The sequence below is a fragment of the Perognathus longimembris genome, chromosome 20 (genome assembly GCF_023159225.1).
Source record: "Perognathus longimembris pacificus isolate PPM17 chromosome 20, ASM2315922v1, whole genome shotgun sequence".
In the NCBI taxonomy this organism is placed as follows: Eukaryota; Metazoa; Chordata; class Mammalia; order Rodentia; family Heteromyidae; genus Perognathus; species Perognathus longimembris.
This window is the reverse complement of record NC_063180.1, coordinates 13413956-13484525: the sequence shown is the minus strand read 5'-3', so window position 1 is coordinate 13484525 and position 70570 is coordinate 13413956. Positions and strand designations below refer to the sequence as shown.

The following is a 70570-nucleotide window of genomic DNA, read 5'->3' as shown; positions in this document are numbered from 1 at the left end:
TCAAACTGCAATTCTCAGGTCTCAGTCTCCTGAGTAGGATTACAGATGTGAGCCACAGATGCCCGGCCTCAGCAGTTTTTGAGACAGGGTCTTACCATGTAGCTCAAGCTGACCTTAATCTCACAGTCTTGTCTTTAAGTGCTGGGATGACAGTATTGTGCTACCATACACAGCTCACAAAGTATTACAGAATCTCAGAATTGTAGTGTCTATCTACATGAAGAGAGGCAAAGCAGTGATTTTTAGTATTCTGGGGAAAGGTCCAAGTATGGCTGAAAGGCATGGCTCAGCCCTATCAGGAGTGTCTAAGGACAGAGCTCTGTCCATCATTTCTGCTGAGTGCTGGGAGGGAGAGAGAAAGCAGTATGTTGCCTGTATCAGTGATTGTTGGGCTTTAGTTATATGTAACTCCTTTTTAAAAAGAGAGAACATTAAACAATTATTTTAAAGGTGATGTACAGAGGGGTTATAGTTACATAAGTCAGGTAAAGAGTACATTTCTTTTTGGACAGTGTCACCCCTTCCCTCTCTCTTCCAGTCCCCCCCCCCCAAGTTGTAGATTTCATTTTCCACACAGTGTCTAGTGTGTACCACTGCTCCATGTGTTCACCCAGTTGCTTTTTTTTTGTTACCATCCTGGTGGTTGGAGTCACAGCATGGTAAGTACTACTCCTCAGCTGTGTCCAGCCCTGCATATTTTGTTTTCATTGCAGCTGTAACTCATTCAGGTTGTTATGTTGCTAACGAGAAGAATTTCACATATAAGCCTCCCCCCAAGTTAGTTTTAAAGCCTGGTGCCGGCGGCTCATGTCTATGAATCTACGCAGGAGGCTGAGATCTGAGGATTGTAGTACAAAGCCAGCCCAAGCACACAAATCTGAGACACTTACCTCCAATGAAGTAGCAAGTCCTAGTACTTGTGTGTGCACACATGCATGCGCGCACACAGACACAGGCAAAGACTGAAGCTTCAACGATTGGCATGTATCTGTCTGGAAATTAGTCTCCTAAGTAACCTAACTTTTTTGGTGGGACTTGAATTAAGAGCCTGGGCACACTGTCCCTGAGCTTTTGTGAACAAGACTAGTGCTCTACCACTTGAGCCCCAGCTCCACTTTGGACTTTTTTTTAATGCTCAATTGGATATAAGTCTCTGAGTTTCCTACTGAGGCTGGCTTCAGATTGTGATCCTCAGATCTTAGCCTCCTGAATGGATGGGATTACTGGAGTAATGACTGGTGTGAGCCACCAGTGCTCAGCCTCCAGCTTCCTTTTATCTAATAACTACACTATACTACATCAGGAAAACTTCCTGCCCCTGTCCACTTTTGGATGAAAGGGAAAGATTTCCAATAGCATTTCCTGTGATTGTATTACAGCATCCCTGCCAGGAGAACATGGGTGGCTTTGTTTTTTGTAAATGTTATAATCTACCAACTTCAAGTGCCTATACATTATATATATATATATATATATATATATATTTTTTTTTTTTTTTTTTTTTTTGGCCAGTCCTGGGCCTTGGACTCAGGGCCTGAGCACCACCCCTGGCTTCTTCCCGCTCAAGGCTAGCACTCTGCCACCTGAGCCACAGCGCCCCTTCTGGCCGTTTTCCATATATGTGGCGCTGGGGGATGGAACCGATAGCTTCATGTGTAGGAGGAGGCAAGTACTCTTGCCACTAGGCCGTATTCCCAGCACATTTTATATATTGTATATATATTCACACGCACAAACTCACACTTCTGACTTGGGGTGGACGTCAGGGAGTGGGAGGACGGCAGAGGCAGCAGCATAGGGCAGAGATACACAGAAGCTCAGATTTCTATATCTAGGTTTTTGTTTTTCAGTTGTGGAGCTTGAGCTCAGAGCCTAAGTAGTGTCCCTTAACTTTTTCTCTGAAGGCTGATGTTCTGTCTCTTGAGCCACACATACACTTCTAACATTAGTGGTTAACTGGAGATAGAGGTCTCATGGATTTTCTTGCCAAGCCTGGCTTCAAACTGGGATCCTCAGATCTCAGCCTCCCAAGTAGCTAGGATGACAGGCGTGAGCCATCAGTGCCCAGCTCAGTGCTATACCTTGATCACCCACTAGATGGCAGAAGAACAGCACGCCTGTCTTGGTCCCTGACTGCTCCCGCCCCTTGTCTCTGGGTGATCTTTTTTCCTCCAAGGCCTGTCAAGACTCTGGTTTCCCTGACACTTTAAAGAATCACCAACTTGTGAGTGGAAGCTGTGGACACCCAGGAGCTGACTCATTTCTCTATAAACAATGTAACTGGATTTCAATCAACACCTCCACAGCAGGCAGGTATGAAGCCAAGTGGCTTAAATAAGATAGAGGTTAAAAGGAGAGAAAAATTAGGACACTCCAGGGAAGAGACTCGATTGCAGATGACATTCAGACATGGATGGCCTGTCACCCAGGTGGAAGGGAGGAGGAGGGGAAGCCATTCCAGACAGGACTTGTGTGTGGATTGGAATCTATGACAGGACAGGGCTACTTTGAGGAAAGCTGTGAATTGATTTGAATGGTCTGTCTTAAAAAAAAAAATATTGCACCAGTACTGGGGCTTGAACCCTGGGCCTGAACACTATTCCTTAACTTTTTTACTCAAGGGTGGTGTTTTACCACTTAAGCCACATAGCCACTTTTCCTCTTTTTTTACTGGTTGTAGGGCTTGAATTCTGGGCCTGGGCTCTGTCCCTGAGCTCTTCAGCTCAGCGCTAGCACTCTACTACTTGAGCCATAGCACCACTTCCGGTTTTCTGGTGGTTAATTGGAGAGAAGAGTCTCACGGACTTTCTTGCCTGGGCTGGCTTTGAACTGCAGTCCTCAGATCTCAGCCTCCTGAGTAGCTAGGATTGCAAGCATGAGCCTGGCTTTTTTTTTCCTGGTTAATTGGAGATAAAGAGTCTCACTGACCTTTCTGCCTGGGCTGGTTTTGAACTGTGCTCCTCAAATCTAAACCTCCTGAGTAGCTAGGATGACAGGTGAGAGCTATTGGTGCCCACCTGTCTTTTCTCTTGCTTTATTTTTAGAGGTACTCTTTTTCTCCTTTTCCCAAGGAAATCATTTTCTCTGCCAGTGACCTTGTTATTAACACTGAAGGAGGCATTCATTTCCAAAGAGTAAATAATGCAGTGTTGAACACTGATGTGTGGCCACGAGCTCATGAATTTCACCTGATAAGTGTCCTTTTGTGTTCAGGCAGAGAAGCAGACAAAAGGGAGCTGATATTCCTTAATGAAATTGGTAGTGAGGAAGCTTTATTTAGTTCCAGTCCTGGGGCTTGAACTCAGGACTTGAGGAGTGCCCTTGAGCTTTTTTTTTTTTTTTTTTTTTTTTTGCCAGTCCTGGGCCTTGGACTCAGGGCCTGAGCACTGTCCCTGGCTTCTTCCCGCTCAAGGCTAGCACTCTGCCACTTGAGCCACAGCGCCGCTTCTGGCCGTTTTCTGTATATGTGGTGCTGGGGAATCGAACCTAGGGCCTCGTGTATCCGAGGCAGGCACTCTTGCCACTAGGCTATATCCCCAGCCCCCCTTGAGCTTTTTTTGCTTAAGGCTGGCTTACCCCTTGAGCCACAGCTCCACTTCCAGGTTTTTGGTGGTTCATCAGAGATGAGAGACTTGTAGACTTGCATGCCTGGACTTACTTGGAACCGTGCCTCTGGTCTCAGCATCCCAAGTAGCTGGCATTACAGGTGTGAGCTTCCAGTGTCCAGCTGTTTAGTTTGAGTGATGTCTATGTTGTAACATTTATTGGTGTCACCTGGGTTGGGATACCAGATTGCAACCTAATTTTCATATCATGAGAAATAAGCTAAGGGGGGTGAGGGGTAGACAGAGGAGTGACGGATGGGATCCTGGGGTGTGCACATGGGGGCACCGGACAGGAGTGCAGGAGTGACGCTATGGCCCAGACCAGGCTCAGGTAGAAAAGATGGCTCCTCATGGACGTAAGCCCAGTGGCACCAACGAATGCTGGTTACACGCGTGTGCGTGCACACACACACAGGCACACACATCTGGAATTAGATTTCCATTAGCTGCCTACAATCCCCAAGAGGTCTACTTATCTTGGCTGGATTTAATTGGCTGGGTTTAATTTAATCCCTCTCATGGGGGTTTCAACACACTGTCCCACAGGGATCTCAGCTAGTGGGACTAAGGGTGGGACTGCTTCCCCCACCCCTGCCCTCTGACAGGCTCTGGGTTCCGGTGCCAGAAGCTCGCTTCCACCCTGGAACCCCCGTCCTTGACCACTGAGCATCAATTTCCCATTGTGCTTGCACAGTGGATCTGCTGGTAGTGCCGAGTCTCAGGACTGACCCAGACCGAGCCCTCCAGGAGGCCACACAGTGGAAACTGAAGTATGCTCTGGTGTCTGAGGAAGCTTCCTCCTTTTTTTTTTTTTGGTGCGAGTCCTGGGACTTGAACTCAGGGCCTGGGCAATGGACCTGAGTGCTTGTGCTCAAGGCTAGAACTCTATTTGAGCCTCAGTACCACGTCTTATCTGTTTTTTGGTTTTTTTTTTTTTTTGGTAGTTTATTAAATGGAGGTAAGAGTCTCACAGACATTCTAGCTCAGGCTGGTTTTGAACCATGATTCTCAGATCTCACCCCCCCTGAGTAGCTAGTATGTCAGGCATGTGAGCCACTGGTACCCGGCTCCTCCTCCTCCTCCTCCTCTAATTAAGTAATTGATTAGTAGCACTGATCAGAAATAAAACATCCCTTGTTGACTATCTTGGGTGAAATCAATGATACTGTTTGTCAGCACATCAATTCCGGAATCAGGCACAGATTGGAGGGGATGGTGGTGTGTGTTTACACCCTCAGAGGGATCTAGAGATTTGTTCATCCCAACCTAGTTATCAGATTTCCACAGTGGAGAATTGCCCCTGCTAGGACGAATGTAAAGATTATTTCTTTGGTACCATTATTGGAACTTGAACTCAAAGCCTCGTGCTTTTTCTTGGCTTTTTCACTCAAGTGGTAGAGCTCCAGCTTTTGAGCCACACCTCCATTTCTAGCCATTTGGTATTTAATTAGAGATAAAAGGCACAGCCTTTCCTGCTCACACTGGCTTCAAACCATGATCCTCAGATCTTAGCCTCCTGAGTAGCTAGGATGAGAGGCACGAGTCACTATTGTCATCATGTCTTAATGCCATTGCTTTTGTATGTCCCGGCCTTCATCTTTTCCCTCTTGTTTTGCTGTATGTTAATTATACAAAAGGGTTCCATGGTGCTATTTTAATGCATGCATGCAATGTAGAAATATGAACAATTTCTAATGGATTTCATTGTTCTATTTTCACATGCATGTACTTGAAGGTTATTCAGCCCTCTTTTCACCTTCTTCCTCCCATTGCCTATTCCCTCCACCAAATGGTCCCTTCCCACACTGTGTGTGCGTGTGGATGCTTGCATGCACACACCTATACTGAGGTTTGAACTCAGAGCCTGGGAGCTGTCCCTTTTTCATTCACACCTGGTGCTCTACCACTTGAGCCACACCTCTGGTTAACAGGATGTAAGAGTCTTAGCCTTTCCTGCTTGGGCTGGCTTGGAACCACCATGATCCTCAGATCTCAGCCTCTCGAGTAGCTGGGTTTACAGGTGTAAGCCCTCAGCCCCTGCTTCTCCCCATGTTTTGATACCATGTTATTTTGTTTCTCAGGTCTAGGTTATGCGTTTTCTTTGTCTCTCATAAAATGGACCCGAGCAACTTTCACCTTCGTGAGAAGTTCACCTTCTTGTAGGCTGGCTGCGTTCACTGGTGCTCCCTGGATTGGGAAGGCCCCTAGACTTGTGTGTATAAGACTGGGTGCTCTGGGGAGCTCTGCTGGGAAGTGGAGTACCTGTGGGATGTGGTACCTTGTGGGAGGTCTTTAGGTCATTGGGGGTGTGGCCTTGAAGGGGACTGAAGCCTTGTGCCCTTTCTTGACTGTTTTCACTGCTTTGTGGGTCATGAAATGAACACTTTGCTCTGTCATGGCCATCATCCAGTTCTTCTGTGGGAAGCTCAAAGAAAGGCATTCAGTCAGTCACAGCATGCAGACTCCAGGGGCAGAGCCAAGTTAGTGATCACTGGGCATCGGTGGCTCATGCCTGGCATACTAGCTACTCATGAGGCTGAAATCTGAGGATTGTGGATCGTGGTTCAAAGTCAGCTCAGTCAGAAAAGGCTGTGAGACACTTTTTTTTTCTTTTCTTTTTGGTTGTGGGGCTTAAACTCAGGGCCTGAGCACTGTCCCTGAGCTTTTTTGCTAGCACTAGACTAACGCTCTACCACTCTGAGCCACAGAGCCACTTCCGGTTTTCTGGTGGTTCATTGGAGATGGTCTCTTGGATTTTCCTGTTTGGGCTGGATTTGAACCGCGATCCTCAGTTCTCAGCCTCTTTCGTAGCTAGGATGACGGGTGAGTCATTGGTACCGGGCTGGTCCTCCTCCTCTGGGAGTAGCCAGCAATATTGCAAGGCAGGGATGGTGTGGGACTATTTTGGACTAGCTATTAAGGACTCTTCTGGTAACAGAGGGACATGGAGGTCGGTTCCTGTACGGCTTCTCCTCTGAGTGAGCGGTCCATCCCTGTGGGAGTTAGTTTTGGCATTTCAGCTCAGGGCTTGGTGGGATTGGTGTGGCATCCTGATCCTGATCGGGGTGGGGTCCTGAGTCTGCCATGGAACTGCCGCTAGTTCCAGCCATAACTACAAAGATACTCCTCTTTCCAAGGTCCTGACAGGATGGGGGGTCCAGCAGTGGTCACATGACTTTCAGCCAAGCAAGGTGCTCACGCCTGCAATCCCACCTCCTCAGGAGGCTGAGATTTGAGGCTCATGATTCAAAGCTAGCCCAGACAGGAAAGCCCATGAGACTTAGGTCCAGTAAACCACCAAAATAGCAAGTAGTGGAGTTTTGGCTCAAGTGGTACCCTTAAACAAAGAAGCTCAGGCCAGCTCAGGCCAGCACTCAGTCCCTGAGTTCAAGTTCCAGGAATGGCACCAAGCAAAACACTGGGCACTTCCTTGGTCCTTCATTACAGCTATGGTTCATGTCTCTTTAAAAAAAAAAAAAAAAAGCTTTTGCTTTGCTGACCTAGATTGTTTCCAGCCAAAGCAAAGATGCATTTTCTCCCAGAGCTCAAGGCAGCCAGCCCCCAAATGAAGTTTATTTAATAAAAGAATTAGTTCCAGTTGAATTCTTGAAATGGAGTGATGAGTTCATTGGAAGCAAAATGGATGGTTCAGTAAGCCTGAAGGTCGAGGGAAAGCTCCTGAAAACGATTTTCTAAACACACACGAGGCACCCTCTAGAAAAAAAAAAAAGTTGTATTTTCATGCATTGTCATTTTCATTCTCTCTCCCTCTCTCTCTCTATGGTCTGAGATGGGGTCTTGAACTCAGTACATGATGCTTTTGTTCATTGGCTGGTGCTCTCCCACCCGAGCCAGGCTCACGGACTTTCCTGCCAGGGCTGGCTTTGCACTGTGATCCTCAGGTTTCAGCCTTCTGAGAAGCTGGGGTGGTGGGCATGAGCCATATGGTGACATGACACACGTATCTGGGCATGAGCAAGGCTGCTGCTTGCTTCTGACTTCCAGCCAATTGTTGTATCAGAAGTGAAGTCCCTCCCTCCCCTTTAGGCCTCCCCAGGCCTCCCGCTTCCAAATCACACACTTTATTGCTCTATAGTGAAGCAATAATACAATTAGAAGTAATCCGCCCCGACAATGCTCAGTGGGGCCTGTGCTTGAAAATGCTTTATTTAAACATTGAGCTCAGTGCAGGCTAGAATAAACACCCATATTTCTAATTTTTTTTAAATGTCGGAAGAAATTACCTTCAAATGGTTGTGGCTATGTGGTTGTCATGTTTACCAGCCTTGCAGTTTTCTTTTTTTTTTTGCCAGTCGTGGGCCTTGGACTCAGGGCCTGAGCACTGTCCCTGGCTTCTTTTTGCTCAAAGCTAGCACCCTGCCACTTGAGCCACAGTGCCACTTCTGGCCGTTTTCTGTATATGTGGTGCTGGGGAATCAAACCCAGGGCCTCATGTATACGAGGCAAGCACTCTTGCCACTAGGCCATATCCCTAGCCCGCCTTGCAGTTTTCTGCTGGAGCTACATCCAGAATTTTCTCCCTTGCAGCAACATCTCATTTCTTCCAGGAAGTTTGGCTGGGAAGCAGCAAGTGTGGGAGAGGGTCTGAATGGGGAACGTGTCCCCATCCTTATTTTCCCTCCCTAACATTTTGCCATGCCTTTCCCGAGGACCAGCAGGCTACAGTGCCTCGTTTATTTATTTGTGCCGGTACTGGGGCTTGAACCCAAGGCTTCGTGCTCTAGCATGGCATTTTTGCAGAAGGCTGGTGCTTTACCACTTGAGCCACACCTCCACCTCTGGCTTTTTGCTGGTTTATTGGAGGTAAGAGCTTCATAGAACTTTCTACCTGAGCTGGCTTTGAACTTCAATCCTGATAGCTCATCTTCATGAGTACCTAGGATTACAGGAGTAAGCCCTCTGTTCCTGATTTGGATCTTTCAAAAGAAACAATTGAAAAAAAAAGTAACTTGGAATAGTCAATATTTCTTTTCTCCGGTGGCTTTAGAGATCATGTTATTTATAAAATGCTTTGATATTCTTGGGGAGAATAGTATCAAAGATAGCAAGTATCATTCTTCCAGCAGGCATTTGTAACTTTTTTTTTTGCTAGTCCTGGGGCTTGGACTCAGGGCCTGGGCACTGTCCCTGAGCTTCTTGTGCTCAAGGTAGCACTCTACCACTTGAGTCACAGTGCCACTTCTGGCTTTTTCTGCATATGTGGTACTGAGGAATCAAACCCAGGGCTTCGTGCATGCTAGGCAAGCACTCTACCACTAGGCCACATTCCCAGCCCAACATTTGTAACTTTTAAGTCCCATAAAATGCCTGTGCTTGCCACAAACCTCTGCTAGCTCTCTTCTTGTGTAGGGGGAAGTACTGTGGAGACACTGTGTCCAGGGTGGACGGAAGACTCTCAGCACTCCTGTGATGTCAGGCCCTCACCACACTGGGGTCCAGGGTGGATGGGGAACTCGTGCACTCCAGTGACGTCAGGCCTTCACCACCCTGGAGTCTAGTGACATCAGGCCTCCACCACACTGGGGTCCAGTGACGTCAGGCCTCCACCACACTGGGGTCCAGTAACGTCAGGCTTCCACCACACTGGGATGCAGGGTGGACTGAGGACTTGCAGCACCCATGTCAAGGGTCTGGTGCAGAAAGGTTTCAGAGACTGGGTGTGTGAGAAACACTCACCCCTCCAAGCTTCAAGAATGAACTCAGATGAGACATGTGCCAGAATTGAGGGTTTTAGAAAAGTCCTGGAAGACTATGTGTCTGGTGGGCAGGAACACCCCAAGGTCTGTAACAAAATGCATTCCCTAGAGCACAGGTCCCTCCCTGTGGCCTTCATTGGTTGAGTCCTGTGGGGAGTGCCATCTTCCCAAAGATCACCTAAGCTACTTTTCTTTCTTTTCCCTCCCTCCTTCCCTCCCTCCTTCCCTCCCTCCACCTCCCTCCTTTCCCCTTTTGGTGCCAGTCCTGGGGCTTGAACTCAGGGCCTGGGCACTGTCCCTGAGCTTCATTTGCTAGAGAGTAATTAGTGTTCTAAAACTTTAGTCACAGCTCCATATCCAGCTTTTCTTGGTTTATTGGGGATAAGAGTCTCATGAACTTTCCTGCCCAGGCTGGCTTTGAATCGTGATCCTCAGATCTCAGGCTCTGGAGTAGTTGGATGATAGGCATGGCTACCTGCGCCTCCTGGCCTCAGAAGCAGGGCTTCTGTCCTAAGTTTCAGTTACGACATAAGGCTTGGGCAAGGATGAAGTTTTCTGGAAGCCAGGGCCCAGGATGAATGGCTGGGGCTATTCTGGGAACTGGGCAAGGTGGACAGAAAAACTAGCTCCACTTAGACATGAGCAGTTAAGTGACAGAGCCCAAAGTGCAATGTCAAGATGTAGAATTTCTGGTTTTAATTGAACAGTGATATCTCCATGACAGTCCCTGGCAGGTGCTGGGGTGAGACTCAGGGCTGGAATCTGATTTGATCATTAAGTGGTGAAAGTAATTACTCGGCTGAGAGCTTGGTGGCAGAGTTTGTCGGCAGTGGTAAGCGTCTTGTGTAAAATAGTTCCATCAAAACCACATTGACAATTCCTCACCATAGTCCAGCCGGAAAGAAGGCTTGTTAATCTTGGCTGTGAAGCAAATATGATTTTCTTACTGGGTGGGGGGGGGGTGGCATGATAACCTAGCAAATCTGAAGAGGAATGAGGAAGTCTGATTCTGTCATCCCTTGCTACTCAGCATGATTCTGCACAGCTACATCGTCATCAGTTGAGGGCTGGTTACAGATGGGGTCTCCCAGGCCTAAGCCCAAACCCACTGAAGCAAGACTTGCAAGGTAGTAAGATCCTTCCTTGGTGTGTGCCTGCAGAGATGCACTTTTGTGATGACACTAGGGTAGTATCTTCTAAGTCACAGTAACACTGTCCCCTCACCAACAGCAGGGGAGGGGCTGGCCACCATATTGGATCATCACTTCCCACGGTGGGCACCTGGCAGAAGCGGAGGCAATCAGAGCTCTTCCCTGGGAATTTGGATTAGGAGAGAGAAAAAGAGAGGGACAGAATCTATACAGGAGAAAGAAGGAAAAAGGAAGATGTGTGGGAGAAAAAGAAAGAAAGACACAGGAGAGAGAGACAAGGAAATCCCATACCCTTTCTGTAAGCAGCTAGATTATTATTATTTTTTGTTCAGCTCAAGAGGGGTTGGAGTGAAAATGTGCTGGGTGTGAGCGTTGCGTGTGTGTGTGTGTGAGTGAGTACTGAGGCTTGACCTCGGGGCCTGAGCACTGTCCCTTACCTATTTCAATAAAGGCTAGCCCTCTATCACTTGAGCCATGGCTCCACTTCAAGCTTTTTGGTGATTAATTGGAGCTAAGAGTCAAGAGTTACTTACTTTCTTGCCTGGGAGGAAAGACAGGGGCACATCAGATGATACAGCCTTTCCTAATTTCTTTCTTCCTTTGGCCAGTGTTCTAGAAGCTTCTACTTCAGTGAGGCTGAACTCCGGGAGGGCTGAAGGAATGCCATCTATGGCACAAATGTCTGTGCTACAGTCATACCCTGCCTCAGGTCATGTCTGTCCCTTGAGGGCTCAAGCAGACAACACTACCAGGCAGTAGAAACATCAAGAAAAGATAACAGGTGAAATATTCTCTGGAAGATCATGTGGAAATGATCATGAGATAAAAATTCAGGCTTTGAACCACAATCCTCTAGATCTCAGTCTCTTAAGGAGCTAGGATTACAAGTGTGAGTTGCCAGTGCTCGACTTTCTCCATGTTGTTGAGTGGATTAGTAAAACATACCCTAGGTGATCTTTGGGGATGGTGGGGTATGGGAGGAGATCATTTCCCCAGATGTGCCTCCAGTGTCACCATCTGAGAGATCTGGGTGCCTCCACGATTCAGCCTCCCCTCCCCCAGCAAGAGCTGGGGGATGGACTGAAGGCTGTAAGTAAAAGGCTGTAGAGTAAGTATTCTGGAAAAGAAAGACAAGCTGGGCACTGGTGGCTCACGCCTGTCATCCTGGCTACTCAGGAGGTTGAGATCTGAGGTGCAAGGTTCAAAGCCATTCTGGGCAGCAAAGTCCACAAGACTCTTATCTCCAATTAACTACCAGAAAACCAGAAATGGAGCTGTTGCTCAAGGTGGTAGAGTGTTAGAGCCTCAAGCAAACGAGCTTAGGGACAGCTCCTAAGCTCTGGGTTCAAGCCTCATGACTGACAAAAAACAAAACAAAAAAGGCAGTCAAGGCAGTAAAGTGTGAGACTCTTATCTCCAATGAACCACCAGAAATTCAGAAATGGAAGTGTTGCTCAAATAATAGAGCACCAGTGTGCTCTACTACTAAAAGCTAACGGATAGACCCTGAGTTCAAACCCCAGAAGCTGTGTGCACATGTGCACGTGCACGCACGCGCGTGTGCACACACACAAAGTAATAAATGCTTGTGACAGAAAAGCCAGACTTCAGTCAAGTGTTAAAGTCTCTCCAATTTCACCTGCCTGGAGACAATCATTGTTTAACACCGTGGTCTAGGATTTTCTAAGTGTGCTCATGTGCACGCCTCCGCCTCTCTTTCTGTAGAGTACAGTTAGGATTCAAATCCTGCCGTAACCACATAGCAGAAGTCTGTCATTTAAAACAATTCTGAAAGGAAACTGTCTCAGCGCTGGATACATCCCTGGGGATTCTGCTAGCTCAGGGAAAGTCTAGAAGTGTTTATGATTTGTGGTCAGGATGTGTCTAACACCATGGGAATTTCTACCTGTTTCGGTCCATCCATCCATCCATCCATCCATCCACTAATCACTCACCCATTCATTCATCCATCTACCCATTCATCCACCCAGTAATCTTTGCATCTCTCTCTCCATCTGTCTACCCACTCACTAATTGATCTACTCATTTACCTCCCACCTTTTCATCCATCTACCTATCTATTCATGCACGAATCTATCCATCCATCTGTTCATCCATCCTTCTAGCCACTAACCATTTTAACCCACCCATTTGTCCATCCATGTATTTATTTATATACTCAGTAATCCATCCATCCATCCACTCAACCATCCATCCACTAATCCATCCATTCAGCCTTCTATCCATTTACTAATCCATGCATTACCCACCCATCTATCCACTTATTTATCCATCCACGCACCCATTACTCTGTCCATCCATCTATCCACCATCACCCACCTACTTATCTACTCTACCCAGTCATTTACCCACCACCCACTCATCCATCTATTTATCCATCTATCCATCCAGTAATCTATCCATTCATATATCTACCCACAAACTCATCCATCGATTCACTCATCTATCCATTTACCTATTCATCCATCCACTAATCCATCTGTTCATCTATCCGTCCACAAAACTATCCATTCATCCATCTATACAGCCAGTTGTCCACCCATCCATCCACTAATCCATCTATCCATCTCTTCATCTATCCGTCCACAAATCTATCCATCCATCCATACAGCCAGTTGTCCACCCATCCATCCACCCACTAATCTATCCATTTATTCACTTGTCTGTTCATCTATTCATCCATCCTCCCACCTACCCATCCACCCACTCACTCACCCACCCACCCACCCACCCATTTGTCCATCCATCCATCCATATACCCATCCATGTATCCATCCATCCACTAATCTATCCATCTATTCGCTTGTCTATCCATTTATTCATTCATCCACCCACCCACCCATCCATCCACTCACCCATCCACCCACCCACCCTCCCACCCACTCTCCCATCCATCCATCCATCCATCCATTCACTAATCTATCCATCCATCCACCCATCCATCCATCCATCCATCCATCCATCCATCCATCCATCCAGTGCTTATTAGCCTATATTCTAATTGAGTACCAAGAGAGTGACATAAGGAAACTCCAAGCAGGCTGATTGAGCACTGTCTGCAGGAGGCCTCTCACTCACAGTGCCCCATATTTATGGCTCGCCGCAAGGACTGGATTACACGACAAAAGATTAACATCCCTGCTGCACAAATTAAGAAACGCTCTATTGTTTGCAGCATGGAGCAGACTGGCTGAAGATCAGCGTCTTCTCTCTGAACAACATAATTGAATATCTTTCAGCCTGAACTCCTCGCTGTATTGATTTGAATTCATTATTTGTGCATCTGTAATCTCCTGATTTCTCCAGCCCAGGAGTGTGTCACAAGGCTACGCTAGATGACTGCCTCCTCCCAATTGGTTAGCCCTGGTCTGGGACAGTTCTAAGGACAATAAATCAGTTAACAGGCTCTTTTTCTTCTCTCTCTCTCTCTCTCTCTCTCTCTCTCTCTCTCTCTCTCTGTCTCTCTCTCTCTGTCTCTCTTTTTCACTGGTCCTGGGGCTTAAACTCAGGGCCTGGACACTGTCCCTAAGCTATTTGGCTTAAAGCTAGTGCTCTACCACGTTGAGCCACAGCACCACTTCTGGTTTTCTGGTGGTTTACTGGAGATAAGAGTCTCATGGAATTTCTTACCCAGGCTGGCTTCAAACAGTGATCCACAGATCTCAGCCTCCTGAGTGGCTAGGATTACAAGTGTAAGCCACAAATGTCTGGCTTTGATGGACAATATACCAATTAAATGGCAATTTATTTTTGCTGATGAAAGAGAGCTAGGTCTGGAAAGTTGATGTCCCATTTTATGGAAATTAATGTTCTATAAAGTAATGTTGGGCTTCCTTCCTTAGTCATACCCATTCATTAGGCTCTAGTTTGGAGAAGCTGTGTGTGAGGGCAGGGGGGTGGGAGGGGCTGAAGTTTACTATGCAGGGCAGTTCTGAGATCTGATAAAAGAAGGCAGCTTGAGCAAGCATCACGTGTGTGTATGTGTGTGTGTGTGTGTGCATGTGTGCCCGTGCCTGCACATGCACAATTGAGGCTTGAATTCAAGACTATGTGCTCAGTTGGCTTTTTCATTCAAATAGCATTCTGCCACGTCAGCCACACTTCTACTTCTGACTTTCTGCTGGTTAATTGGAAATAAGCATCTTACAGGCTTGCCTACCGGTGCTAGCTTCAAACCATGGTCCACTGAGTAGTTAGGATTACAGGTGTGAGCCGCCAGTGCCCGGCTGTATTATCTCAGCTTTTGCTGTTTAATGTCAGGCATATGTTTGTCTGCATACGAGATGTGTGCTAGCTTTGCAGATAAGACGATGTTAGCAGATTGTGTTGCAGCCACATTGCAGACTGTCTTCCAAAGTGAAACAAATGTTTGCATAATTTACCCAAAAGTGCATGTGTGTGTGTGTGCGTGCGCGCGCACACACACACACACACACACAAACATTTGTAAAGAAAAACTCCAGCCATCTGCAATCCAATTTAACTTTGTCGCTGTGTTCTTCTCTGAGGTGCGCTCTGATTGGCTGAAGTGCTGATTACAGATGATGACAGCTGGCAGAGGCTACTGAGACAGAAAGGAGGGATGAGACCATGAGACCAGCAGTGCGGTGTGCGTGGAGGGAGGGCTGGGCGCGCAGTGGGGGGTAGAGCTTGTAGGAGATAGTGCTCAGTCTCCAGGGGTGGCTGCTATTGGGGTGCCACCAATTATCAAACAAATGTGGACCATATCATGATTTTTGCTTTTCCAAGAGAAGTCAGACGTTTGGGTCTGTTCATGATTGCGTTTGATATGGCCGGTAACAATAATAAAAAATATTGCTGCCGACCAAACTTACCTGAGTCGGATGTGGTTTGTGAGAATGGTGAGTTTGGTCAATACGTCTTAGGATTGGAGATGGAGTTAAGTGTATATTTTGCCTTGGGGGCTAGAGGTAGATAAAATCACCACTTTGCTTCTGTTTTAATATAAATCCATGGTTTTCTGTCTTTGCTTTGCATTTCACCTACACAGAATTGATTGATCCCTGTGCTGGTTTATGCTGTCCTGTCACCACCATTGTACCCATGGTATTATTAATTTTTTTCTTTCTAGTACCAGGTTTGAACTCAGGGCTTTGCTGGACTTGCTTGCTCAGCTGGTGCTCTACCACTTGAGCCACACATCCAGGACAGCCTTTGCCTGGTTATGTGGGAGATGGAGTCTCACTGACTTTTCTGTCTAGTTAGCTTTTGAACTTCAGTGTTCTGTATGTCAGTCTCCTGAGTAGCTGGGATTATAGGCATGAGCCACTAGTACCTGTCCATTTATTAATGTTTGATAAAGCTCATCAATAACAAATCTGCTTCTCAGTTGTAGAACCAATATCTTCCTTTTTTCTTTTCTATAAATTATTACTTTTTTTTTTTTGCCAGTCCTGGGGCTTGAACTCCGGGCCTGAGCACTGTCCCTGGCTTCTTTTTGCTCAAGGCTAGCACTCTGCCACTTGAGCCACAGTGCCACTTCTGGCCATTTTCTATTTATGTGGTGCTGAGGATGTGAACCCAGGGCTTCATGTATACAAGGCAAGCAGGCAAGCACTCTTGTCACTAGGCCATATTCCCAGCCCCCCTTTTTTCTTTTCTATATTTTTGGTACCAGTCTGGGACTCGAACTTGGTACTTAATGCTTTCACTCAATGGCTGGTGTCCTACTAACTGAGGTATGGCTAAGGCCTGAGAATGAAGATGTTGATAATTATCTTCATTCATCTGTGAGCCTCATCCCTTTCCTTTTTCCTATCAAGGTAACCATCACTCTGCATTGACTTACTATGCCCTTACTTCTTTCCTAGTTGTACTTTACCACTGCTTTTCTTTGCTATTTTGTGCCAGTCTTGGAGTTTAAACTCAGGGCCTAAGTGCTGTCCCTGAGCTTCTTTTCGCTCTACCATTTGAGCCATAGACAGCTCCATTTCTGGCTATTTTTTTTTGTTTGTTTGTTTTTGGCCAGTCCTGGGCCTTGGACTCAGGGCCTGAGCACTGTCCCTGGCTTCTTCCCGCTCAAGGCTAGCACTCGCCTCTTGAGCCACAGCGCCGCTTCTGGCCGTTTTTCTGTATATGTGGTGCTGGGGAATCGAACCTAGGGCCTCGTGTATCCGAGGCAGGCGCTCTTGCCACTAGGCTATATCCCCAGCCCCTCTGGCTATTTTTTTTAAAAAAGCAATTAATTGGAGATAAGAGTCTCATGGACTTTCCTGCCTGGGCTAGATTTGAAACAAGATCTTCAGATCTCAGCATCCTGAGTAGCTGGGATTACAGGTGTGAGCCATTGGCACCTGGCAGTTTTTAAAAGCATGTATGAATATCAACGATCTGCTTACCTACCTATGATCTACTGTCTGTTGATACTAATTCTTTTTGTAAATTTTGTGAATTTTTATTTAACTTCATTGATTTTTTTGTGTTTATGTGGTACCAAGGAATTGAACCCAGGGCTCAGGCATGTTAGGCAAACACTGTACCACTAAACCACACTCATTGCCTGATACTAATTCTTCCTTGTATTTATCTTCCGTTGATTTTGGGCTCAATATCAGCTTTTCTTTTCTTTTCCTTTTTTTCGCATCATTATTGGGCCTTGAACTCAGGGACTGGGTGCCATCCAGCTTTTTGGTGGTTAATTGGAGGTAAGAGCCATGATCCTCAGATCTCAGCCTCTTGAGTAGCTGGGATTATAGGCTTGAGCCACCAACACCTGGCTTTTTGTTAATTTTCTGAGACAGGGGCTGCCTGTGTAGTTCAGGCTAACCTTGAACACACCATGCCCCTGCCTCTGCCTCCTAAGCAGCAGATCTATATGTTCAACTGAGCTGCTGCTGCTGTATCTCCCCCTCCCCCTCCTCCTCCTTTGTGCCAGTCCTGGGGCTTGAACTCAGGGCCTGGACACTGTCCCTGAGCTCTTTTTGCTAAAGGCTACTGCTCTACCACTTGAGCCACAGTGAAATTTCCAGTTTTCTGGTGGTCAGTTGACAGTGAGAGTCTCTCAAACTTTCCTGCCTGAGCTGGCTTTGAACTCTAATTCTCAGATTTCAGCCTCCTGAGTCTCTAGGACTACAGGTGAGCCACCAACACTTATTTCCCTCTTTTAAAATTTCGAGCAAGGAAATAAATCTGAACTTGGCTTTTTTTTCTTTTCTTTGCTTGTTGTTGACCGCTGAGGCTTGGTGTGAAATCATGAATTCTCTGACATGAAATATATGTGTGGCACTCTCCGGGTCTTTGTCATTTTGCAAGGGGTCACCTCAGGGGAAGCTTCCAGACTTTACCTCATGTTCTGTCTGTCCCCATGCTGGGAGAAGCTCTTCCCAGGGCTTCCTCGTGTTTCTGGGGGCTTCCAGAATAGGAGGTATGGGGTTTTGTCCCCGGTTGGTGACCGCAGGGGTTCTGAGGGAGAGCGGTGCATCGTGTGGAGATTGTGGGGGGGGCGTCTGGTTTGGTTTCCATTTCCCCAGGGGCTGCATTGTTCACACTGCTGGGTTACTCACCGAAGATGATGGACAGAAATGTGTGCATGCACACAAGGTCAGTGCAGGCATGTAAGGTCGGCGCATGCATGCAAGGTCATGTGCATGCATGCAAGGTCGTGTACATGCATGTAAGGTCAGTGCATGCATGCAGGGTCAGTGCACCAGTGGCTCCCACACCCCTTCTTCAGGGAAATAAGGGACCAAAGCTTTCAAGATGCTGGCACAGTGGACATCCATCAGGGCCTGATGTGAGGATAGATATGGAATGCGAAGGCCAGGCAGAAGCGGGCTGTGACACTGGAGTCTGGGGTTCCTAGCTACTTTCAGGAGGTGAAGTTCCAGGGGATTGCAGTTCAAGGCTAGCCTGGACAGGAAGAGAGTTTGTGAGACTCCATGTTAGCCAAGGGGCTGGGTTTAGGATAATAATCCCAGCCAGCCAAGGCCCCAGGGCTCACGCCGCGAATCCTAGCTACTCAGAGGCTGAGATCTAAGGACTTCAGTTTGAAGCCCGCCTAGGCAAAGAAGTCTGTGAGACTCTTATCTCCAATTAAGTATCAAAACAACAACAACAACAACAACAACAACATCCCCAGAAGTAGAGCTGCAGCTCAAGTGGTAAAGCACTAACCTTAATCAGTAAAGCTCAGGGCAGCACCTAGGCCCTGAGTTCAGGCCCAGGAGCAGTGTGTGCATGCATGAGCACACATGTGTGTGCACATGTATGTGCATGTGCACACACACACCAGCCATGGGGAAGCCTAACATCCCTAGTGATACTGGGGAACACAAGGAGAATTTCAGTCCAACCTGGCCCAAATATAAAGCGAGATTCTAGCTCAAAGATAAAAGTGCAAGAAGAGAGTGGAGGCGTGGCTCCAGCAGTGGAGGACCTGTTTAGTGAGCTTGAGGCCCTGACTCCAATCTTCCTTATCACCAAAGAACAACAGCAGGGAAAGTAAGCAATCTGTAATCCTGGTGCTCAGGAGGTTGAGGGAGGAGGATCGTGATTTTTTTTTTTTTTTTTTTTTTGGCCAGTCCTGGGCTTGAACTCAGGGCTTGAGCACTGTCCCTGGCTGTTTTTTGCTCAAGGCTAGCACTCTGCCACTTGAGTCACAGCGCCACTTCCTATATATGTGGTGCTGAGGAATCGAACCCAGGGCTTCCTGTATATGAGGCAAGCACTCTTGCCACTAGGCCATATTCCCAGCCCGAGGATCGTGATTTGGAAGCCAGCCTTGGCTATACAAAGATTCTGTGTTAAACACACAGAACAGAAAAAAAGAAAAGGACGTTTGCTCTATCTGCCTGTCAGTGCAGAAGTTCCTTAAGTTGCTCACAAGCGGCTGTGTTCCAACCAAAGGCCATCTTGGACAGATTAGATCACCCTCCTGTTTTTTTTGTTTGTTTTTTTTTGTCTTGTCCTGGGGCTTGAACTTAAGGCCTGGACACTGACCCTTTTCACTCAAGGCTAGTGCTCTACCACTTGAGGCATACCTCCATTTCTAGCGTTCTGTTGCTTCATTGGAGATAAGAGTCTCATGGACTTTTCCTGGGCTGGCTTTGGACCACAATCCTCCAGATCTCAGCCTCCTGAGTTGGTGGGATTACAAGCATGAGTCACCAGCTCACACTTATAATGGCTTAAGTTTCTGTTTCAGAGAAGGTGTCTGGGTCCCTCCCCGCCCCCCACAACTTCTTCCATGGAGTTGCTTGGTCTTCAGAAAGCAGACGCCCGTGAATATCTCATGCTGTGCTCCAAAGTTGTTTCTTCTTGAAGCTAAAGGAGGGCAGCTCAGGAGAGTAATTACTCAGCACATCTGCCTCCCCTTTCCAGGAATATTCTCCCAGAGTCAGTTTTTCTAGCTAGTTGTAGGATTTATTTGTTTTGTTTTTGTTGCCAGTCCTGGGGTGTGGACTGAGCACTGTCCCTGGCTTCTTTTTGCTCAAGGCTAGCACTCTACTTCTTGAGTCACAGCGCCACTTCCGGCTTTTTTCTATATATGTGGTGCTGAGGAACCGAACCCAGGGCTTCATGTATACGAGGTAAACACTTTACCACTAGGCCATATTCCCAGCCCATAGCTGTAGGATTTGAATTCAGGGCCTGGGCACTGTCCCTGAGCTTTTCTGCTCAAGGCTGGTGCTCTATCACTTGAGCCACAGCGCCACTTCTGGTTTTCCTGGTGGGTCATTGGAGATGAGAGTCTCACAGACTTTCTGGCCTGGACTGGCTGTGAATTGCGATCCTCAGATCTCAGCCTCCTGAGAAGTCGGGGTTAGAGGCATGAGCCACCAGCACCTGGCAGAGTGTGGAGGTTTGGTGGGAGGCTGTCTGGCTGTGCTCCTGTGGCGGGATCTGATCATGTGGTAATGGAGGACACTCTGGCTCTCTGTTACACATCTCACCATTCAGCCGGGCAGCCAGGGCCTTTCCTTTTTTCTTTTCAAACACAGACGGCCCATTTGTAACCTGGCATGAACATTCCTCTCCCAGCCCCCTTGGGTACCAGTGACTCACATCTGTAATCTGTAATCTCAGGAAGCTGAGATCTGAGGACCACGGTTTGAAGCCAGCCTGAGCAGGAAAACCTGTGAGACTCTTATCTCCAATTAGCCACAAAAAACCAGAAGTGGAACTGTGGCTCAAGTGGTAGAGCACTAACCTTGAGTGGTAGAAGCTCAGGGACAGTGCCCAGGCCCAGAGTTCAAGCACCATGACCTGCAACAACAACAACAACAACAACACACACACACACACACCAAAAAAACAGATAATTCTTCTGGACAGAATCCACTCTTCTATCCACCAGACAAAATGATTCCATTTGTAGCTATATCAGGATCAATCCACAGATTTGAAACAGGAGAGAAGTTCATGTATCCACTAAAAGAACAGTCTTTTGGTTTTTCTTTCCAGAAATAGCCCAGGTTATTAGCATCACCCTGGAGGCCAGAAGGAGTTGTCTGCCTCTGTGGGGTTGTTCAAATACTTCCAGTCAATTAAACTCTAAAATAGTGAAGATACAGCCAGGCTGGGTTCCAATCTCAAGCAGTCCGGAGTTTACTGCTTTGAAATGGTTCATTCAAGCCAAGTACCAATGGCACAGGGTCAGCCAGGCGCCACCTTTTGTCCTAGCTACTCAAGAGGCTGAGATCTGAGGATTATGGCTTGATGTCAGCCAGGCAGGAAAGTCTGTGCAACTCTTATCTCCAATTGAGAAGCAAAAAGCTGGAAGGGGGAAGTGTGGCTCAAGTGGTAGAGCACCAGTCTTGACTAAAAAAGCTAAGAGTGTGAGGCCCTGTGCTCAAGCCCCAGTGTTGGCATTAAAACCAAACCCAAGGGCCATGACGGAGTCTATTTTAGAGTCTAACTCCATTCTGTGATTAAACGGGAGCCAGATGGTGAAGCCTTAAGCAGGAACCCAGGGACGCTGGCATATCCCATCCTGCGTGTAGATCCTGTCCATCGCCATAAGGGGGCACCCTCGTCCCTTACAGGGATCACTTCCTGTGAACACCCTCGATTCAAAGCTGCCCTCAAGCTGACCTGCCAGCCAATTCCTCCACACAGAGGGCATACAGGATTAAGTTCCAAAGGTCACAGAGAATGTTTTTGTAACATTTAAGGACATTTCAGATGTAAATAGAAGGTTGTAAAATAAATTGTTCTTTTTTCTAACCAAATTTACAAAAATGTGTTTACTTAATACTTTCAACAGTACTAAAATTATATGAATAGCATTCCAGGTACCATTATATTAAAATATCTGTGTATGTGCAAAAAAAGTGTTGACAAATACTAATCTTTAAAGTTTGTGAAATTATTTGATCTGTAATATATGTGCTTGTGAATGCAATGGGATGTGAAATTATAGAGGTATTTTGTTGTTAATAGAAACAAAAGGATAGTTACTTTGCAAAAAAAGATTTGAGTCCAAAGCTGAGTGCTGGTGGCTCATGTCTGTCATCCTAGCTACTCCAGAGACGGAGATCAGAGGCAAAGGTTCAAAGCCATTCCAGCCAGAAAAGTCCGTGAGACTATAATCTCCAATGAATGACCAAAAATCTGGAAGTGGAGGTGTGGCTCAAACAATAGAGCACCAATCTTGTGCATAAAAGCTAAAGGACAGTGCCCAGGGCTTGAGTTCAAGTCCCAGTACCCACACACACAGACACAAAAGTGTAGCTGGTATTCAGACATGAAAGCTACACTGGTGAGTGAAAGTATGGAACCCCAAAGGTTATTTCAAAGTTGTCTTTATTTATTCAACTGTTATCAGCAATATACAATACAATTTATAAACAAGGGTCTGACCTTGTTTTCAATCTTTATTGAAAAATAAATATTATTGACAGTGAATCTTAATTATGATGTCTTTTTTTAATCAAAATGTCTCCAATGAAATAATTTAATAATTAAAAAAAGAAAAGGCCTTTCCCCAAAGAAAACAGTAAATTAAAAAAAAATCCTAAACATAAGAATCTACTAAAAATATTTTATCTGAAAGATGGTGACTCTAACAATTTTATGTATTATCCTAACGTTTACCTGTGCCACAGTTCGTGCAAAAATGAAGATCTGGAGGAAAAGTATAGAAAAGAAAAGAAAATGAAATTGGTTTGGGTACTGGTGGCTCTAGCTACTCTGAATTAATCCTACTGAGGATTGAGGTTCAAAGCCAGCCTGGGTAGGAAAGTCTGTGAAACAGTTCTCTCCAATGAACCAGCAAAGAGCCCGAGTGGAGGTGTGGCTCAAGTGGTAGAGCATTAGCCATGAGTGAAAATAAAAAAGCTAAGGGACAGCACCCAGGCCCTGAGTTCAAGCCCCAGCACTGGCTATTAAAAAAAAAAAACCCACAAATAAATAAGAAAATAAAGAGAAAGAAAAAAGTGCAGTAGAGAAATTATTGAGTTCATGCATCATTGCATGGTCTCATTTCGTCCTATTTGAAAACTAGATTCATTATGGTAGGTATTCAGAAGTGGTGGGATTTTGTTCCCCCTTGAAAAATAAAATAGGATTCCATTTTTTCTGCTTGGATTTCTTCATGCTTCTTTTGGTCCCTCTGTGTCCCCCTGGTCACATGGCTGCTGGGGTGGGGGCACAGGTCACGTGTCTGGGTGCCCAGGCCTTCAGGGTCCCCACAGAAGGCTCAGCAGGGCCAGCAGGGCCAGGGCCAGGCACGGGTCTGCTGTGTGGTGTGGGCCACTGCCTGCAGGGGACAGAAAGCACAGGATTAATTCTGGATTCACCAAAACTTGTCAGGTACCAGCCAACTTCCCAGGCCTCTGGACCTCAGTATACTTGTTATTTACAGTGCATCCTTTTTATTTTCCAGTCCTAGGAATTGAACTCAGGGTCTGGACGCGATCCCTGAGCTGGTTTTTGCCACAGTGCCACTTCCAGTTTCTGGTGGTTAAATGGAGATAAGAGTTTCATGGACTTCATTGCTTGGGCTGGTTTTGAACCTCGATCCTCAGATCTCAGCCTCTTTGATAGCCACTGGAGCCTGGCTGCTGCTGCTTCCGGTTCTTTCTTTTTCTTTTCTTTCTTTTTGTTTTTGTTTTTTTTGGGGGGGTTGGTCTTGAGCCCCTGACCTTCTGTGCTCAAGGTGAGCACTCTACCATGTTGAGCCACAGCACCACTTGTCTTTCTTTCTTTCTTTTTTTTTTTTGCCTAGCAATCAATACTAAGCACCAGCACTTAAGAGACTCAGAGCAGTCTGCAGTGGTAACTCCTCAGAACAACTAAGGAACCATCTTAACAAAATGAATACCACGAGTGGACACAGATTTTGGTGATGGGGGCTGGCACAGAGGGGTTGGAATGGAGGGAGGGAGGGTGAGGAGATAGTCATTCTGTTCAATGTACACTATGTAAAAATGGAGCTATGTAGGTAGGGGATGGAGAGACATGGAGTGAATGATGGAAGGGGTGATATTGACCAAGATGCACAGTGTTTACTTAAAAACAAGTAAATATTAAAAAGAAAAAAATGAAACGAGATCCTTTTTACTTTTTACTTTGAATTTTTTGAGAAAAACATACCTGATGCCTGTCATCCTAGCTGCTCAAGAGGCTGAGATCTGAGGATCATGGTTCGAAGCCAGCCTGAGCAGGAAGTCCATTGGACTCATCTCCAAAAGCTGGAAGTGGTGATGTGGCTCAAGTGATAAAAAAGAGTGAAAAAGCTAAAGGGCAGTGCCCAGGCCCTGAGTTCAAGCCCCAAGACGGACATAAAGAGAGAAGGGGGCGGGGAGGGAAGGAGGAAGACAGAATCAGTCTAGAACCAGGGTACCTTAGCTCTGAGAAAAGGATGGGGCAGGAGCTAATTTGCTGTATGTGCCTCATTCATTCATTCATGTGCTCATTAATTACTTGCCTGTGCTCCTTATTTATTTACTTACAAATTTTCTTAATACTGGTACTGGGGCTTGAACTCAGAGCCTCACACGCTTGCTTGGCCTTTTCACTCCAGGATGGTGCTCTCCCATTTGTCATAGCTCCACTTCTGGCTTTTTGTCAGTTCAGTGGAGATAAGAGTCTTATGGACTTTCCTGCCTGGACTGGCTTTGAACCATGATCCTCCAGATTTCAGCTTCCTGAGTAGCTAGGATTACAGGCATGCATCATTGACACCCAGCTCTATCCCTTTCTTTTCTTTTTTGGGCCAGTCCTGGGGCTTGGACTCAGGGCCTGAGCACTGTCCCTGGCTTCTTTGTGCTCAAGGCTAGCACTCTGCCACTTGAGCCACAGCGCCACTTCTGGCCGTTTTCTGTATATGTGGTGCTGGGGAATTGAACCCAGGGCCTCATGTATACGAGGCAAGCACTCTTGCCACTAGGCCATATCCCCAGCCCCCTTTCTTTTCTTTTTTTGCCAGTCCTGGGGCTTGAACTTAGGGCCTGGGTGCTGCCCCTGAGCTTCATTTGCCCAAGACTAGCACTCTACCACTGGAGTCACAGCGCCACTTTCTGCTTCTTTTTCTGTGTATGTGGTGCTGAGGAATTGAACCCAGAGCTTCATGCATGCTAGGCAAGCACTCTACCGCTAAGCCACATTCCCAGCTTCTGTCCCTTTCTTGAAGTCCTCCATGCCAGGCTAAGTCCAGTCCATGTATCTGGGGGTACAATGCCCCCTCTATATTCCTGGTGCTACTGCAGTTGGTATGTCTGGGGCTGCAAAGCCTGATCTGTGAAGACTGCCTAATATGGAGTTCACACTCATCTCCTTGTCCTGTTTTGGCGAGCCAGCCTTGACAGGGCAAAGTGGGAGGCACTGGGGAGGAGTTCGGAGGTGCATTCTGGGGTTGGGGGTCAGAGCCAATGGTCCCTGCAGCCACATGCTTGGACTCCCCCCCCGGGAGTCCCTCCTGTTGTAGCCTTCTCTATTTTACCTCAGCCCTACCTGGTAATCCTCTCGGATTCTCTTTTTTCTTTTTGTCTGACACTGGGACTAAAACGCAGTACCTGACACTTGCTCATTGGCTGGCGTGCTCTTCTTCCATGTGAACCATTATCCACCTGCTCACCTGGAGGTCTGATTTCTAAAACTGCTTGGGTAAAACAAAAACCCCAGCAATCTTAATTTTTCCACAGTGTGAGGGTGGGCTATGATGAGTTGTTCAGCAGACGGCTGGGGGTGTGTGTGGCATGAAGACAGGCTGGAGACCGAAGGCTGAAACATGCTAGAGATGTCTGCATACTGAGCCTGAAGGATTCATTCATCCACTCATTCACTGATGTTGGATTGATTGACAGGGTGTTGCTGTATAATCCAAGCTGGCCTGCAACTCTCCATTCTTGTGTTTCAGCCTCCCAAACGCTGATATTACAGGTATGCCCCACCATGCCCAGTAAGAAAACTACCTAGCTAGGCGCTGGCAGCTCATACCAGTCAGTCACCCTAGCTACTGAGGCGGCTGAGATCTGAAGGATCATGGTTTGACACCCACCTGGGCAGGAAAGTCTGAAAGACTATTTTCAATTAACTACAAAAAAAATCTGAAAGCAGAGCTATGGCTCAAGTAGTAGTGTGCCAGCCTTGAGCAAAAAAGCAAAATGACAACATCTAGGTCCTGAGTTCAAGCCCTAGTACCAGCACAATAAATCAAACAAATAAAGATCCCTTCCGATCTGACCTGCTGCTCTCAGTAGTCAGCAGGAAGATTGGGCCCAAAGTTAGCAAGACCCTCTCTTAGACTATAATATAAAAAAACCATTTGACTCCTGAAGGAAAAAGGAGAGAAAGAAACTACTCTCTACCACAGGCAATGTTATATTCATGTAAACTTTATTCCATTTAATCCTTAAAACAATTCTACTATTGGCATTATATTGAACCACATGAATGTATTGTTCTACAGGATGCTAAGAATCAAACATTAAATATGGTCCAAAAAATGCTACTATTGTTAAAAGGAGAAATTTAATCCTAAGCAAGATCCTATGTTATGCTGGGCATGGCTGTGTGCGCCTGCAATCCCAGCCATGCACGAAGCACATTGTCATCAGCAACTGTGCTTGGCGAACAAGAAAACAAAAAACAAAAGAACCCTAATATACCAAAGAGCCTTCCTCTGTGCTTCAGTGGCACAAAGGAGACTCAATTGTAATAAAAGTGGCTTTACAGGGATAGACATTTCCTTGGCTTAGCGCAAACCTTCCTCCTGTGGACTACTGACAGGATGGGCCTGGGCTTAGCAGAGGATGGGCTCTCTGTCACTTGAGCAATGCAGTACCAGTTAGCAGATCAACCCTGAAGACTATTTTGTGCTAGTCCTGGGGCTTGAATTCAGAGCCTGGTGCACTGTCCCTTAGCTTTTTCATCCAAGGTGGTACTCTACTACTTGAGTCACAGCTCTACTTCTGGCTTTTTGGCTGGTTAACTGGAGATAAGAGTCTCTTGGATTTATCTACCAGGGCTGGCTTCAAACTACCATTCTATTACATGCAAATGACTATCAGTCTTCCAGGGCAAATCTGGACCCTTGAGCATGGGCAAGAAGATTAACCAGGGCAGGGGTGCTGGGGTAGGGGAGAGAAAGTTCTGAAATATTTAGTGTGGAGTATTATTATTATTATTGTTATATTTGTTGGTTGTGGGTCTTGAACTTAGGACCTGGATGCTGTCCCTGAGCTTTTGTGTTCAAGGCTAGCGCTCTACCACTTTGAGCCACAGCTCCACCTCTGGTTTTCTGGTGGTTCCTTGGAGATAAGAGTCTCACGGACTTTCCTGCCTGGGCTATCTTTGAACCCCGTTCCTTAGATCTCAGCCTTCTGAGTAGTTGAGATTACAGGTGTGAGCCATCAGTGCCTGACTAGAATCTTAATTTTGACTTAGACTCAAAGAAACTCCATGAAGAAACAATATTACAGGAGAGCCAGCATTAGCCAGCCCAAACTAGCTATGACATTCACCCTGCAGGCTGTAATGAAGTAGCAGAGGGATGGCTACTTTGCGTCTTGGCTGGCCACAGGCTGAGCCAGGCCCATCTCCCACGGCAAGTCGCATGGTGTACATGGCCACACTGGCTTCAGCTCCCTGGCCTGTGGTCATGAACCTGCCTCTGCCCCCCTTCACAGCCCAGCTCACAGGAACTATACCTTGACTGGAGGAGACCAACAGAGCACACATCTTTCTGGAATGTTCCAGCCAGAGAGGTGCACTGATTTTTCCTTGAAGCGCCCCTCTCCTAAAAGGGACACACATATGTCATGCTTCATTGCAAATAGGTGGGAGTAAGGAGTTATACAGTTAGGAATAATAGCTTAAACTTTCCTGTGGCCCCAATGAAGACAAAAGCAAAGTAGGCCCTGGTGGCTCACATCTGTCATCCCGGCTACTCAAGAGGCTAAGATCTGAGGATCATGGTTTGGAGCCAGCCTGGGCAGGAAAGTCTGTGAGATGCTTATCTCCAATTAACTACCAAAAATCTCCCACAAGTGGAGCTGTGGCTTAAGTGGTAGAGAGCTAACTTTGAGCACAAAAGCTCAGGGACTGCGCCCACGATGTGCACCCATAAAGCCAGGTTGTCTCTCAGCAGGGGGAGAGGCTAGGTGTGACCTTGGGAGATAAAGTAAGCCAGGCAGAGTTCAGGAGAGCCGAGGAAGAGAGAGGAACATTAACATGCAAGCATTTGAGTGGAAAGAAAATAAGTCAGGCACTGATGGCTCACACCTGTCATCCTAGCTACTCAGGAGGCTGAGATCTGAGGATCGTGGTTCCAAGCCAACCCAGGCAGGAAAGTCCATGATACTCTTTTTTTTTTTTTTTGCCAGTCGTGGGCCTTGAACTCAGGGCCTGAGCAGTGTCCCTGGCTTCTTCCCGCTCAAGGCTAGCACTCTGCCACCTGAGCCACAGTGCCCCTTCTGGCCGTTTTCCATATATGTGGTGCTGGGGAATCGAACCGAGAGCTTCATGTGTAGGAGGCAAGCGCTCTTGCCACTAGGCCATATTCCCAGCCCCCCCCCCCCATGATACTCTTAACCTCTAAAATACCAGCAAAAAGTTAGGAGCTAGAAGTGAAGGTCTGGATCAAGTGGTAGAGTAACAGCCTTGGGTGAAAAAGCTAACAGAGACAGGCCCTGAGTTCAAGCTCTAGTACTGGCACCCAAAACAAAAGCAAAAACATAGAAGCAAGTATTACGATGCATTATAGTTCAAGATCAGTGGTCTGAGCATCTGTTTGGGGGTTTGCGGGTGCTGATAGAAAATGGCTGTCCAGTACAGCCACTGGTCAGGCAATGATGGGCAAAGACAATTCCATTTGGTTATGCAGGGGGAGCTGAGAGACATCCAGAAGCCTTCCCAGTACAGGACCAATGCCCATCATGGAGATCTACCCCCCACCCCCACCCCGGTGTTTCCGAAAGCTTGCAAAGCACACGCCAGCCACAGGAAGCCCGCTCTAGACACTCTGGAGGCACCGCATGCCCCACGCTGCTGCCGCCTCTGAGGCCCCTCTGGCCAGCATGAGGGCTGGATTCCAGGGGGACCCCTTGTAGCTGATCTGATGTCACTGATAATATCGGCTCCCTGTAAACTCTTCAATCTCTTCCTTCTCTAAAGCTACATTCTCTCTTCTCTGGGACAATCTTTTGCCAGATTTCTTTTCTCCCTCCCTCCTTCCCCTTCCTCTCTCTCTCTTTCGGTGTCAGCACTGGGACTTAAGTTCAGGGGCTGGGTGCTGTCCCTTCACTTTTTTTTCCCCCAATGTTGCTTTACCACTTGAGCCACATCCCCACACCAAGCTTTTTGCTGGTTCATTGGAAAGAAGAGTCTCAGGTACTTTCCTGCCCAAGCTGGCTTCAAACCTTGATCCTCCAGATTTTAGTCTCATATGTCGCTAAGATTACAGGCATGAGCCACCAGGTGAGGCCTAACTCTTTTCTCCTTGAAGAGGAGTCTCAGGTCACAACAGAGCTGCAGGAAGAGGGGATTGTTTATTTAAGATGACTTTTTGTGTGTCCCTATCTTTTTTTTTTTTTTTTTTTTGTGCCAGTCCTAGGCTTGAACTTAGGGCCTGGGCACTGTCCCTGAGTGTTTGTGCCCAAGGCTAGTGCTCTGTCCTTGAGCCACAGCTCCACTTCCAGCTCTTTTGGGGCAGCTAACCAGAGATAAGAGTCTCATGGAGTTTCCTACCAGGCTGGCTTCAAACCACGATTTCAGCTAGAATGACAGGTGTGAGCGCCAGGCTATGAGTCCTTTTGATCAGGCCTCTGAATTGACTGCCTATAGTAAGAGGCTCATGCTGTGTCACTGAATTTCCAGGTCCACACTGCCACTGTTCCTGTCAGCTGTCATTCACCTGGGCCATGATTTGAGACACAGTGAGCATCTATCTCCATGTGTCCCATGGTGGGGGGGGAGGGAACCACTGCGGTTACCATGGCAACACTCAAGGATGCTTCCTTTCCTTGTGATGGTGCCCAGCCCATCCGTGGCCTTGACTGTCTTCTCATTATTAATTGAAATATGGAAAGCCAGGAGTCCTCTTTGGGGGCACCAGAGAGCAATGTGCCACAGCCAATCAGCTGCCTGCAAGGGCCAGGGCGTCTCTCCTAGGCCTCCGAGTCCTGAGACTAATTAGATGTTCACACATGGGGATCTGATCCTGAGGTTCACACTGAGGGGACCTTGCACCCCAACACACAAGCCGACCGAACTTCAGACGGCCTTCTTCAGAGCCGTGTTCATCTCCACTGTGGCACTTTCCTGATTAGCAGCATCTGTCTGGAAGCCATTACTCACCATCCCTCCAGTGACCTAATGTGTTTATGACAAAGTGGGGTCACTGTTCAGATTAGTGATGGGCCACTTTTACAGAATGTGGCAAAACCCTGGCAAGTCTCCTGTGCCAGCTCTGGGTGGCCACTGCAGCCCAGGGTTATTTAATTTGTGAGTGCGCCTGGACTGAGGGTGGAGCTCAGATCCTGGGTGCATTGTCCCTTAGCTTTGGTGAGCTCCAGGCTGGTGCTCTACCATGTGAGCCATCCCTCTACTTTCAGCTTTTTACTGGTTAATTTGAGATAAGAGTCTACAGTGGGAGGGGAGAGGGAAATGGTGAGAGGGAGATGGGGGGGGAAATGAGGGAGGAGGTAACAAATTGGATAAGAAATGTACTCATTGTCTTACCTATGAAATTGAAACTCCTCTGTACTTTGACAATAAAGAAATGAAATAAAAAAACGAATCTCACAGACTTTTTTTTCTGGGGTTGGGCAGGGGGTGGGCTGGCTTGGAACTGTGATCCTCGTATTTTAGTCTCCTCAGTAGCTGGGGTGACAGGCGTGAGCCACTGGTGCCTAGCCCATGTGTATTTTTAAACACAAATACCAAAAACATTCTCTGACAAATGAAATGTGAAAGGGATGAGCTTTTGCATATAAATTTTGGGTCCAAATTTTCCTGTCTTTACCCAGTAACTCCTTTAGCAAACTAGAGACCTAACTTCCTTCCAGAAGCAACCGCTTCATGGGGACAATGAGGACCAGTGGTCTGGGGAGAGTCCTGAACCACTAATCTGAAAGATCCAGAGTGTGTCCCATCCTCCATCTCAGTGACGCTGCTCTCTATAGACTACAGGGACTTAATTTTTTTTCTTTCCCTTTTTTTGGTTGTTGGTGGGGCTTGAACTCAGGGCCTGGGGGCTGTCTCTGGGCTCTTCAGCTCTAGGCTAGTGCTCTACCACTTGGCCCACAGTGCCACTTCCGGTTTTCTGGTGGTTAATTGGAGATAAGAGTCTCACGGACTTTCCTGCCCAGGCTGGCTTTGAACCACAATCCTCAGATTTCAGCTTCCTGAGTAGTTGGGATGACAGGAGTGAGCCACTGACGCCTGGTCTAGAGGAGTCTAATTTTTGTTGGATGCCAGGAGAAAGCTCAGGAACCACTCCACCAACTACCCCCAGCTCAGGCTGCTCCAACTCACCTGAACACCCACTCTTGGCTGGGTGGCTGGTGCCAGAGCCCCACCCACAAGGATGGCCTTGGGTCACTGTGCCACCAGCACTGAACTGGTACCCATGAGCACGCACATGTGTGTTATGCACACAGTACTAGGACTTGAACTCAGGGCCTGGGCACTGTCCCTTATCTTTCCCACTCAAAGCTAGTGTTCTGCCACTTGAGCAACAGCTTTGCATCCAGCTTTTTGGTGGCTCATTGGAGATAAGAGCCCCTTCCATCCTCAGATCTCAGCCTCCTGAGTAGCTAGGAGTACAGGCATGAGCCACTGGTGCCTGGCAAGTTCCATATCTTTCTTCTTCTTCTTCTTCTTTTTTTTTTGTCAATCCTGGGGCTTGAACTCAGGGCCTGGGCACTGTCCCTGAGCTTCTTTTGCTCAAGGCTAGCACTGTACCACTTGATCCACAGCACCACTTCTGGCTTTTTCTGTGTATATGGTACTGAGGAATTGAACCCAGGGCTTCATGAATGCTAGGCAAGCACTCTACCACCAAGCCACATTCCCAGCCCCAAGCTCCATATCTTTAAGAATACAGAGCCGCTACCCTGGAAAGGAAATGGCTGAGAATCCAAAGTGTCTTATCAAGTCCCTCTGGGCAGCTCAGTGGTAGGAGACCTCGCTGCCTTGCAGAAATAGGCAAAGTCACTGGCTCTGGCCAGAAGGAGATTTAGGAAGGAGTGAGCTCCTGGCCTTCACTTCACTGCCAGTGTGTGGGCATAGCTAATGTCATCCTCATAAGTCTCTTTCCCATGGCCCTTCTTTAATCAAATGAACAATGACTTCATGCTGTCAGCTCGAATAGGTGTGTGTGTGTGCGTGCACATGTATGTGCCCATGTGTGCAAGTATGTGTGCCTGTGTGTGTGTGTGTGTGTGTGTGTGTGTGTGTGCTGGTACTGGGATTTGAATTCAGGACCTAGACACCAGTCCCTGAGCTTTTTCACTCAAGGCTGGTGCTCTACCACTTGAGCCATAGCTCCACTTTTTGCTGGTTCACTGGATATAGGTAGTCTTACAGACTTTCCTGCCTGGGCTGGCTTCAAATGCTGATGACAGATTTCAGCTCTCCCCCTCCCCCCCCCGCACCCGAGTAGCTGGGATTACATGTGCACATGCACTTGCACCTGCATGGGGCCTCCATTTCCTGCTTTGTCCTTCTATTCAGACTCTGAGGACATCAAGGCAGGTTCTAGCTTGGGATGCATGTTTACTAACTGAGGCCCAAGGCGATAGGGTAGAAATGCCTTCTCACCAACCAGCATGCATTAACCAGACCAGTCACTGTGTAAGTCAATCAACACTGGTGAGGTGGGCAGCCCCTTGTGGAGAGAGGATTCTGGGAAGGAGTTGCTCAGGCAACCAACACCTTTCCCAGAGACCCTGGCATTTATGCTGGGTCACATCCCGGCCTGGTCAGGGGATGAAAGCAGCAGTCTCTCTCTTTTTTTTCTTTTGCCATTCCTAGGGTTTGAACTCAGAGCCTGGGTGCTGTCCCTGAGCTTTTGTTCTTAAGGCTAGTCACTTGAGCCACACTCCACTTCTGGCTTTTTGGTAGTTGATTGGAGGTAAGAGTCTCACAGACTTTCCTTGTGGCTTCAAGCCACAATCCTCAGCCTCTGAGTAGCTAGGATGATAGGTGTCTGGCTTTGGATGTCATATTTTCCACACCTATGTCTGGTTCTTTTTTTTTTTTTTTTAGTGGGTACTGGGATTTGAACTCAGGGCCTTGCATTTGTTGACAGGATCTCTACCACTTGAACCACATCTTCAGCTCTTTTTGCTTTAGGTTATTTTCTAGATCAAGTCTTTCACCTGTGCCCAGGGCTAGCCTCAGACCACCATCCTCTGGATCTTCCCTGCTGAGTAGCTGGGATTACAGGTGGGAGCCACCACATTTGCCCTCTACCTTTGCCATTCTTGCCATCATCAGCTTTTCTCTGACAGATATATTACAGACATGTTTGAGTGACTTTTTTTTTCCAGTTTCCCAAGATGCATCTTTAGGGCCATGCATAAGAAAGGAAGTGATTCAGCAGTGCCAGCCTTCCTCCCAGGAAGCTGGCTGCTTATTTTATTTCTCTCTTCTCTCTTTTGTTATGACACCCCCAGGAGGACTCTGGGGGCCACTTACTGAACTGACTGGAAACCCTGTCAGCCTGGGTCCCTGAATAACTTCATGGACCCCACTTTTCCACTCACTCAGGCAGGATTGGAGGCGAATGAGAAATTTTAAAAAATTGCCATGTGTGGAGTCGTGGTCCTTTGGGTTTTTCATAACAGTTGGTGTGAGCTTAGTTTCTAAGTCCCACGGCCCAGAGAAAGGCCTGAGATTTCTTGCAGGGACTTAAACAAAGACAAGGGTAGCCAACTGTGGTGGTTTGCATCTACAATCCCAGCTACTTAGGGGCTGAGATCTGAGGATCATGGTGCAAAGCCAGCCTGGGCAGAAAGTCCGTGAGACTCTCATCTCCCAATTTACCACCTGAGAACCGGGGGAAATAACACCAAGTCCACCAGATCCAGCCAATAGTGGCTCCTACCACGAGAAACGACTCACAGGGACCAGAGTTCAAAACAGTGTCGGGCCTGTCGGAGCTAGAGGCTGGGAGATGAGAAGACGGTGATGTGAATTCAGGGCCTGGGCTCTGTCCCTTAGCTTCTTTTTTAAAATCTATCATGGCTGGCCCTCTACTACTTGAGTCACAGCTCCATTTCAGGCTTCTTGGTGATTCATTGGAGATCAGAGTCTCATGGACTCTTTTGCCAAGCTAGCTTTGAACCATGATCCTCAATTTTCAGCCTCCTGAGTAGCTGGGATTACAGGCATGAGCCACTGGTGTCCAGGATTAACAATGGGTAGGGTCTCTCCAGGGCTCCATAGGACCTGGAGCAACCATTTATACAAGGCAAATAGTCCCCCAGGACCATTCTGCAAGCAGATGAAGAGGACAGAGCCTACACAACCAGGGAGTCAACATCTTCTAGAACTTTCCATTCAGTGCAGCCAACCAGCTTAGAGACAAACATATGCTCATCTCCTCGTCTTCCACTCATCTGGGGTGCTAGAATTCCACTTAGAGAATGCCCTCTCTTCAGTCTTAGGGCTCAGAAGGGAGCCACAACCCCTCAGCTTCCAACATTCCAAGACCTGTCAAGGAAGCCTCCAGAACCACAACCAAGAACCAAGCTCCAAGGGCAAATGTAAGGACTGCTAAGAGAAGGCTTAGGCACAACAGCTGGAAAGCCGGACTCCAGCCATCTCCAACACCCCAGGGCACCAATCCACACTGCACAACGAGACTGCCAGACCGGATCTCCTCCCCACCAACATCCTGCCCCTGTGCCCATCCATCTCTTACCAGAGCCGTGTCTCTGCCGCCGGAGGACCGCCTGGCCCGGTGATGGAGATGCCGATGAGGACGCAGCTGCGGTGGTGGTGGTGGAGGCGTCTGTGTGTGTGGCGGAGGCCGCGGCCCTGGGCACGCCCGGAGCGGGGGCCGCGGGGCTTCCTGGCGGCAGGCCCTTGTCCTGGCCGTGGCTGGGCTCCACGGCGGTGGGTCCCGCGATGCCCGCGTGGCCGGCGTGTGCGGCGCTGGGCGGCCCGTGGCGGCGGGGCCCGCTGCTCTGGATGTGGGACACGGCCTCGGCCGCCTGCATGTGGGGCGGCACGAAGCGGGACAGCACTCGCAGCAGCGCCCGGGCCTGGTGCTCGCGCGTGTCCGCGTCGCTGTAGTCCGACACGCGACACTCGTACACACCCTCGTCCTGCGGGCGCACCGCCGATAGGCGCAGCCGGTGCGAGATGTCATTGCCCTGGACTCGAACCGTCTGCAAGAGAGAGGGGGTGGTGTCTGGCCCGCCAGCCCCCGCAGCCCCTTTGCCCGCGAGCCCCACGCTGGCCTCGGCTTCTCCTCATGGCAATCCACAACCAGGCCCCTGGGCTCCTTAAAAAACGGAGCGCCGGTGGCTCAGGAGTCTGAGATCTGAGGATCCCGGTTCAAAGCCAGCCCGGGCAGGAAAAAGAGCTGTGACTCAAGAGGTAGAGAGCACCAGCCTTGAGCAAAAAAGCTCAGGGACAATGCCCAGGTCCTGAGTTCAAGTCACAGGACCAGCTCACATACACACACATGTGTGCACACACACACTAGTTGTACAAAGGAGTTACCATTCAACTCATCAGTTTATGAGCACAATGCTTGTTGATCAGTGTCACCCCTCCCATCATCTGCCCCTCCTCCCCAGCGCTCCCCAGTGCTCCCCGTTTCAGAGGGTATCAGCTCTGCTTCTTGTCTCTCCACAGTGCCACCCACCCCTCCTCTAATCTCGATGCACCTTCATGGAAGCTCCATCTGGCCTTCCTGACCCTGAAAGACATGCCCTCCCCCACTTTTTTTTTTTTTTTTTTTTGCTGGTTCCAGGGCTTGAACTCGGGCCTGGGCACTGCCCTCAAGCTTCTTTTGTTCAAGGCTAATGCTTTACCACTTGAGTCACAGTGCCACTTCTGGCTTTTTTGGGTAGTGAATTGGAGATAAGCGTTTTATGATCTTTCATGCCTGGGCTGGCTTCAAGCCATGCTCCTCAGATATCAGTCTCCTGAGTAGGTAGGATGACAGGCCAGAGCCATAGGCATCTGCTTTACAGGGCTCTTTATCTAGAATTCCAGAGATGAGGGGAGGGAGAGGGAAAACTGATTTTCACAGCCATATCTGCCCTCCCAGCTCTCTCCTTCAAGGAGAAAGGAAGCCAGCTGTACCCCTTTTCTGCTAATCTTACCTTCTGTTTCAGAACCCCAACACCAAGGCCTCTCCTCCTGACTCTTGGTAAGCCCTTCAGAAGGACCCCCTTTGGTGGCCCTCAGCAACCCCCCACCCCCAGCCTTGTGGGTCACACTGAGGCCCCCCCCCCATTAAAAGGCCTGCTATTTCTGATCAGCTACTTTTTTTTCTTTCCATTTGGGAAAGCTTGACAACTTCTCCCCCATTTTTCTTTTCTTTTCTTTTTTTTGCCAGTCCTGGGCCTGGGACTCAGGGCCTGAGCACTGTCCCTGGCTTCTTTTTGCTCAAGGCTAGCACTCTGCCACTTGAGTCACAACGCCACTTCTGGCCATTTTCTGTATATGTGGTGCTGGGGAATCGAACCCAGGGCTTCAAGTATACGAGGCAAGTGCTCTTGCCACTAGGCCATTTCCCCAGCCCTTTTCTTTTCTTTTTTTGCCAGTACTGGGGCTTGAACTTAGAGCCTGGGCACTGTCCCTGAGAATTTGTATTAAAGGCTAGCACTCTACCACTTGAGCCACAGCACCACTTATAGCTTTTTCTGTGATTCATTGGATACAAGAGTCTTATGGACTTTCCTGCCCAGGCTGGCTTTGAACTATGATCCTCAGATCTCAGCTTCCTTGAGTAGCTGGGATGACAGGCATGAGCCATTGACAGTGCCTGGGTTTCTCCCAGTTTTCGGGGAGCCCTTCTACGCTAGTTCGATGCCACTGGGGCACAAGTTCCCCTGTGTGAGTCCACTACATACAGGGTGTTAGTGCCTGAGCAAAGGGAGAGAGGAAGTGCTCGGAAGTGGGGTGTGTGTGCTGAGCCAGGCAGATGCAGCAAGGAAGTTGGAATCTGTCGATGGAGGAGGGTGGGAGTGCCAAGGCCAAGGCTAAGGACAGGGCCAGCCAAGCCCGTGCTCTGGTGCTGAGCACTGCTTGCTTGCCTTTTTTAAACAGGTGAGCACCGAGCTGATGGCGGGGGGGGGGGGGGGGGCTGGGATGGGGGTGGGGATGGCTCTGAGATCTTGCGACTCTGCATTACTAGACCGAATGTATTTGGTGACAGATGGTGCCCAGCTGAGGTCAGGCGACTGGGGATGCCCAGGCGGAGGGCACCGGAGCTGCCTGAGCTGCTACTGGGCAGCAGAGGCTTTTCCTAAAAGAGAAAGGAAACTGCGGGGAGCCACCGAGCCGGGAGGGGTCTCCCGCGGCCCGCGCTCCGCTCCACACTTACACTGATTTTAGTTGCATCCTTATTTGTTACCTGAAATGCAGAGAGAGAGAGAGAGAGAGAGAGAGAGAGAGAGAGAGAGAGAGAATATGAATTAGACTTGTGGCATTGAGGCAGAGGGGACTCAGCCTCTCTTGGCTTGTTGACAGCGCTGGGATCCAAAAATGCCTTGGGGTGTGGCGGGTGTGTGTGTGTGAAGGGCACAGAAACATCAGGATTCCCAGTGATCTACCCAGAAAACACAGCAGGTGTTTAGCCAAGGAGTGGCTAGCCCTCGCTTATGGACAACTGAAGACTGGATAGAGAAGGAAAGCCCCACCACCTCCTCCTTCCCAGTACTTTGGAATTGCCAAAAACCTAAATGGGGAATTTGGCCTCTAGAAACACAGACTAGGAGCAGAGTTTGGGTAGGACTCTGAGATCAACATAGGGGTGTGTGCATGAGGAGTGTTAGGAGTCAGACTAGCAGCCTGAGGGGGGATGGGGGTGACCTCTGTCCTCCAGGACCAGCTGAATTCCGCCACCCTCCCCACAGTGTGGTTTTGTACGGGTGCTTAGAGCACACACCAGAAGAGCTTAACTGGGCTGGCTGTGGCTCTGGGGGAGGGGTGGGGTGGGGTGGGGGTGGAGAACTGAAGTGACTGAGGGTAGGAAGGGCTTGGTGGGACCACCTGCAGCTAGCAAGCAAGCAAGAAGCAAGAGGAGGAAAATCATTTTTTTTTTTTTCTGGTGCCCGTCCTGGGGCTTGAACTCAGGCTGTCCCTGAGTTTTAGTGCTCAAGGCTCCACTTCTGGCTTTTGGTGGTTCATTTGGTGGTAAGACTCTCACAGCCTTTCCAGCCGGGGCTGGCTTCCAACTGGGATCCTTAGATCTCAGCCCCCCCCAACTCCGCCCCCCAATAGATGGGATGACGGGCCATTGCTGGCGTGTAGCTTTTTTAATGGTAGAAGCTCGGCATGAGTGAATGAGTTACTGGACATTTCGGAAACTGTCTATACACATGGGCGGGATTTGGAGGTAATACTCGCTGATTTTTAGGGTTCCCTGGGAGGGAATAGGGTCGGTGAGGGATGGGCTGCAGGGCAGGGCGATACCCTGAGTCTCTGAGCTGCGCCCCCTCCTGCCCCCGCCCAGCCCGGGCTCTGACGAAGCTCGGTGGCCCGGGGCCGGGTTACCTTGCTTCGGGTGCCCGGTGCGCTCAGGGCCAGCTCGTGCAGCAGCTCCCGGGGCGCCGCCTTCACGAACCACCACTGAATCTCCAGGGAGTACGACGTCGCCCCCCGGGCCCGGAAGGCGCAAGGCATCTCGATGTCCTCGCCTTCCCGCACTGTCACATCTTGGGGGACCTCGGTGAAGGTAGCTGGGGAGAAGGGAGGGAGGGAGACAGAGACAGACAGACACAGAGATAGAGACACAGGGAAAGAGAGACACACAGACGAGAGAGAGAGAGAGAAAGAGAGAGAGAGAGAGAGAGAGAGAGAGAGAGAGAGAGAGAGAGAGAGAGAGAAAGAGAGAGAGAGAGGCGTGACGTGACCAGCCATAGGCATAAGGGCGTGTGAGGGGGAGATTTAGGGCAACCCTAGAGGGGTGGGCGGCGAGTCCCCGTTCGCTCACTGGCCTTGGGCTCCCTCCCTCCCCCGCCTCCCCTCGGTGGCCCGGGCTGGCTGGAGGCGCTTGCAAAGTTAAGTACAAAGCTGCAGGGTAGCAGTGGGGATCGGCCACCGGCCTGGAGGTGGGGTGGGGTGTCGGACCTCAGGGCCTTTCAAGCTTCCCTGTTACCAAGCCCCCCCCCCCACCCCCGCCATCATCAGAGCCAGATTGGAGCTCACAACTCTCACTCCTCAGTCGGAACCCCAAACTGGAATCCCACTGCTGAGGCCCCTCTCCAGGCTTGGGGCTGCACCCTAGGCTTGTTGGAGACCCTTGGATCCTTCTCTTTATCCTCCGGGGAGCCCCTGCACCGCCATCCTCACCCCAGGATCCCCACCCCCCGCAGGGGGCAGCGAAGTTCCCGCGCTCACCATCGGCGACCACGAGCAGCAGGGCGTGCAAGCATCCGAGGGCGCCGAGCTGGCCCCGCGGGTCCATTTCCCGCACGGGGAGGAGGCGGTGATCGCAGCTCGGGCTCCGCGGTACCGGCTCGGGATCGGGCTAGGACGCCTCGAAGCCGGCCATGGCCTCCGCCAGGCACCGATCAGCCCCGGATCCACCACGACTCCGGCGGCGGCGCGGGGCGCGGCGCCCGGGTGTGCGGGGAGGAGAAGGAGGAGGAGGAGGAGGAGGAGGAGGAGGAGGAGGAAGAGGAGGAGATGGGGTCCCGGGTTTGGGGAGGATGACAGGCGATCCGTGGGTGGGTGTCTCCCTCTGTCGGGTGGATCAGCACGGGATGACGGGGATCGGGCTTTCAGGCTTTCCCTGGCGGTCCAGGCAGAGGCTGGGGTGCGCCGGGACCATGAAGCAGGAGACAGAGGATGCGCGCGCGTCTTGGAGCCACGAAGCTGCTTCTCCTTCCCAGGTTTGTGATTCTGACGATGAGCTACCTCCTTCGGCTCCGGCCCAGCTCTCGGTCGTCGTCGTGGTCGTTTGTTGTCGTCGCCCCCGTGGACTTTTCTCCGCCGGATTCTCTCCGCAAGGCGAGTGGGCGCTCAGCCGTGGTGCGCAGACCTGGCGTCCCGGTCCAAGCGCAGCCGCGTGGGGGACCCGGAGCAGGAGAGGGGCGGGGAAAGGGGGAGGGGAGGGGGGGAGGACGGAGAGGGGAAAGGGGTGGTCAGTGGCGTGGCTCTCAGCCGCCTCCACCCTGCATCACCCCCCTCTCTGCTCCCCGCCCCCGTCCCCCCCCCCCCCCGCGGGAGTCAATCGGAGGGGTCCCCTCTTTCCTAATTCCTCGGCTTGGAGCTCAACCCCACCCCACCCTGCTTTGCTGGAGGGGGTCTCCCCAGCTTCTTCTTGGGGTGTCGACCCCCTTTTTAGTCCTTGCCATCACCCCCAGGCCTCAACTCCTTACCCCGGTTTGGGCAAGGAGCGGTGGCACTTGCTGGCCCTGGCGTGGGCCATGGTTGGCTGGGTGGCTGGATGGCGGGTGGGTGGGCTCGGGGAGGGAAGGGGTGGGCCAGGGGGAGAAGGGCGGAGCGCTGCGCCCGGCTAGGGGCGGACGAGGCTGGTGACGAGCGGCGACACCCGGCGTCTGCAGTGCCAGCGAGGAAGTGTGCGCCCGGCGCCCGGCCCGCGGGGCCCGCGGTGCGGCCGTGAGTGGCGGCGGAGGCGGCGGGGTGGGGGTGGGGAGAGCCAGGCAAGACTCGGGGGCCGCCCCTTTCCGATCGGGGCGGGGTTCCGACCCCTCACTGGCCCCTCCTCTAAGTGCGTCCCTGATGGGGGGCTCCCCACCCTTGGGGGTCCCCAAAGGTGGCAAAGCGGGCCTGGGGTCCGGGGGCCGAGGGCCCCAGGAGTGCGTGGCCCAGCTCCTCTCCTCCTGGCACTGCCAGGACTGGGATGTCTCCGCGAGCTTGCATAGGGAGTCCAGCCATCGGAGGGGAGCGGGCAGGCACCCCCAAGGGAAGTGTGGTTGGCACCCAACACCAGAGTCCTTTAATGGAGTCACCGCCTCAATGGGAGTCCCCGCTTCCCTCCCCCACGGACCCCACCTTGGCAGGGGTACTTTAGCTTGGGGCTCTCGACTCTGACCCGAGGCTCGAGTGGGGTCCTGGGATTCGGTGCCTTGGCTTTGCCGGCTTTGCCATTCAGCAGCCCCGGGGCACCGCTGCCCAGGGCGGGGGGGGGGGGGGGGCGGGGGCAGGCGCCAGGGGGAAATGCAGCCTCCCAGAGCTCCCCTCACCTCTCCCTTTCCCCTCTTTCTCTGCTCCTCCTCCCCTTCCTTCTTCCCCCTTCCCTCCCCTCTTCCCCCTTCTTTTCCCCCTCTCTCCCTTCCTTTCTCCCTCCTCTCCCTCTCCTCTCCTCTCCCCTTCCCCTTCCTCTTTCTTCTCCTCTTCTCCTCCTTTACCCTCTCCTCCACTTTCTTCTCCCTCTTCCTTTTCTTCCCTTCTGTCTTTCCCATCCCTCCTCTCCTCTTCCCTCTGTCTCCTCTCACCTCTCCTCTCCCCTTCCCTCCTCCTTTCCCTGGCTCCCTCCCTTCCTCCCTCCCTTCCTCCCGCCCTCTTTCTCTCCCTCCCTCCCATCCTTGTCTGGTGTCAGGTTCTCATCTGTGTCTCCAGGGTCATTTCCAACCCCTGCTTGGGTCACCCCTGCAGGAGGGGGCACTGTGTGTGAACTCTCCTCCCTGGACTTCACCCTGGCTTCCTAGAAGAGGCAGCTGTTGCTGTGGTTTCCTGCCTGTTACCCTCTTCCCTAGCCACTGCTGAGCACCCACAGACCAAAGGCTGGCAGCTGGCTTGCTGTCCTCCTCTTCGGAAGGGAGGGACTTACATCAGACTACACCACCTGGAGCAGAAAGACTGTGTGCCCACTCTTCCACACTGTTTTACTGCCTAGACTTGGGACCAGGGCACTTGCCTTCAGCTTTCTCACTCAAGGCTGGCGCTCTACTATTTGAGCCACACCTCCATTTCTGAAATTTTTACTGATTAATTGAAGATAAGAGTCTCAAGGATTTTACCACCTAGGCTGCCTTCAAACTGTGATCCTCAGATCTCAGCCTCCTGAGTAGCTAGGGTGACAGGTGTGAGCCGCCATGCTCAGCTCCACATGGGGAGCTCAGCTCAGCTCCTGATGGGGAGAGCACTAAACCAGTGGAGTAGGGGCTGTTGTTAGTGATCAGCTGCCCCTCCATGAGTGTGTGTGTGAGAGAGAGAGAGAGAGAGAGAAGAGGGAGAGACTAGCTACATACTCTACAGGCATGGAAACAAGGTAACACTTTACAGCATGGAAACTGGAGAGTTTTTTTTAGTTAGAAACAAAATTATTCTTCTACCCCTTATTAACTGTCAGTGGGGCTGGCGGCTCACTAATCCTAGCTACTCTGAAGGCTGAGGTCAGAAGATGGTAGTTAAGAAGCCAGCCCAGGCAGACAAATACCCAAGGCTTTCATCTCTGAAGAACCAGCCAAAAGCTAGAAGTGGCGCTGTGGCAAGTAGGGTAGAATGCAAAAGCCAAGCAAGAGCATAAAGCCGAGTTCAAGCCTCAGTTCCAGCACAAAAATAACAAAAAACCAACACAAACAACAAAAAATCCAAATGCCTGCTCAGCTGCTGGCAAACCATTCTTTACAAACAGCTCTCAGTTTTACTGTGAGTTCTTGTTTCTAGAGCTGACTTGTAAAGTTATTATTTTACTGCTCAACTCTTCTTGGAGTTGGTGTTTCGATGTTCATGTTTTGCCTGACCTTTCCCGTCCTCTCTGTGCTGTGTACAGCAAACAGCATTGATTTTGGGTAATGTATTTTGATTTTAAGACGCAGCCCATCCATAAGCTTTTCTATCAATAACTCTGGCACTCCGTATACCAGACAGCTTAGAGCAAAATAGCAGATTTATGGGACTTTTATTTTTGGCCAATTTCACCACTCATTTGCCATCAATGTCAGAGGATGTGTGTGTGTGTGTGTGTGTGTGTGTGTGTGTGTGTGTGTGTGTGTCTTGGTTATTAAGGTTTGATCTCAGAGGTGCTGTCCCTTAGCTTTGGATTTTTGCTCAAGGCTGGCATGTTACTACTTGAGTCACATTTCCACTTCTGTTTTGTTTTTCCCTTTATTGGTTAATTGTTTTGTTTTTGTTTTTGTGCTGGTCTTAAGGCTTGAACTCTGGGCCTGGGCTCTGTCCCTGAGCTTCTTTTGCACAAAGCTAGAGCTCTACCACTTTAGCACAGTGCCATTTCCTGCTTTTTTGTTTTTTTTTGGCCAGTCCTGGGCCTTGGACTCAGGGCCTCCTGAGCACTGTCCCTGGCTTCTTCCTGCTCAAGGCTAGCACTCTGCCACTTGAGCCACAGCGCCGCTTCTGGCCGTTTTCTGTATATGTGGTGCTGGGGAATCGAACCTAGGGCCTCATGTATCCGAGGCAGGCACTCTTGCCACTAGGCTATATCCCCAGCCCCCATTTCCTGCTTTTTTTGGAGTAGTTAATTGAGGATAAGTCTCTTGAATAGAGCCTCAGGAGGGGGGAGGGAGCGGGGGGGGGGGGTCTGATCTGTTTGACTCTACAGAAGCTTCTGGGGGCTGATCATGAGGGAAAGGAGATGGAAAGTTCCAGAACCCTGGGGGAAGGCAAGCGAAAGGCTCTCAATTTGGAGTTCCATTTGCCCTCTTATGACCCAACTTAGCACCAACTGGGAATGCCAGATTCTGGGAGCAGAACAAGCAGGCTCTAGCCTTTGCCAGGCATGGAGACAGAAAAGGTACCTGGGCATGGCCCTGGGCATGGCCCTCAGCAAAGCAGACCAGGTTTTCACTCATTCTGGGCTCTGCTGACTCAGAGAAGGGGCTGCAGCAATGAAGGTCCTCAGGGCTGGCCTGTCAGGGCAGGTGTCCAAAGCCTGGGGCTGTTTGTCAGGTGAGATTGATTGCACTCAGAGACAGACTAGAGAAGAGCCATGAAGAGAGAGAAACTTCCAAACACAAACCCAACCTTTCTTCAGCCATATGTACTGACAACTTGATCCTATCTGTGAGAAAAACTGTCTTTTCTATCACAGTTCTTGCTTAAAAGTTCTTGCTTTGGCCTGGTGACTTGGTTCTTGTTAAGAAAAAAAAAAAGAGCCTTTTCCCTTGGGATAAGGAAGTGTTTTTGAAATGTAAGGTTTTGTCTTAAAGTGGTTTCTTGCCAAGATGGAATGACAATACACTTCAGAAATAGCTGAGGGTGCCCGCATATGTTGAGATTACTTGTGTACTGTTAATCTTATTTCAAAATCACCTTATATAAATACATTTTACCCTACTTAAGCTAGCCATTCCTGAGCAGTTTGTGAACCTGAGCTCAACCAATCCGAGCAGAGGGGTGGGGCCTGCTGTGTTAGGGATAACTATTGGAGCAGTGTGCCTGCTCTGTGTAATTGCTTGCCAGTTTTTGGCTGATGGTGCACCCTTCCTTCTGCACACAGAAGTAGATTTTGACTTGCTGAGACAATTCTTCATTTTCGTGCCTATCGTGACTCCAGTGATTCTTGGAGAGCATATTTATAGCATATATTATCCACCACAAGTTTGTGGCCACCTACACAAATGGTGTGCCCAATGCTGGGGGATTGCACAGATTGAGATAGAAAAGGATCCTACAGCAGAGAATCTGACATCAGAGGAAGATGGTTCCTCAGGGAGAAAGATGCCAACATCCTGGCGACCATTCAGTGAGCAGGGATAGTGTCCATAGGCAGTGGTCAGGGGAGGATTGTAGGGCACATAGGAACACAGCCCAGGCACTGTGTCTCACACCTGCAATCCCAGCTATTCAGGAGGTTGAGATCTGAGGATTGTGGTTGGAAGCCAGCCCGGGCGGGAACGTCTGTGAGACTCTTTATCTTCAATAGACTACTCAGAAAAAGCTGAATGTGGTGCTGTGGCTTAAATGGTAGAATGCTAACTAGCCTTGAGTGAAAAAGCTCAGGGATAGTGCCTAGGCCCTGTGTTCATGGCAGAAAAAAAGAAAAAAAAAAAAGAATCTCTAATGTGTAGTTAAGGCTGTGGGATCAGGAGATTGATCCAGGTCAGCACTGGGGTAGAGAGATGTGCCCAGCAGCACAGAATCATGGGTAGAATTGAGGTCCATACAGGACAGATTATTGTATTTGGGGATGCTGATGGCCTGTAGTAGGGGTGAAATGGAAGCAAGAGAGTTGGCGGGTATACTCACAGTTCTGTCTGGGAGCCAGGCACTGAGCAAGGAAGTTGCCCTGGGGCAGCTCTTGTCTGGACCCCTCTCCTGGAGCACCCTCCATTCTCAGCTTTCTTTTTTTTTTTAGAATCTTTTTTTTTTTTTTTTTTTTTGGCCAGTCCTGGGCCTTGGACTCAGGGCCTGAGCACTGTCCCTGGCTTCTTCCCGCTCAAGGCTAGCACTCTGCCACTTGAGCCACAGCGCCGCTTCTGGCCGTTTTTTGTATATGTGGTGCTGGGGAATCGAACCTAGGGCCTCGTGTATCCGAGGCAGGCACTCTTGCCACTAGGCTATATCCCCAGCCCCCCATTCTCAGCTTTCTCTGTTCTCTTTCCTCTGGCACTTGATAACAGGTCTCAAGAAATATCATGTCCAGCCAGGTTACTCAGGAGGCTGAGATAGAAGGATCTCTGTTCAAAGCCAGCTTGGGCAGGAAAGTCTGTGAGATTCTCATCTCCCATGAACCAAGAGAAAACCGGAAGTGGTGCTGTGGTTCAAGGGATAAAGCATCAGCCTTGAGCACAAAGGCTTAGGAACATCACACAGGCCCTGAGTTAAAGGCCCTGGACTTGAAACACACACACACACACACACACACACACACACACACACACACACACACACACACACCAGAGAGAAACAGAGTGGCATCTGCGGTGCTGGGTTCAGATCTGAGAGTGGGGTCTCGGCATATGGGGACAGCAGGGCTGTACTGTGAGCTTGGCACCTAGCTGGCTTGGGTGTTGGGAAGATGATAGCTTGGGGACTTCCTGGCATTGCCTGGCTGCCCTTGAGTGGGTGTAGGGGAAGGTGGGTTACAGAGAAAAGACAGAAAATAGAACCTTGGGGTGACCAGTCGAGCTGAGAATATCCCTGGTGGATCTCATTATGACCGCTTGTGTATATATGGTATTTAATCATACATGAAAATAAATCTTGCAGACCCATGGCAAGATGATGTCTTTATTTTTTAAAAAAAATATCTTAAATACACTCAGGGTTTTATTTCCCACTCAACCTATCAGTGTAGTTTTTTTAGAGGACAGATTGTCTACTAACCAAAAACTTGCTTTCATGTTACTGAGAAAGAAGAGGCAGAGATTAGCTGCATAAATGATGTTATTCTTTCCATAGCTTTCTTTTATTCCCTTTTCCTTTTTCTTTGTGTCAGTCCCGGCGTTTTTGCTCAAGGCTAGAACTCTACAACTTAAGCTACAGCTCCAATTCTGGTCTTTTTGGTTAATTGGAGATAAGAGTCTCATGGACTTTCCTGCCCCGTCTGACTTTGAACCAAGACCCTCAGATCTCAGTCTCCTGAGTAAGATAGTAGCCACTGGTGCCGGGTTTCTGGACTCTTCTGAGAATCTTTCCTTATGATGTTGCCTCTCAGTCTGTTTGTCTACCCTTGTTCTTTGTCCCCAGGTCCAGAGTGGCCATCATGGGTAGGTTGAAGCTGTCATTCCAGGAAGGCCCAGAGCAGGTCTCGTTGATCGGTTTAGTTTCCATGATGGAGAGGTGACTTAATGAGGATCTGTGTTGGAAAGTGTTGGGGTTGATTACTGATGTCTGCCATTGGCATGGGGATGGGAAGAAGGGAAGGTTGTGGGATTTGGTGATCTCTGGAGTGGCATCCTGGACAGAGCTTTCCCCTCTGAGGCCAGCACAGGACTCGTGCCATATACACATGTAGATCTGTGGCTAGAGCTATCCTGGGATCCAGCGATACACCTGTTGGGCATCTAAAAGATGACAAATCAGGACACTTGCACAGCCATGTTCAGTGTTGCCACTGTTCACCATTGCCAAGTTGTGGAAATGCCTGGATGCCCTACAATGGATGAATGGATCGAGAAAATGTGATACACACACATGCGTGCGCACACACACACAATGGTTTTAGCCATCCATCAGGAAGAATAATAGTGTGTTATTTGCACGGAAATACATGAGCCTGGAAAAAATATTCAGTGAAGTAAGTGGGGCTCAGAGAGACAAAGGATATGTGCTTTCTTGCACATGTGGAAGTTAGATCTAATTTATAAATGTGTGTGTAAACCCATACAGGGTTGTATGCCTGTGTACACAAACATGTCAAGTGAAGTGTGTGGTACATGCAGCGGGGCACTCTGAGGAACAACTTATGGTCTAATAAAATGAATGCCAGGAAGCCAAGGGGTGGGGGCGGAAACAAATGGAGGAAGAAAAGGGAGGGTGATAGCTAGATATGGTGGCTCACATCTGTCATCCTAGCTATTCAGGAGGATGAGACCTGCTGATCACAGTTCAAGGCCAGATCAGGACAGGAAAGTCTGTGAGACACTTTTTGTCAATGAACTACCCAAAAGGCTAGAAGTAGAGCCTGTGACTCAAGTGGTAGAGCATTAGCTTTGAGCAAAAAAGAGCTCAGGGACAGCTCCAGCCCCTGAGTTCAAGCCCCAGGACCCACACCAAAAGAAAAGAAGGGTGAGCAAATGCAGTAATCATATTCAATGGATATATGTGGAAATGGAAACAGGTAACTTGAGGGAAGGGGTGGGTTTGGGAGTGATTGGGGAGATGATGGAAGGGGAGACATTGATCAAGATGCATATGCAAACTGACATGTTGAATGGAAACCTCTTTGTGCAACTATTTAAAGATGATAAAAAATAAATATAACCCCCCCCCCCCAATAATGACTCTGTTTCTGGGTTATAGTCCAAAGAGATTGTGAGACTAGATATTTTAAATCGACTCCTAGGGCTTAAACATAATATAGAACAATATTATTTCTAATAAGGAATTGCAATATAATCAGTGTTTGCCAGGTGCCAGTGGCTCACGCCTGTCATCCAAGCTATTTAGGAGACTGACATCTGAGAACTAAGGTTCAAAGCCAGCCTGAGCAGCCACCAAAGCCAGAAATAGAGGTGTGGCTCAAGTGGTAGAGCACCAGCCTAAGTGAAAAAACAACAACAAACACCCAAAAAACTTTAGATCCATCATTTGGGGTAGAGAGGGTGAAGGGAAGACCAGAATTCCCTTCAATTGTGTTTTAGATGCAATATAAATATCAAGATCACCTGTATTCTCTTTGCCTTCTAAAAGCCATAGTAAGAAGAGGAAGAAATTTCAGAAACACAATATGTGTTCTAATAGCCTAAACAATGGTGCTTGGCTCTAAAGTTACCAAAAGAGGAAGCCAAAGTTCTCAAACTGCTGCATACTTTGACAAGGAACCTATTTTTGTCTTCCAATCTACATGTATGACCTAAGTCAGGTAAATTACATGTTTACTTCTTTTTTTTCCAGTCCTGGGATTTGAACTCAGGGCCTGGGTGCTGTCCCTGAGCTTCTTTTGCTCAAGGCTAGCACTCTACCACTTGAGCCACAGAGCCACTTCCAGCTTTTTGTTTATGTGGTACTGAGGAATGGAACCCAGGGCTTCATGCATGCAAGGCAAGCACTCTACCACTAAGCCACACTCCCAGCCCCTGGTTTACTTTTTTTTTTTTTAAACATTTTTTTATGCACTGTGGTTTCAGATGTGCAATAATTTGTACAATGGTTTATTCCCAAGTATGCCTTAAGCAGAACAAATGTGTTTTTTTCTATATAGTTTCTTTCCTTATTAAATATGTAATATAAAATTTAAAAACAGCAACAAAGGGGCAGCACCTAGGCCCTGCGTTCAAGCCCCATGTAGACCCCTTGCCTGGCTGTAGGCTAGGTGCTCAGTGGAAAGCAGGTCATTTATGCAAGTGTGTGGTCTCTAGTGAATTCTCCAAGGAATTTTGGGCTTTCCTAGTCCCCTGGGGGCTGGGCTATCCCTCCTGAGGGGAGAAGGAGATGGATGCCTTCTCTAGATTGAATATCTCGGGGGGCTTAAGTCTTGTGAGGGCTGAGCTGTCTGATTCTCATTCTCCTGTTAGAATAGGCATGGACTAATGGCCACCACAGCCAGGATGGTTGGTGGGATTGAGTGGGATCTTCTTTGCTGTCTGAATGGCCAGCCTGACCATACATACTAGGTTTTGCTTCTCTTCCCGCTGATGCCCAGGCCTGAGAGAGGCTCTGCTGGTGTGGTCCTGACCTTCACGCCTGAGTCCCCCTCCCCTGCTGCAGAGAGCCACCCCTCCTCCCAGCCTGTGGACTGGCAGCTGCCAGCACCACTGCTCAGTCTGAAATGTCAGTGGTTTAATATCAGTTCTGGAGGGTTTGTTGCCCCTCCCCCCATTTTCTGATGGGATTTGATCCAATCAAGGCTGATCCAGAGACTGTGTTTCCCTCTGAAGTTGACAAAAGGTCATTCTGCTAGGGGAGTCAAAGCTGGCTGGTGGGGGCCAGCAGGCTCTCCCCAGTGCAGGTGTGAAAGGACACACTGCTGTGCCTTGTGGGGGGGGGGGGGGGACGGTGCTGGACCAAAGCACCTGAAGGGTTAAATTCTGTGTTTGTAGCCACAAAAAGTCTGGGTCTAACTGAAAGCTGGGTGTGGTGTCAGACACTTGTCATCCTAGCTATGCCAGAGGCTGAGATCTGAGGATGGTGGTTTGAAGGCAGCCCAGGCAGGAAAGTCCATGAGACTCTAATATCCAATGAACCAGTCAAAACTGGATGTGGAGGTGTGGCTAAAGCAGTTGAGTGTCAGCCTTGAGGGAAAAAAAGCTGAGGGTCGGAGCCCAAGTCCTGAATTCAAGTCTCACTAGTAACTGGGGCACACACACGCACACACAGACACACACACAAGCATACACAAACACACACACACAATGGTCTAACTTAACTTTTGAATTGTGCATTCTTGTTTCAGGCCTGTTATCCTAGCTACTCAGGAGGCTGAGATGTGAGGATCGAAGTTCAAAGCCAGCCTGAGCAGGAAAGTCCATGTAACTCTTATGTTCAATGAAGCAGTACAAAGGCAGATGGCTGGGGGGCAGGGGTGTACACTAGACACAGCCCGGCGACTTGACAAGGGGTTAGAGCTTGAGCTGCACCTGTCTCCCTGGCTCTGGGCCTGGGTACAAGATGGCATGTGCAAAGGCATGCAAATTGTGTGTGTGTGTGTGTGTGTGTGTGTGTGTGCGCACTATGGAATTTCTAGCCTGGGGTCTGGCTCCCATGAGCCTCTCCTTGGAGACTGGAAGAGAAGAAGAAACTGGAGACTGGCAGGAAAAGGCCCATGCTGTCTGCCAGTCTCTTCTTCAGCCTCTTCTGTGGCCCTCCCTTTCTCCCTCCATCCCATCTTCTCTCTCTTTCTCTCTGTCTTCCTCCCTCCCTCCTTCCTTCTCTCTTTCTTTTTTCTTTTTCTTTCTTTCTTTTTTCTCCCTCTCTCCTTCCTTCCCTCTCCCTTCTCTCTTTTTCTTTCTTTCTTCTTTTCTTTCTCTTTATCCATCTGTCTCTGTCATTTCTCCTACCCTCCTTCCTTTTATTTTTCTTTTTGCTCTTTCTGTTTTTCTTTCATTCATTCTGTCTTTCTTTTTTCCTCCTTCCATCCCTCTCTTCCCCCCCCCCACCCACCTCTTGTACTGGGGCTTGAACTCAGGGCCTGGGCACTGCCCCCGAGCCTTTTCTGCTTAAATGTGGCATTCTATCACTTGAGCCACAGCACCACTTTCAGCTTTTAGCTAGACATAAAAATCCCAGACTTTCCTGCCTGGGGCTGGCTTTGAACCTTGATCCTATGATCACAACCTCCAGCATAGCTGGGATTACAGCACTGACATTTACTTTTATTTTTATCTAGATAAACAGCTGATCTCTCTAGCCGTTTGGTAGCCTAGAACACAGAGGAATGGGACTTAGCAGCTCTGAGAGGAAGCCTGGGGCGTTCAGCAGCAGAGGCTCCCAGCCAGCCAGACCCTTCCTCAGTGAACCTGGGGTCTCTTCTGTCCTTCAGCACTGCTTTCTTCTCCTTACATCTTTAGTCGGGGTTGTGGGAACACAGCACTGGGTTAGTCAGTGAGGACTCTGCTGAACAACGGGTAATTATTTCCAAAAATATTGACTCATAATGTGAAGAAAAGCTATTCCCTGGGCCACCCGTCAGCAAAAATTGCCTTTAGTATTAACATTTCATCAACCGCATAATGTGAATTGATGTAAATGCATAATTAGGAATAATAGCCTGAGAAAATGCACTCGGATTTATAAAATTGGGCTTGTTAAATTAAAATGAGAAGCTAATGACTTCCTTCTCACTGTCTCAGTATCATCTCCATCAGCCAGTGGCTCACACCTGTCTTCCTATACTAAGGAGGCTGAGATTTGAGGATCGCCATTGGAGGCCAGCTCAGACAGGAAAATCCATGAGACTCTTAGCTCCAATTGACCAGCAAAAAGCCAGAAGTGGAGCTGTGGCTCAAGTTGTAAGCACCAGCCTTTGAGCAAATGATTATAACACCCTCACCCCCACTCAGCCCTCACCCCTGTGCCTGGGTGTTTTCCTGGGTAGCAGACACACAGTGAGTTCTCATCTTTTTTGTTGTTGTTGCCAGTCCTGGGGCTTGAACTTGGGGCCTGAGCACTGTCCCTGAGCTTCTTTTGCGCAAGAATAGCACTCTACCACTCGAGCCACAGTCTACTTCCAGCCTTTTCTGTGTATGTGGTACTGAGGAGTCGAACCCAGGACTTCATGCATGCTGGGCAAGCCCTCTGCCACTAAGCCACATTCCCAGCCACTCATCTTGTTGGATAGACCAGGGCAGCCAGGGGTCCATAGGCCTTGCTTTCCTCCTTCCCCCTTTCTCCTTTCCTCTTGGGGATTGAACCCAGTGTCTGAGTGCTATCCCTTAGCTTTTTCACCAAGGCTGGTACCCTACCACTTGAACCACACCTCCACTTCTGGCTTTTTGCTGGCTTATTGGAGAGAAGAGTCTCATTGACTTTCTTACTGGAGCTGACTTTAAACTGCAGTCCTGAGATTTCAGTGTCCAGAGTAGCTAGGAGTACAGGTGAATGCTGCTGGTGCTTGTCTGAGGCCTCCCCCCCCACCCCAGAATCTTTCTAGAAAGTGGCCTTTTCTCTTTTTTTCTTTCCCTCCTACCCTCTTTCCCGCCCTCCTTTCTTTCTCTTGCTTTCCATTGTTGGTCATAAGACTTGAACTCAAGGGCTGGATGCTGTCCACGAGCTTTTGTGCTCAAGGCCAGTACTCTACCTCGTTGAGCGCTAGCTCCACTTCTGGTTTTCTGATGGTTAATGGAGACAGGAGTCTCCCGCCTTTTCCTGCCTGGCTGGCTTTAGCCTGTGATCCTCAGCTTTCAGCCTGCTGTGTAGCTAGGATGACAGGCGTGAGTGGCCTTTTTCCTTCCCTTCAAGCTTCCCCTCTGTGTGGACTGAGAGCTGAGCTCTCCACCCCCAGGACTGGCCGGGCCACGAGGTGGATGGTGGGTGAGCGGCCGATCTGGGCTGGGCTCTCAGGTCGCAGGCCAAGTCCCCGGCATGGCAGGCGTCCGGATGAGGCTGGTCAGCCTGACCTGGCCACCCCAAATCCTTGGCAGACTCCTGAGCAGGGGTGTTCTCAGCCATGGCCGGGCCATGCTGGCCCGACCCTCTTCCCATCCCTCCCCCGGGGACACAGGTTCCGCTTTCATGTGGGAAGAAAGCTGAGCACTTGTCCCTGGAGCAGCTGGGCCTGTCGGCTCAGCTGCGGCTCCGCCTGCCGCTGCCTGCACAATCCCGGCTGTGTCCTGGGGGCTCGGTGCTGACTGAGGGGCCTTGGCAGGGACCCAAGAGCTTGCAAAGCTGGGGCAGGGGGTGCTTGGGTCTGTGAAGCTGAGGCTGAGATTCTTGGGGAGCTCATGGCCTGAGTCTCTTCCTGCTTTCTCTCAGAAGGATTTGCTGGAGTTTGGACCCTGGTTTCTTTCTTATTGGTAGTGTGTGTGTGTGTGTGTGTGTGTGTACACATGTGTCAGTCTTGGGACTTGAACTCAGGGCCTTGGCACTGTTCCTGAGATTGTTTTTCTTTCCAGGCTAGTGCTCCACCACTTGAACCACATCTTCACTTCTGGCTTTTTGGAGATAAGAGGCTCACGGACTTTCCTGCTTGGACTGCCTTTGAACCACCATCCCCAGATCTTAGCTTCCTAAGTAGCTGGGATTATAGGCATGAGCTACAAGTATCTGGCCTCATTGGTCTTTCTGTCTTCAGGGGGAGAAGCCTGGAACTATCCTGCCCGAGCAGAGCCCCTGGGTTTACAAGGTGTTCCACAGAGAGCAGAGGACAACAATGCGGGCTGATGGCTGAACCATCCCATTGGAGTTCCTCAGTGGTGGGGGGTATTTTTGTCTTTCCTATGTGAGGCAGCCTGGTCCCCAGCTGTCTAGCCTCATCTTCTCACTTAACCAGCCTTGCGTTCAGACACATAACTCTCATGAACAAACACAGCCTATACACATTGGGTTTGTATGGGATTCAAGCTGCAAAGTACTCTGCAAACACGGCCACCACAGGCTCAGCAAATAGCAAGAGGGAGGAGCTCTGATGGTGCTCTACCTGGAGAGGTGCCCAAGGCCTCAGAGCAGGCCACCCTGAGCCCACCTGTGAGCCCACAGCAAGGTCTGCGAGGAGACTTAGTGGGCACCTGCTCTGTGCCTCTCTATCAGCTACTGTTTTTCTGCCTGGGAAGTTGTTTTCTATATTCAGATGACAGCTATGCATTGAGCTCTTGTCTTGTGTTTATGCATGGTCTTACATACCAGAAGGGGAAGCAACCCATAGCCCATTAACTGAGATAGTGTTAACTTCAATGAAGGAAACTGGAAGCTGGGTGCTGCGGCTCACGCCTGTCATCCTAGCTACTCAGCAGGTTGAGATTTGAAACCAGCCTAGGCAGGAAAGTCTTGTGAGACTCTTATCTCCAACGAATCAGTACAAAGTCAGAAGTAGATGTATGGCTCAAGCTGTAGAGGCCCAACTTTGAGTGGAAAAAGGTATCACACTTAGGCCTCGAGTTCAAGTCCTAGTACTGGCACAGACAGAATAAAACAACAACAAAAAGACCGACCTTGGCTGCAGACCAGTGTGCAGGCCCGAATCTTCTGTGAGACCTGCTCCAATTCAGCTCTCTAATTGAAATCATTGTTATGAAAGCTCTCGAAGGACGCCTCCAGGCCAATCAAGATACTGAAGCTAGCCAGGCGCTCACTGGGGGCACATGCCTGTTGTCTTGGCTACTCAGGAGGCTGAGATCTGGAGGACTGTGTTTAAAGCCAGGCTGGGCTTTGAAAGTCTGTGAGACTCTTATCTCTAGTGAGCCACCTGAAGCTGGAAGTAGAGCTGTGGCTCAAGTAGTAGAGTGCTAGCCTTGAGTAAAAGAAGCTCAGAGACAGTGCCTAGGCCCTGAGTTCAAACTCCCAGGACTGGCACACACACAAGCTGTCAGAATTGGCCAGGAACCTTCTCATTGACTTTTCCAGTCAGAAGCTCTATCTAGGGTCTCAGGCAGAGAGGACAAACCAGGAAGGACATAGGGCCTCAGACTCATACAGAGAACCAGTGTGGCACTGCAAGGCCACGCAGGAGAAGTGGCCCCTACTCCACCCCCACCACCAGCCCTCAGGGACTCCCCGTGCACAAACTGCAAAACCCAGCCGCGGCTCAGTTTGAACTCAGGACCTGGGCGCTGTTCCTGAGTGTCTTTGGTTCAAGGCTGGTGCTCTACCACTGAGCCATAGCTCCATTTCTGGCTCTTTGGTGGTTCGCGGGAGATAAGAGTCTCTTGAACTTTCCTGTCCAGGCTGGCTTTGAACTACAGGATCCTGAAGACCTCAGCTTCCTGAGTAGCCGGGATTACAGGTGTGTGTGCTACCACAGCAATTTTGTTTTGCTTAACAGGGGAAAAGGGAAATCTGGCTTGAACTAGCTCCTCCCCCGCCCACCCCCCTCCCTCAGACATCTGTGTGGGCTGTGGCTCCCTCATCTGCTGCAATGTCTGGGACGCCCCACATTTTTTGGGAGACAGATGGTATTGATTTGGCTGTTGTTCTTCTAAGCTGGTCTCACAAAATCAACATCAGCTATCAACATGGAGCTCTTGAAGCCATCAGGAATGATCTGATGTGCGACTTAAGTAAGATTTGCTCACAAGGAGGCACGGTTGCTGTTTTAGAGAAATGAAACATCATGGAAATACCTGGGGGAAGTTTGAAAATTTCTCCAAATTGCTACTGCTTTAATTGTTTCTTTGGGGGGGGGGTCATGGGATCTCTTATCTCTTGCTCCTTATGTGCGCATGCGCGCACATGTGCGTGTGTGTGTGTGTGTGTGTGTGTGTGTGCTTGTCTGTGCGTGGGCACATGCTGTTTTGGAGACTTCAAAAAGAGAGGAAAATGAATAGGTGTTTTCATGTCACAGGGTAAGAGGAGGGCAACTGGACCAGGAGTCTGCATACTGTGACCTTGAATAGGTCATTTCCCTTCCTCAGGCCTTAGTTCTCTAACTGTAAAATGGGGGTAACAGGACGCCTCTCTGCCCTGCATCTGGGGGTTGGGGAGAGGGCGGGGGCAGCTGGCACCCAGATACAACACAGAGCTGAGCTTTGGTTGGATTTTGGTGGTGGCATTGTACCCAGAGACCCACCCTCCCTCCCTCCCTCCCTCCCTCCCTTCCTCCCTCCCTCCCTTCCTCCTTCCCTTCCTCCCTCCCTTCCTCTCTTCCTCCCTCCCTCTCTCTGTCCCTCCCTCCCTTTCCTCCTTCCTCTCTCCCTCCCTCTTCCTTTTTCCTCTTGGCACTGTAAACCATTACTTATGGAATTACTGATTATTATGAAGCAAGGTGGCCTCCTGAGAGACTGAGAAAAGTTAAGGGAGGTAAAGTAGCAGAGCAGAGGAAAGTTGAGGGATCCCCATGTTAGCTTCTGAACTTGAGAACGCATGGCTTAAAGTTGGGGACAGTCATTTCAGCGCCCAAATCCCAAATCCAGAATCTGCTCAGATCCACAAAATGAAGCCGCTGGGTGACACAGACAGTTTTCACGTACTGTTTTGAAACAAAACCCCCAAAGGGTTGGAGCCATGGCTCAGGTGGTAGAGCACCAGCCAATGAGCACAAAATGTCATGCTGACTTCAAGTCTCAGTCTAAGACAAGAAAAAAAAACCTGCCAAATTTTGCTTGAATTTCATAGCCATCCTGAAAAAACCTGAAGTGCTATAAGAGCTGGGTGCTGGCTCACGCCTGTCATTCTAGCTACTCAGGAGGCTGAGATCTGAGGATTGAGGTTTGAAGCCAGCCAGGGCAACTCCAATTAACCACTCAAAACTGGAAATGGAGCTGTGGCTCAAAGCGGTAGAGCAGTAGCCTTGAGCAAAAGAGCTTAGTGACAGGGACCAGGTCCTGAGTTCAAGCCCCACCATGGGTCAAGAAATAAATTTCCAGGATGGCTAATGCCCAGAGCCATCAGTGTTACCTGTAAAGTCTGCCCCGAGAGGGCTCCATGCAGATGCTAATTCCCCCTTAAGTGTCTGTTCAGTACCTGTGTTACCTAGGTAACTGGTACACCTGGGGTCAGGTACTGGCCCCTTCCCTGAGGTCACGTGTGAATCCACCTGGCCACACCTCCTGCCCCTGCCCTAGATAAGGCAGGGCCCAGTGGAGGCTCAGCACTTGTGGCCAGCAGTTCTAGAATAAACTTTTCTGTCCTGCCTGAATACTGCATGGTGTTCTCGTTTATTGGCTACCTTCTTTAATAAACCTTACATAACCCCCTGGACTTCCATGAAATAAGCAAGAAATAGATGTTGGATCCCTGCTACACCCATCTCTTTCTTGGTGTGTTCACTTGGAGTTGGTGGTCATTTGAGAAGATTTTTCCATTATCTACCTAATATGTGGCCTGTTGACAACCCAGGATTGGCCAGGAGATGAAGGATTTTACAGTCACCTTTAACATGTCCTGGGCTCTGGTAGCATCAGAGAGAAGTCTCAGAATCTCCAGCTCCCACGAGGTGCCAGGTGCCTCCCCTCCCCTACCCTACCAGGTGCCAGGAGCCTCCCCTCCCCCACCCACTGGTGCCAGGTGCCTCCCCTCCCCCACCCCACCAGGTGCCAGGAGCCTCCCCTCCCCCACGCCTGGGGAAAGGATTGCATTTCCCTGAGGGACAGTGCCATGTATGTGATTAATTTCATTTGTGAATGTAATCCTGGAGGACATTATTCTAATTATAGCCCACCATGCTTTTCAGAGAAAGAATTTGTATAATGGAAGGGAGTTACTCAGGATGTGGCAGTGTCTGGAATCTGCCTCAGAGATCCAGCCATGTGCCTTGGCTCCTCTTCCTCTCTACTCTCTCCCCTTCACTCCACTTCCCTCTCTTTTCCCTCCCTCTTCTCTTCCCTCTCCTCCCTTACCCTCCCTCCCCTCCCCTTCTTTCCCTCCCTCCCTTCTTCCCTTCCTTCCTTTTCCTTTTCTTTTTAAAATTCTCTTTTCTTTTTCTTTCTTTCTTTTTTTTTTTTTTGGTGCCATCTGGGGGCTTGAACTCAGGATCTAGGCACTGTCCCTGAGGTTTTTTGCTCAAGGCTAGTGCTCTACAACTTGATTCACTAGAAATAAGAGTCTCACTGACTTTCCTGCCCACCAGGCTGGCTTTGCATCACAATCCTCAGATCTCAGCCTCCTGAGCAGCTAGGATGACAGGTGTGAGCCCCCAGCACCAGGCTTTCCTTCTTAATCAGTAATGAGACCAAGCAAGGTAATTCATTTTCCTCTGTCTCTCTTTGGAAGGAAGATGGCACAAAGTGAGGCACAAGGATTCAGATGGCTCATTGGAGTGCTTCACCTATTGGGAATGGATGTGGAAGCAGGGTTCCAGGTTGGAGGGTCCGGGGTCAATAGCTGCCCACCACCCCAGTGCGAGGCCCACAAGGCTGGGGCTTCTGGCTTCCTCGTCGTGCTTCCTGAGCTGCCAGGCCAGTGTGAAGGTCAAGGGTGGGAACACCCAGGTCCAGCAGAGGCCTGCTGCCGCCCCTGTTTATTTCTGTCTCAGAAACCCTGGGAGGAAATGAGGAGTGCCTGGAACCCTAATAGGCTCACGTTAGATCTTCTGGGCCCTACTATCAGCGGGGTGGAACCGTTGAGCTGAATCCCATCGCGTTCAGCCCGCAGGCTGGTGCTCATGGGGTCCGGTATTTTCTTCCTCTCTGCTGAGCCTCTCTACAGCTGCTGTGGTGGGGCTGGCTGCAAGGCCTTGACCAGTGCCCCATTCCCTTCTCCTGCTTGGTTTATCCTGTGCAAGGGGGCTAGGAGGGTCTGTGCTCCCCTCAAGGACCACATCATGGCTGCTTTGGAAAGGGTTAAGGGGAGGATAGAAGGATTGAGTAATACCTGCCTGCCTGACCAACTTCCCTCCCTCCCTCCCTCCATCCTTCATCCCTCCCTCCCTCCTTCCCTCCTTCCCCCCTCCCTCCCTTTTCCCCTCCCTAATCCCCCCCCCCCCCCCCGCCAGTACTGGGGCTTCAACTCACTTTGCTTTTTCTGCTCAAATCTCTTGCTCTACCACTTGAGCCACAACTCCACTTCCAGTTTTTTGATGATTAATTGGAGATTCATCTCTTAGATTTATCTTCCTGGGTGGGCTTTGAATCCGGATCCTCAGATCTCAGCCTCCTGGGTGGCTAGCATGACAGGCATGAGCAACTGGTGCCCGGCTAACTTCAGTTTCTTTATCTGCGGAATAGGTCCTTTCTTTGGAGTGCCAATGGTGGGCCTCACTGATAGCATGCTGCGATGTGTAGCATGGCCGTAGATGCACTTAAAGACCCAGTGTTGGATGGGAGGTGTCAGACCCCAGCCAGTGGGCAGGCACTGGAAGGATGGGAGCCCCCGGATGGGAGCCCCCGATGTGCCCTCATAAGGACTGACACCGTTCTTGTGTGGGGGCATGGTGGGACAGGAGTGGACTCAGTGGTGGGCACTGCTGGCTCATGCCTGTCATCCTACTCTTATCTTTGATTAACCACAAGAAATGTGGAACTGGAGCTGTGGCTCAAAATGCTAGAGCGCTAGCCTTGAGCGAATGACAGCATCCAGACTTGGAGTTCAAGTCTCAGGACCAGCACCAAACAAACAGACAAACAAAACCATACACACACACACACACACACACACACACACAGCTTAAGATAGACAAGAATGCAGATGTTTGTCCCATCCGTGGGGTCTCCTGGGAAGGAGTGTGGGTAATACTGACCCATCCTGGTTGCCATCTGCCACACATAACTCAACTCCTTGCCTCACTATTCCCCCTTCCCATTTTTTTTTTTTTTTTTTTGGCCAGTCCTGGGCCTTGGACTCAGGGCCTGAGCCCTGTCCCTGGCTTCTTCCCGCTCAAGGCTAGCACTCTGCCACTTGAGCCACAGCGCCGCTTCTGGCCGTTTTCTGTATATGTGGTGCTGGGGAATTGAACCTAGGGCCTCGTATATCCGAGGCAGGCACTCTTGCCACTAGGCTATATCCCCAGCCCCCATTTTTTTTTTTTAAACTTGGGGCTAGGGCACTGTCCCTGAGCTTTTTTACTCAAGGCTGCCACTTTAAGCCACAGGTCAACTTCTGGTTCACTGATGATAAAAGAGTCTCACAGGCTCTCCTGCCCAGGCTGGCTTCAAACTGGGATCCTCAGATCTCAGCCTCCTGCGTAGGTGGGATGGTAGTGGTGATCCACCAGTGTCCGGCTTATGCTGCCACATTCTTTGTGTCCAGTTTCCACAGACAACTCCAAAGCACACCAGGGCCTTGATGTGAACAGAGAGTGGCTGATTTATCTTCAAGGCTGGAAGAATCCTGGAGGCTCTGGAAGGAGGCGAGCAAGGGAACGATTAACTGTCAGGGTATTTCATTGACAGAACTACACAGCAGCATGGTTTACCACTCCAGAAAAGACCAGAACAAGGGCTGTGATACACTGAGGGCCTCAGGTGTCCAGGAATCTTTGCTATCAGAAGAGATTGGTGGAAATGGCTCAAATTGGGGGTGAAAATAAGTCTCTAGTTCAAAACATACTCATAGCACTGGGTGCTGGTGGCTCATGCCCGTCAGCCTAGCTACTCAGGAGGCTGAGACCTGAGAACTGTGGTTCAAAGCCAGCCTGGGAGGGTAAATAGGAGAGAAGCCTTTCCTCCAATGAACCAGAAAGAAGCCAGAAGTGGTGCTGTGTCTCAAGTGGTAGAGCACTAGCCTTGAATGAACAACCCAAGTCAAGAGCACAAGGCCCTGAGTTTGAGTCCCAGTACCGACACACCTGACTTGATGAAGTCATGGCTGGGCCCAGACTCTGTTTTCCCATTTGAGACAGAAGGTAATGTGCCTGCCTCCAGGAGCATTTTATTCTCTCTCTATGAGCCTTTTGTTGATCTTGAACCCCAATAGGGACTTAGGTAGCATGGTCCCCTACCATCTTAGGCTTCAATACCCAGGTTGGCCTCTAGGGGGAGCTCAAAGTACCTCCAACTGTGCTGAGGCGCTCAAGGAGGGCAGACCACCACCTGGGAGACTGGACAGATGGGTTAGAAGCTCCTCTGGGCTTCTTTCTGGGACCCTCTGGGTGTGAGTCACATTTGGTGTGATGCCTCTGCTAGTTTCTGAGTACACATGTTGTTTTATTGTCCTCTTTGGCAGTTGTAAGGCTTGAACTCAGGGCCTAGGTGCTGTCCCTAATTTTTGTGCTCAAGGCTAGTGCTCTACCACTTGAGCCCCAGCTCTGCTTCTGGCATTTTGGTGGTTAATTAGAGAGAAGAGGCTTATAGACTTTGCTTCAAATCACAATCCTTAGCTCTCAGCCTCCTAAGTAGCTAGGATGACAGGGGTGAGCCATTGGTGCCCGGGTGAAGCTGAATACTTCTAAGAACAACACGGTCACTCTTCTGGGGGCCTCTGTGTGTAGAGTGCCCCTCAGACTGTCCTTCCATAGGACACAGGCTGGGCCCGTTCTCTATGGATGCCTGTCTTCCCTTGGCCAGGCTGCCTCAGTATGAATGACCTGCACTTTGGCTTGGCTCCCACATCAGAAGCTTTACCTTCTACCCTTGCAAGAAAGACCAGTGGGAAATCTGGCAGGCCCCTGGCTGTGTTGTTGTCTGCATGCATGGACCACCCAGCAGAACAGCTGGGAGGCTCCGGAGTGGACCACGAGAGCTGGCACGAGAGCCAATAGCTTTAACATGACTATCAAGCCTGGTCTGTTATCTTCAGTTACTACTTTACTTCTTCTTCTATTACTTCTGTTGTGATGATTTCATTGCATCACTCAGACCTGCCCACTGGTCAGAGCCCAAGTGGCAGCCCACTGGTCAGATCCCTCCTGCAGACTTGTTTTACTTTAATATAGGATTACTTAGGGCCTTTAAAAAAGAGACACAGCCAGGTATCAGTGGCTCACACTTTTCATCCTAGGTAGGAGGCTGAGATTGGAGGATCATGGTTCAAAGCCAGTCTGGGCAGGAAAGTCTGTGAGGCCTTTATCTCCAATTAACCACCAAAAAAGCTGAAGGTGGAGCTGTGGCTCAAGAGGTAGAACGCTAACCTTGAGCAAAAAACCTCAGGAACAGCTCCCAAGCCCTGAGTTCAAGCCCCAGCACATGCATGTGTGTGCATGCGCACACACACACACACACACACACACACACATACATACTCACACATACACAGATGCAACTGTTAACAAACTTGAGTACTTTCATAAAACCAAACCCCAAACCCAAACCCACAAACCAACCCCAAAGCCAAACAAAATAAAACAACAACAACAACAACAAAAAACGTCCCCCAAACTCCAAATCCCAAAACAAAATGAAATGCAAAACAACAACAACAAAAAAACCCCAGCGGGGCTGGGGATATAGCCTAGTGGCAAGAGTGCCTGCCTCGGATACACGAGGCCCTAGGTTCGATTCCCCAGCACCACATATACAGAAAACGGCCAGAAGTGGCGCTGTGGCTCAGGTGGCAGAGTGCTAGCCTTGAGCGGGAAGAAGCCAGGGACAGTGCTCAGGCCCTGAGTCCAAGGCCCAGGACTGGCCCCCCCCCCCCCCGCAAAAAAAAAAAAAACCCAGGGAATTCAATTTTTTCTGGACTGTATCCCATGAGGTAGGAGATGAATTTACTCAGGATGGAAGCTGGGCTAACACTTTGGGGTTGGCAGCTCCTCAGATCCTGGGGAGAAAGTCAGGAAACTTTCCAGAACATTCTAGCTTTCCTTCTGAGAGTTCAAGGATTTGGCCTGTTTTCAGAATTGAGTGGTGCTTACCAGAGCCATCTCTCTCTCCCTGGAATAGCTGCCCTGTGGCTTGCCTCCTGCCTAGATCTTAAGAGTGCCCCCAGGGCTCTTAAGTACTATGTGTTTTCAGAAGGTAAATAATGACAAGGCCAAGCTCTGCCCCACACAGAGCCCATCCAGAAAATGAAGTCAAGAGCAAGCAGGGAAACAGAAGGAAGAGAGCATAGGGATTTCCTCACCCTAAACATTGTGTTCTCTCTCTCTCTCTCTCTCTCTCTCTCTCTCTCTCTCTCTCTCTCTCTCTCTCTCTCACTCTCCCTCCCTCCCTTCCTCCCTCCCTCCCTCCCTCCCCCCCCTCTCTTCCTCCCCCCTCCCTCCCCCCCCCCCTTTCGTGACACTCCTGGGGCTTGAACTCAGGCTCTCTTTCCTTTTGCTCAAGGCTAGCACTCTACCCTTGATCCCCAGCTTGGTGAGTGCGAGTGTGTGTTCCAGGGTCAGTTAATGAACGGCTCTGGCTCTCAGTTTCCTACTAGTAAAATGGACAGAAGAGAAGTAAGGATTTCCAGATTTGATGTGAGTGAATGAAATTAAAGTCACACACGTACATGCTCTGGCTCTGCATGTTGTTGAGCGCCCATGGATGCCGTGGGCGTGGCCGCACATGGCATGGGGGCGGCGGGGGGGGGGGTGGGGGGGGGAGAGCAGGGATAGCACCTCAGTTTTCAGAGAAGGATTTCCAGGCAGCACAAGGCCAGCTTTTTATCTCTCTCTGCAGCTCTGTCCTGTGGGGACTGGCATGGAAGGGTGGAGGCTCCTGGATCCCTCACCTCCTGAAGCCCGAGGTGGTGGCGCTGATTTGGAAATTTAAATTTGCTCCTCTCTTATCAGTGACTGCAGAAACCAGTCTTGGATAAATGTGCTGGGAGTCAGAGGGGTGATCCCAAATACCGGGGTCTCTTCTACGGCCAGGTTTGCAGTCACAGCCATTTAGCAAGGTGTTTGGCGGAAACCATATTCATTGTTTTAGTCCAGTCATAAATGCTTACTGGGGGTCATTTAGAAAATATGAATATATATATATATATACACATATATGTGTATGTGTGTATGAAATAATAAAATCCTCCATAAGGCCCCACCCTGGGAACATTGCTGTAAACATTTTGAGCAATTTGTATTTAGCATTTTTTTCTTTTTTTTGGCCAGTCGTGGGCCTTGGACTCAGGGCCTGAGCACTGTCCCTAGCTTCTTCCCGCTCAAGGCTAGCACTCTGCCACGTGAGCCACAGCGCCGCTTCTGGCCGTTTTTTCTGTATATGTGGTGCTGGGGAATCGAACCTAGGGCCTTGTGTATCCGAGGCAGGCACTCTTGCCACTAGGCTATATCCCCAGCCCCAGCATTTTTTTTCTTTTTTTTTCCCCCTTTCCTTCTAATATCCCTTCTCTTCTCTTTCTTTTCCTTTCCTTTGTTTTTGTGACCACTCCTGGGATTTGAACTCAGAGCCTGGGCACTGTCCCTTAGTATTTTCCACTCAAGGCTGGTGGCTCTACCACTTGAGCTATAGCTCCACTTCTGGCTTTTTTGGTTACTGGAGTTAAGAGTCTCACAGACCGTCTTGCTTGGGCTGGCTTTGAACCGTGATCCTCTGATCTCAGCCTCCTGAGTAACTAGGATTACAGGCATGAGTCACCAGTGCCTGATTCTTCTATTTTTGTTGTTATTGCTGCTTTACATTTATTTTTTTTAGATTATATTTTTATTATCTTTAAGAAGTTTAAAGTAGTTGCCATTCAACAAATGAGTTTGTAAGTACAATGCATCTTGATCATTATCACCCTTTTCATAATTCTCCCCCATCTTTCCCAGTCTACCTCTCCACTCAATTTTCTTAACTTCATAGGATATGCATCGAAGATTACAACTGCACCCCCCTTTTCCTCTCTTTAGTCATCCCTTCCCCTTGACCTCCCCCTACATCCCTTTCAAGTCCCAGCTTCCTGGATTCCACGTGTTGTACAGTGAGGAGGTTTTCCTAAGGAATGACACTGATTTCCTCCTGCCAATACCATACTTCAGCAGATACATTTGTGTGCACTTGCATTCAACCTCATATGTGTTTGCTTGTCCACACATGAGACAGTGCTGTGTCCATTGTTCTCTCTGGCTCTGACAGGAAGAGATGAAACACTTCCGTGTGTTCTCTGGTGCCAGGTCAGATAGTAGCCACCCACTGAGCAGGTGGACTGCACTGTGCCACATGGTGCTCTGTCTCCTGGTACTGCTTCAAGCTGCTGGTGATGTCCGGGTAATGCCCACCTTTCTCAGACTGGCCCCAATACCACAGCCATTGTTCACAGTGTCAGGACTCAGAGGAGAAGGTTTGTGAGACATATGATACTTCTAGATGGAGAGGAAGTGGGGCATCTATCTCCACATGGTCCTTCCTGGTGACTGGCAACACCCTGGCAGGCTTCTGGGGAGCCTGGGTTTTCAGAGGACTGGAAGGAAGAGCCAGCTGTGTCCACTGACGGAGTGCTCAACCATCAGGGAGCTCTGTGGAACCCATCTGTAGAGGTTTGGGCAGGCCAGAATTGGGAGGGCTTGACTCCCACAGCGATCTGACGTCCACAGGGGCGAGGCAGGCCCTGCAATGGCAGAACTGACTCCTCAGCTTGGCACTGTTCACCTACGGTTCTGGGAAGACAACACAGACTCTGCCCTAGGTGGGTGGTTTGGACTTCAGGATACAAATCGGCCATGTCCCATGTTTGATCAGATATTGCTGGGAATGTTAGGATATCATCTGAGAGATGGAACTACTGGGCTAGGGAGCACCAGCGACGTCAACTATCACACTCATCCACTGTTGAGAGAGAAAGAGAGAGGAAAGAGAGAGGCAGAATTAAATTGAGGTGAGAGAGTTTATGGTATAGAAAAACCAATGCAACCAAATAAATGAGGCAAACAGGGAGAGATGAGATGGGGAGAGAGTGGGGATCAGGTGACTCCCCTACCTCCCACCTTATAAATCATGATGAGGAGAACACATTTATTCCAATTTTTCTAGAAATCCACTGGTGGGTTTGACCTGGTTTGACTTGTCTTTATGAGAGATCTCTCTTACTGGGTACCAGAGGCTCATGCCTGCAATCCTAGCTATTCAGGAGGCTGAGATCTGAGGATCAAGGTTCAAAGTCAGCCTGGGCAGACAAATCTGAGAGACTCTTTATCTCCAGTTATCCACCAAAAAGCCAGAAACAGAGATGTGGTAAGCATGATAGTCTTGAATAAAAAATCTAAGCAAGAGTCTGAGGGACTGAGTTCAAGCCCCAGTATACTGGCACATAGAGGAACAAGAAGAAAAAGGAAGAAGGAGGAGGAGGTGAAGAAGGAGGAGAGGGGAGAGGAGGAGGAGTTTATGTACCTGGAGAATGCACTGGAAGTGCCTGGCCTTTGGAGCAGTCTGCACTCCTGATTTTGGTAGTCTTAGTAGGGGATAAGATCACATGAGACCTGAAATGGTAGTTATACCAAGAGCAGAAATAAGACTTGGGTGTTTTTTTCTGCTAAGAAGATGCTAAAGGGTGCTATTCTTCAAATCTCTCTCCCATCCGTCTTTCTTCCCAGCTTCCTTCTTCCATGGTCTCTGAATCTTCTCCCCACCCCCCATCGCTCTCTCTTTTAAAAGTTTTAGTCAGGCTTGAGGCTTGAACTCAGGGCCTGGGTGCTGTCCCTGAGCTCTTTTTGCTCAAGGCTAGCACTCAATCACTTTGAGCCACAGATCCACTTCTGGTTTTCTGGTGGTTTATTGGAGATAAGAGTCTCATGGCCTTTAGTGCCTGGGCTGGCTTTAAACCACGAGCCTCAGATCTCAGTTTCTTGATAGCTAGGATGATAGGCCTACACCACCAGTACCTGGGTGCATCTCTTCTTTTGTACAACTATGGAGACCATTCTTGGATTCAGACTTCAGATTGAATGCTGAGACTCACACATCAGTCAGAGCCAGGTTCCCTCAGGTCCTGCCTGGAACACAAACCTCAGGAGAGCACACCAGACCACCACCAACTATTTCTCCTCCTCCTCCTTCTCCTCCTCTTCCTCCTCCTCTTCCTCCCCCTTCCCCTTCCTTTTCTTCTTCCTCCTCTTCCTCCTCTGTCCTGATCGTCCTCATCTTTGTCATCTTCTTTGTCTTCCTCTTCCTCCTCCTCCTTTTTTGTTTTTGCCAGTCCTGGGGCTTGAACTCAGGGCCTGAGCACTGTCCCTGGCTTCTTTTACTCAAGGCTAGCGCTCTACCACTTGAGCCACAGCGCCACTTTCCGGCCTTTCCTCTTTATGTGGTGGTGAGGAATTGAACCCAGGGCTTCATGCATGCTAGGCAAGCACTCTGCCACTAAGCCACATTCCCTGCCCAAGATCACCCATTTCTTAGCTCAACTCTCTTACAAGTTTACATGAGCTGCCATTCCAGTGAGACATTATTAAAAGCACAGTGGTAAAGCCATAGGAACAGTCCCCTCAATTGTAATCAAGTTCCTTGGCTCAATGAGGGTAGAAGCTTTATGTGGTGGTATAATTCATTGTACACCAATTTCAATCATGCATTAATTTTAGGTGGCTGAATAGTAACTAACGAATCACTGTGTCACTCCTTCACCATTAGGAACAACCTTATTAATTCTAGTCCCAAAGACTGTGTCTTGCCACCAGCCTCCTCCCTTACATCCTTCTATTTGGTTGTTCTTGACTTACAATAAAAAAGGAAAGACTTTTAAAAAAAGTTTTCAGGTGTCTCTGCCACTGAAAAATTCCTGGCATTATCCCATTCCTGTAAATAATGTTTAGTCATGAGACATTTTTCATCTAGGTGTCGGGTGTGATCTGATTTTACTGAGCCTGTGACCTGGGTGACAGGGTGTTGGGAGCCAGTCTGGGCCATCTTGAGCTGTAACGGTGGTTCTTCTGTGAGGAGTTTGTGACTGGCTGGTGATCAGGTGGCTGGGAGTGGTCACATGATCCACTTGTGTTTGCCTGTCATCTCCCAGCCTTCCATTTGCTGTGCCCAGCTCTGGAATAGCTCTTTTCTATTTCTGCTTGACCGTCAGCCTGGCATTCCGGCCAATGCTTCAGCTGGGTACCCATGGCTCACACCTGTAATCTCATCTACTTAGAAGGCTGACATGTGAGGATCACAGTTTGAAGCTAGCTTGAGCAGTGAAGTCTGTGAGACTCTTATCTGCTATTAACCAGCAAAAAAGCTGGAAGTGTTCATCCCAAAGCAGTGTGATTCTAACCACTGAGCACATGGGCGGGGGGGGGGGGGAGGGGCTTCTCTTGAGCCCATTCTCTTCATGGACAGTGGCCTTCAGCTTGTTCTGATTCATGGTAATAAGTGGGCTCCTCTCTCACCCCCCTGCTTTCTTTTCTTTTTTGTCTGAGCCCCTGACTTCAACTCCATACCTGATGCTTTTGCTCACTGGCTGGCCACTACAGCCACACCAGCAAGCCCTTGAGCCGCTTGAGGCAAGGGGGCTTATACAGCTGAGGAGGAATTAGAGCTAATGTAGCTGTTTGCACAGTAAGCAAAATTTTCTGCTACATTTTGCCTTAACTCTAGAAAACACATTACAATCTCTCTCTACATCTTGGGGAATTTTTATTTTTTCCTTTCTCCCCCAAATTAAAAATGTTACTTCTCTCATCTGCCTTCTGAAATGGCTTTGAAATAACCATCATCAAGCTCACAATGCACCACATGGTATTTAGAAAAGCAAAGAATACTTACTCCTCATTTGCCTAAGCTGGCCCCACCATCCAATCTGTGAATCTGACCTCAGTCCAGCCTCCCGAGTCCTCCGTGCAACAGGGGAATTCATTACAGCTCTGTTACAAGCATAGTAAAGATTCCCACAGCCACCAGGCCATCCTTTTGCTCTGTTTCTCTAGGCAACAAGCTTTGAAGACAGAGAGAATCTGTAATCAGTGGTCTGGCTGAGTGTGCCTGGAGGAGAGGGAAGGGGGAGGCTGGGTAGGGAATGGGGAGGGGGGTGTGCAATGGAAAGAGGAGGGAGGCTGGGCAGGGGAGGTGGGGGGAAACCAGGCAGGGAGGCAGGATTCAGAGGCTGAAGAAGCTGGGCACCGGCGGCTCACACCTGTCATCCTAGCTACACAGGAGGCTGAGATCTGAGGATCACAGTTAGAAGCCAGTCCAGGCAAGAAAGTCTGTGTGACTGTCAAAAAGCTGGAATGGAGGTGTGGCTCAAGTGGTAGAGTGCTAGTCTTGAGCAAAAAAGTTCAGGAAGAGTGCCTAGACTCTGAGTTCAAGTCCCAGGACACACACACACACACACACACACACACACACACACACACACACACACACACAGTCTTTCCTGTCTGGGTTGACTTTGAACCAGGGTCTTCAGCTGTCAGCGTCCTGAGTAGCTAGGATTACAAGCATGAGACACTAGCACCTGGATTCTGCTCCTGTCTTTTTATGAATCTCACATTTCTGTAGGTAGCCAGAAGAATTTGGACTTTGAAGACTTATAAAGAAGATAAAGCCAGCCCTAGGTAGTGTCTGAGACATTTGTTGTTGTTGTTGGTTGAGGAGCTTGAACTCAGAGCCTGGGCACTGTCACTGAGCTTTTTGCTCAAGGCCAGTGTTCTACCATTTTGAGCCACAGTGCCACTTTGCCACTTCTGTTTTTCTGGTGGTTAATTGGAGGTAGGAGTCTCACAGACTTTCTAGCCTGGAATGTCTTTGAACCACAATCCTCAAAGCTCAGCCTCCTGAGTAGCTAGGATTACAGGTGTGAGCCATTCTCTTATCTCCAATTAACTATCAGAAAACTAGAAGTAGAGCTGTGGCTCAAAGTGATAGAGAGCTAGCCTTGAGCAAAAAGAGCTCAGAGACAGCAATCAGGCTCTGAGTTCCAGTCCCTATGCTGACCCCCAACTAAAAAAAAAAAAAAGGAAGAGGGAATTAAACACACACACACACACACACACACACACACACACACACACACACACACACAGTGGGGTTGCCCAGTTGCCCTGAAGGAGGGAGCCAGCCACTGCCTTTGGAGGCAGAGAGGAGAAAAGCAAACCCATACATTATGGATAGAAATTCCATTAATTTGGGAGGAAATTGAGACCAGATATTAGAGGAATATATGATGGCTTTTATATGACAGATAGAAAATCATTAGAGCTGACATCCATAATTCCCTTAATGTCTTGTGTCCTGAGAGTTATGAGCTGGCCAGGGACAAAGCCCTCGCCTCCTCTCCCCCTCACTGTCTCTGCTGCTGAGCTGCAGTCTCAACTTCCCTGTCAACCTCCATTAGCAGAGGTTTAGAACTCAGCCATAAAAACTGGCTCCAGGGCGGGACTTGGCATCTGAGGTCTCAGTCTGATGAGGTCCTTCCTCCTTGCATCCGGGGACTTACAAAGTGCATTTATGCTGGGCCCCAGTGGCTCACGTCTGTCCTTCTAGCTATTTAGGAGGCTGAGATCTGAGCATTCTGATTCAAAGCCAGCCCTGGCAGGAAAGTCTGGGAGATTTTTTCTCCAATGAAGCAGCAAAAAGCCAGAAGTGGAGGTGTGGCTCAAGTGGTATTGCATTAGCCTTGAGTGAAAAAGCTAAGGAACAATGCCCAGGCTCTGAGTTCAAGCACCAGTACTGGCACACACACACACACACACACACACACACACACACAGAAAGTGCACTTAATGGACTCAAATGGCAGCAAATCTGCTCAGAGAGGCAATGGAAGTGTATGAGGAAATTTGTGTACTGAATGTCAGTATGTGTGTAGGATTATGTTCACTTGTGTATCAGCCATTTAGGAGAGCTTGTGTATGTTTGCATATGTGTGTGTTTGTGAGTTCATGGGAGTGTGAGGACATTGTGTGTATATATATGTCAGTATTCACATGTGTGCAAGCATGTGCACATCTAGTTGTGTGTGGGCTGTTTGTGAGCACATGAACATGGGCTATGCATGTGTTTATATGTGTAAGACCATGCACATGTGCTTGGGTTGCATATAGGTGTGAACACATGTATGATGTGCTTTTTTGCATATGAAGTGAGTCCTG

The 70570-nt window shown here is 49.3% G+C and overlaps 1 protein-coding gene across 1 annotated transcript; it reads right to left on the bottom strand.

Annotated features, from left to right (window-relative positions):
* Nucleotides 1-23132: 23132 nt before the first annotated feature.
* On the bottom strand, nucleotides 23133-39550 carry Vstm2b (V-set and transmembrane domain containing 2B). The gene is made up of 5 exons (XM_048329948.1): nucleotides 39484-39550; nucleotides 38638-38822; nucleotides 37466-37495; nucleotides 34826-35294; nucleotides 23133-23212 (listed from the first exon to the last, which is right to left on the bottom strand). The coding sequence occupies exons 1-5, from the start codon at nucleotides 39548-39550 to the stop codon at nucleotides 23133-23135; spliced, it is 831 nt and encodes a 276-aa protein (XP_048185905.1).
* Nucleotides 39551-70570: the final 31020 nt, after the last annotated feature.

What these genes read in the sequence shown, in the direction of transcription:
- Vstm2b (XM_048329948.1), bottom strand. Translation starts at nt 39,550, where the DNA reads ATGGACCCGCGGGGCCAGCTCGGCGCCCTCGGATGCTTGCACGCCCTG. An exon ending in AGGATGCAACTAAAATCAGT is followed by an intron (nt 35,295 to 37,465) that starts GTAAGTGTGGAG and finishes TCTCTCTTGCAG; the next exon opens with ACGGTTCGAGTCCAGGGCAA. An exon ending in GCGGCAGAGACACGGCTCTG is followed by an intron (nt 23,213 to 34,825) that starts GTAAGAGATGGA and finishes TGTCCCCTGCAG; the next exon opens with GCAGTGGCCCACACCACACA.